Source organism: Carassius gibelio, chromosome A9 (genome assembly GCF_023724105.1).
Source record: "Carassius gibelio isolate Cgi1373 ecotype wild population from Czech Republic chromosome A9, carGib1.2-hapl.c, whole genome shotgun sequence".
Lineage (NCBI taxonomy): Eukaryota > Metazoa > Chordata > Actinopteri > Cypriniformes > Cyprinidae > Carassius > Carassius gibelio.
This window is the reverse complement of record NC_068379.1, coordinates 1,906,512-1,978,600: the sequence shown is the minus strand read 5'-3', so window position 1 is coordinate 1,978,600 and position 72,089 is coordinate 1,906,512. Positions and strand designations below refer to the sequence as shown.

The following is a 72,089-nucleotide window of genomic DNA, read 5'->3' as shown; positions in this document are numbered from 1 at the left end:
TGTGTGTGTGTGTGTGTGTGTGTGTGTGTGTAAAGACCTCTAACCCTAGCTTGCTCTATTCTTTTTTATTCAATCTGTTTTCTTTTTATTTATTATATTGTAGGTGTACTTAGCAGGGGTCTATTGTGTTTTTAGGATATATTGTGCTTATTGTCATTATGAATATTTGTACGCTTATTTTCATTTCGGCATCTTAATAAACACTTACACAATTTGTCTTCGTTTGAGTAACTAACGTTGCTCGACGGTCACATTTAAGTTTTCACCGCTTACATTCACCAAAAACACCCGAGACCAGTAACTCTGTCATAATTAGGTGTGTTAAAAATACAAAAACTTAATGCCTGACACTTTTGTAACTGCCTAAAAACGGATGTTTAAGCTAAACAAAGGACAGAGCCACTGTGCATAAAACTGCGAACACAAACATCGTTAACTTAAATGAACAAAATACATTAACCACCGATATATTTTCACACAGTTAACTTTATTTAGATGATTCAACATTAACTTAAATGAACAAAGATAATAAATCACCAATATGTGTTCACACAATTAAATTTATTTAGATGATTCACGGAAATAAAATGACTCTTGAGTTGTTAGAAGAAAAAAAAATGTGTACTGACGTAAATGCGAAAATGACTTAAGGTCCCTATGAATCGGTTCATTGAACCAAACAGTCCAAATGAATAATTTTTCAGAAGTGAATCGAACTTTGCATCACTAAAACAGATCACAGAAAAGAGGGTTTGTAACATCACGACATGGAAGGAGCGTATACTTCGCAAACAGCGTAGAAATGTACGTTTTTTACACAGGTTGTCTGCAAATATATTTAATCAGATGTCCGATGATTTAGAGCGTTGTCACGTAAAATATGAGTAAGCCTCCATGACGGCCACGTTTGAAGCCTGAGGTGCATGCTGGGTATTGTAGTTCCCTGACCTGCAGATCTATATGATTTGAATGAGGTATTAATTAAACGTATTAAATTGAATCCGTTTGTAAAACAAAACATATAATACATATAATAACAATAAAATAACTGTTAACACATATTTAGACTAAACGACTATATTCAACAATAATACGATATACATGTGCTAAAACAGACTAAAATAGGGTTGGCTATGGAGCAAACGTTGTTATGTTATCTTGTGAACCGTTAGGATTGTGTCCTGAAACCAAATAATTGTCTTTATCTTTAGAAAAATACAATCGTGTCCTGCTGCTGTGGTCTGAATATCCAGTCTGTCTTCGTCATGAAATGACGAATCCCATCATCAGCCCCCATTCTGGAGCTTGTGTGTATACCTGTTTATTTTTACAGACATATTTCATCATAAAACTAGGTAAGCAGGGCATTGAAATAATATGGTAAACATGTGATAAGTCGGTCCATCGTACATCCAGAGTTTATCTTACTGCATCTCTATAATAAATTTCTGCAATGGCTATACTTGTTACGGTGCTTTCAAGTCGGGGGACTGGGTTGTTTTATGAACAAACCCTTGTTTGCGGACACTGTACGCATTTTTTAAGTTAAAGAGGTTAATGAACTCTTTCACCATCTATTATTGTTAGAATGCATAATCAGTGTTAGGGGTCAAATAGTTACACATAGCTCAATTATATAATTTGATTACAAAAATAAATGTAATCTGTTACAGTCACTGAGAAAAAATTATTAAATTACGGTTAATTATGAAAATGTTACAAAAATGTTACAAAAAAAAAATATATTTTTTCACACCCATACAGATTTAATTGATATATTTCATAAACCACCTTAACTACTCTAAAATACGAGTCAGATGTTTCAGGAGTTAAAGACGTATGCTTATTTCCTATTTGGCCGATATTTATTTGTTAAATTGAACCGATTTACCAACCGTTCTTAGATGCCCATGGCATTTCCCTTCATAGGTGTGCAAAACTTGATTTCAAAACAGTATCATAGCTGTTAAACTTACTTGTTGTGTTTTTTTTTTTTTTTAATAAATGTATTTAATCTCCAAGCAAATCAGATTTTGTGGTGGTTGTGCTTTAAAATGAAATGATCACAATCCTAATTTAAGTGATGTAGGATTTTGAAAATCTGACGGTCATTAGCTGTTGTGTATTCTAAAGTTAACCCCGTCCTGTTTACATGTTTCAAAAGATTAACGGTTGAAACATTACAAGTCTTAAAACATGTAATCAAATGTTATCAGTTACATTACTTTTTTAAAGAAATGTATATAGTTGCACAACCTTTTAGATTTTAAATGGGGTAATTTGTGATCTATAACCTATTACAAAGTTCATAGTAAACTTTGTTGTTTGCAGTTTAAAAAAGTCATAAGAATGTTTATTGTTATGAAAAGAAAGTAAGTTATGATATATAAATAAGTCTTTTTTTATTAACCACAATGCTTTTATGAGTTTATGTATTTATTCTGCTTCATGTATGCAACGGTTACCGTACACACACATTCAAGAAAAATGCGTAAAATCAATTGTTTTAAACAATCTAAACCATTTAGTCTATCCTTAAAAACCTCTTACATTTTATTTTTTCTTCACGCATCTATTTTCATCTGTCTCTGGACTCTTGCTAAAAACATTTGAGTGCTGACATGAATCCCACATGAAAGCTAAAAAATAATACTTTTTAAAACTATTTTAAACATCATGGTTAACAAGACCATTTGGAAAGTGAGAAAGGACGTCTAATCTATTGTATACATTTCTGTGAGACAGTTTTAGCAACAAACACTTTTGGTTTCAAAGAAAACTTATGACAACTCATTTTCAATCTAATATAGGTATTTTCGTATTTGTGACCTATTTTGTTTGTTTGTGTATTTATTTACTTGTTTGAGTGTATATTTGTATTTGTTTGGTTACATGTTCATGTTTTCTGTATGTTTACGTGTGTGTGTGTGTGTGTGTGTGTGTGTGTGTGGGCATGTTTTTGTGACATATCAGGACACAACTCTGTATAATGACATGGGTATGACACAGGTATTACAAGGAGAGGGTGACTTATGAGGACATAACCCATGTCCCCATTTTTCAAAACGCTTATAAATCATACAGAATGAGTTTTTTTGAGAAAGTAAAAATGCACAAAGCTTCCTGTGAGGGTTAGGGTTAGGGGTAGGGTTGGTGAATGGCGATAGAATATACAGTTTCTACATTATAAAAACCATTACACCTATGGGATGTCCCCACTTTTCACAAAAACAAACATGTGTGTGTGTGTGTGTGTGGGTGTGTGTTTATGATTGTATGGTTGTGTTTGTGTACTTGTTTGCATTCTCAGTACGTCTATGTTGAGGTTTAAAGATCTAGGGGGTTAATAAAAATTATAAATGTAACTAAAATAAACTAAATTAACTCGAATTAAACTACATCCTATATACTTATATCCTATATACTGCCTATATGGTCTGACTTGTTAAAAGATTTCACGTCCTTTTGACCAGTAAATGAACTTACAGCTAACCTTGCGATCGCAGGCCTAAGCCATAAAGTTGAAATTGTCACCCTTTGATCAGTGAATACACACAATTTTTTTTTTTTTAAACTTTAACGGACCTGCAGCAGACCATTTACAACACCAGAACCCCTGAAAACTAATTAGATAACAGTTGAGTTGCTAACCCAAAACCTTTAGATGTTTTACAATCTTCGCTGACATGGTTGTAACAGTAAACACAAAGACATCAGATGCCAGAATATTTAAATATTTAGCCTTTCCTGTAATGTTGTTAAAGTTTCTTTGGCAAGAAAATCAAAGACATTCCAAAACATTTCATTCCAGTTAGATTTGTGTATGCCTAAACGCATGTTTTAATTGATATAGCAACGATATAGCAATGATAGAAGTTAATACTGACAAAATAAAAGACATATTCAAGGATTTAGACTACTAAAGTATGTGTGAGTGACTTATTAAAATGAAATAAAACAACAATTTTTTTTCCAACAAGGAATTTTTGTTGAGATGAAAATAAAATGGTATAGGTTAACCTAATTTTAAAGTAAAAACATCGGTCTAATATTAAAACCAGGTAGAATGTTTTCATCAAATAAGAACTGATGTGTTTTTATTAAAAACGTTACTTTGTTTAACTCTTTTAACATACATTTAAACCTTTGTGACCAACGTTATTAGGGAGGTGTTAGGGGGATGTGTTAGTGGGTGTTTTTTCTTTTTTATTCGATGCTTTAAACATTAAAAACATAAAGGCGTACATTACTGGTAGATTTACAAATACGGTCTGAGATTACACTCAATTTTCATTCACACTCTGTACATCATAAAACAAAATAAAATGTTAAATAAATATAACAACACTTAAGAATAAATAATAAATAAATATAAAGTAGGGGAGTAAGAGATTTTCACATTAAGAAACCAAAATCCCCCCAATGAAGAATACAAAAATCTTGCTTTGAGACTTTTCATTTCTTTTAACGCCTCCAAATACATCACAAATTCCTCTTTAAATGGCACTAAACGTGAGGTTTTGAAAAACATACATTTATGAATGTAGAATTTCGTGCCAGAAGTTAGTATTGACAAAATAAAAGACATATTCAATGATTTAGGCTACTAAAGTAAGTGTGAGTGACTTATTAAAATAAAATAAAACATCAAGGACTTTTGTTTAGATGAAAAATAAAGAGCATATAGTTTTAAAGTAACTCATATAAATAGATGTATCTAAAGATCCTGAAACAGGACACATATGTTCCAAGTGGGTAGGTTTAGAATACCTGAAAGAACATCTAATCATCCGTCTGTTTATACTACAGAAATGATTGTCATATTTTTGGCTCTTCAGTGGGTTGAACACATTAATATACCTAAAGTAGTCGTATGTTCAGACTCATTTTCAGTACTATCAAGTTTAAAGTGTGGCGAATCTTCAACAAGACAATTTGTCATTCATTTTACAGAGTTTGTTCAGAATACAACCAAAAACAAATATTTGTTTTGTATAGATACCCGCACATATAGTAATAGAAGGTAGTGGATCAGATAAAAACATTAAAATGTCAGACATCAAATTTAATGAAAGGAGAATTTTGGGGATAGAAAGGAAGCTCTCGCCATAGAATTGGACACATTGCACTTAATCAGTCATTATTTATAAGAGGAAAAACATGTGTCTGGACTTTGTGTTAAATGTGATCTTCCTGAATCAGTTGAACCTATTTTATTAAAATGTAAAAGATATGACAACGAAAGAATACAACTTACTTACACTTAATATAGAAATAAACCAGATCTCATTTTAGAAAATGTTAAATAAAGATGTGACTATACAAATGTTTCAATGATTAAGTATCTCAAAGAGTTGATAAACAGGATTTAAAGAATCACTACTAAGTTTGTCACGTTTCGATTTGAGACCAGATACTTCTTTTCCTGCTATATTGTTAAACGGGGTTACTTTTAACTACATATGTCTGACTTATTTACTAGATAACACGACACAAGCTCGGCAGAAGGAAAGTGTGTGTGTGTGTGTGTGTATTGAGACTTGGAAAATCAAGGTACATGTGTTTGTATGACCTGTTTGCATTCTCAGTACGTCTATGTTGAGGTTAACAATATTTTGTTAAACAAAATTTTTCTATGGTCTGACTTGTTAAAAGATTTCACATCCATTTGACCAGTAAATGAACTGTCAGATAACCTCACAATCACAGGCCTAAGCCATAAAGTTGAAATTGTCCCCTTTGATTACTGAGTACGTACAATTTTTTAACTTTAGCTGACCTGTAGCGCAAATTTACAACACCAGAACCGCCGGAAAACTAATTAGATTATAGTTGAGTTGCAAACCCCCAAAATCCTTTAGATGTTTTTACACCCGCTGATGTCTAACTGATACAGTAATCACACAGACACCAGATGCCCGACACGGTCACGTTTCGATCTGAGACAAGATATTTCTTCCCTGCTATATTGTTAAACCGACTCCTTTTAACTACATATGTCTGTTTTATTTACTAGATAACACGACACAAACTTACAAACTGGACAGAAGGAAAGTGTGTTTGTGTGTTAATTGTCATAGCTTGAGAAATTAAGCTTAACAAAAATAAAAGATATATCGACGGCTATAGTCTAGATTTAGACTAGTCGTAGATTAAAGTAATTAACTTAATACATTAAAAACAAATAATGCTTTTTCAGTGCGGTTTTTTATTTTTATTTTGTATTTTTTAAGACTAAAAGTAAATAAAAATTGCATAAAGCTACATCATTTAAAAAGTACAAATTGATCTTATGTTTAAACGGATATAAAGTTTTCACTAATTAAGGACTGATGTCTATTTATTAAAAACTACTTAGTTTAATTATTTTAACATTTAAATCTACTACAGCGGGGCAGTCTCTAGCGCTGGAGGCGTGGTTTTTTTTCCGGAGCATTTCCCCGAGCCTCATTCATTCTAACTGTGTCTGCGGCTTTGTCAGGATCGCTCAACGGAAATGCCTTGACACTTTGCTGTGAGATCTTTTTTTCTTTCGTCTAACGCCCTGTCAGTAACACTCTCGATTTTTTTTAAATGGTGGTTAGTGGTAAAGTACAACATAGATTTGACAAGTTTCTTGTCTGATGGATTTTATTTTAGATCGTGTAATGCCTTCCATCTTTCTTTTGTTTTAACTTTTTCTCACATTATGACAAACGCCAAGTTTTCTGGTTTGTATCCCCGCTTTACATTCGTTTCTTTTTTAGTTTGAGGTAAGGTATAAGTGATAAATGCTTTCTTTTCTAGCTGGTAACAAAACACCTTTTTAAATTTTTACAAGCTCTCACATCTTTTTCACGTGTTGCTTAACGAAAACACATCTGATAGTTTTGACTTGTTTAGTTGTTTTAGATAAATAACCAATAGTTTTCTTAAATTTGTTACAACTTTAACAACGTTTTACACTTTTCCAACTACGAAAAACGAGCATTACATCGTTTCCACCTCGTATGTGTGTATAAGCTTTTTCTTGAAATGCACTGTGTACTTAAAACCTTAATAAAAAATCCCCTTATACCATTTTCATGATTTCGCCCTTTTCAGACAAAAAAAAGCACATAGATTCAAACACATTTTCACCCTCCCTCACCGAAATTCCTTCTTAGGGTCGTAAGTTCATCTTAGGTTCATAAGTTCATATCTAGGTCACCGGGGTGTACAGCGAGGGGAGGGGGTGTACAAACAGGTGTCCAGAACAGATGGCTTTTATGACCCTCATCAATCAAATTGTTGGAGACAACCCATCCTTTATTCTCTCTCAGACAGTTATACAGCAACACTGAGTTCCTGCAGAGTGAAACCGAACCCGGAAGAGGGCAGTCCTCCACCTTATATACCTCTGCTGCTTCAAGGTTACAGAGTCTCAGCAACATTTAGGACTTAGGTGACCCCCTCAGGTCATCCTGAGACATTGTCCCCCCCACTATATGGCCCAATGATCCTCTCAGGTCATTCTCAGACATCTGTTTCCCCCCAGGTATCACCCCTCTAAACCCACACAGCAAAGAAAAGAAAACACATGCTTATATAGGTATACAGAAGCAATGTTAAATGAATTTTTCCACCACAATGCGTATATATACTGCATATACAGTAGGCTTCATATATGCGCATATATCCACATATAGGCAAAATTGAGGTGCATATATGTGCATATACAGGATATATAGGTCTCCTGTATTGCTTCTTCATATCCACATATAAGCCCTATACATACAAGATATGTCTTCTATATAGCTAATGGCAGGATCTGGTCTAGTCTGGATTTGTAGCTCATATCTCATTTTTGACTGTCATACATGATGCCTAGCTCATATTTTTTGTTTTGTACTATTTGATTGAGCTTGAGTAAATAAATAATGTACATTTCTTCATTTTGGACTTTCATTTATGTTGCCTAGCAGCTATGGATTTAAATTTTACTATTATAGGTGAACATATAGGTGTATATATATATACGTACATATATGTACATATATGTGTATATATATATATATATATATATATATATATATATATATATATGTGTGTGTGTGTGTGTGTGTGTGTGTGTGTGTGTGTGTGTGTGTGTGTGTGTACATATATGTGTGTGCATATATGTACATATAATATAGGAAAACGGACAATTTTATATATGTCACATATATTAAAAACCTATATCAAAACCTATATTGAAACATATGTTTATATAGGTTTTTTCCATGTGGGGCACTACTGAGGTGTTCTGGAAGCCCAGGTTTCTTTGACAGTGTCCTTCAGCTCATCTGCATTGTTTGGTCTCTTGTTTCATATCTTCCTCTTGACAAAAGCTCATAGATTCTCTCTGGGGTTCAGGTCTGAGGAGTTTGCTGGTCAGTCAAGCACACAGGCACCATGGTCATTTAACCAACTTTTGGTGCTTTTGGCAGTGTGGGCAGGTGCCAAATCCTGCTGGAAAATGAAATCAGCATCTTCAAAAAGCTGGTCAGCAGAAGGAAGCATGAAGTGCTCCAAGATTTCTTGGTACATAGGTGCAGTGACTTTGGTTTTCAAAAAACACAATAGACCAACACCAGCAGATGACATTGCTCCCCAAATCATCACAGACTGTGGAAACTTAACACTGGACTTCAAGCAGCTTGAGCTATGAGCTTCTCCAGCCTTCCTCCAGACTCTAGGACCTTGGTTTCCAAATGAAATTCAAAACTTGCTCTCATCTGAAAAGAGGACTTTGGACCAGTGGGCAGACCATTTTGAAGGTTCAGGAAACCATTGCAAGTGTTTGAGTTGATTAGCTGATTGGCATGTCACCATATTCTAATTTGTTAAACGTGAGACAAAATTATCACAATTAAAAGAACCAAATACTTAAACTACTTTAAACTACAGTCTGTGTGCATTGAATATATTTAATACACGTTTCACAATTTAAGATGAATTACTGAAATAAATGAACTTTTCCACAACATTCTAATTTATTGAGATGCACCTGTATATTTAATGGTCACACTGAATAATTCCAAACAACTAACACACATAAGTGTGGTCTGTCAATGCCTGGACCTCCCTCTGAGTTCAGTCCTATTCAAGTTTATTTGTATAGCACTTTTTACAATACAAATCATTGCAAACCACTTTACAGTAAATTAAGTTTCTACAATATAGTAGTAGCATATTTGTTAGTTCTGTATGTAGATTCAGGGTTAGAATCATCTCAAGTCCTCTGAGGGTCAGCATCATCTTCTCAGGTGTTCTGGATCCAAACTGGAGCTTGTGTAAATCCGGAACAAATAGACACATAATTAGCATAGCTGCTGTTCCAACCAAGTAAAATAAATTAGTTTAACCCAAGATAAAAAATAATAATACACATTTGATTAGATATATATATATATATATATATATATATATATATATATATATATATATATATATCAAAAATATGAGATACGTTATTTGAAAGCTTGGCGAAAGAGATGCGTTTTTATTCTAGATGAAATGTTTAATCTGAATGACTGTTTTCCCCCTTATTAAACATCGCAGACGTTTTCATCATTCATTATTTGATCGAAAATGCACCCGCAAAAAAAGAAAAAAAGAAGAAACCGTTATGCGCATGATAAGTGTTCCGTTTAAACACCCATTTTACGGGTAATGAAACTCCTGGAATTTAGTGAATGATTTAATTTTTCAAACGGAACCTTTATTTTGGTTTGGCAGTTTGACGTCACAAGACGGCGGGCGGCGGTGAACAGTGTTGAAGAGGAAAGTTTTTGTTTCAAAGTATTTTCTGTTTCAATACGTTTCTATAGTTTGTTTTTGTAGCGGGTTCATGGCATAATCTGATTTGTGACTGGATCAAAATGGCAAATTATAGTGGATTTTCTGAAGATGAAGATATGCAGATGGGTTGGGAAAAGAGTACGAGTAGGAAAGGAGGAGGGAGAAAAGAGTATAGGAGTAGTCCGATGACAAATAAAAGAGCGTTAGAAGAGGAGGAAGAGAATCGAGAGGGGAGGAAAAAGATTATGATGGATGAATTTAAGATCATTCTTAAATTTAAAGTGGGGAATGAAATTTCATCAGTTAGCCCAATCACTCTGACAACTGGATTGAAGAAAGCGATTGGGGAAATAGAAATGGCGAAGGTGTTACGTGATGGGAGTCTATTGGTGAAATGCAAAAATGCTGAGCAGAAAAATAAAACTATGAAATTGCAAACACTATGTAAAAAAGAAATAGTGGAGAAAAGAATAATTGGTGAGAAAAGAGGAACTAAGGGAGTGATAACAGGAATCCCCATAGAAGAGAATCTGGAAGAACTAAGAAAAGTTATTAAAGGAGGAATGATCACAGAAATCACTCGAATGCAGGCTTTCAGAAATGGAGAAAAAACTGATAGTGAATCTGTACTGCTACAGTTTAAAGATGAGGTGCTTCCTATGAAAGTGATGGTAGGATATATGAGCTTTAACGTTAGAGAATATATACCTCCTCCTTTAAGATGTTACAAATGTCAGCGGTATGGACATACTGCACATGTATGTAAAGGGAAGCAGAGATGTGGAAGATGTGGAGGAGATCATGCATATGGAGAATGTGGGAGTAATGTTACTATAAAGTGTTGTAACTGTGGAGGAAACCATACTGCAGCGTACGGGGGATGTGAAGTCCGGAAAAAGGCAGTAGAGGTTCAAAAAGTAAAATCAAATCAGAAAATAACATATGCAGAAGCTGTGAAAATATGTAATAAGGAAAGAGGAATAGAAGAAATTGATATGACTAAAGAAGGAACGAGGTCAGGGCAGGAAAACACAGGAATAGTAATGGATAGGATAGTGCTGTTCTTAGCATATGTCATAAATTGCTCAGAACAAGTAAAAACAAAAACAGAGAAAATTAAAATCATAGTCAAGGCAGCAGCTAAGTTCCTTAACATGAAAGATTTGTCATGGGAAAAGATACACGCTGACCTTAACCAGGGAGAAGGGAACGCAGATACAGCTTCTCAAAGCATAACTTAATGTTGGTAGTCCAATGGAATGCAAGAAGTTTGTTAGCAAATGGATATGAGTTTAAGGGATATATTGATAAATTAAGGAAGAAACCGGAAATCATATGCATTCAGGAAACATGGCTTAAACCTAATCTGGATTTCATTATTAAAGGTTATAATACCATACGTGAAGATAGAAGAAATGGAATTGGGGGAGGGTGTGCAATATTCATTAAAGAGGGTATAGTATATAGGAGGTTAAAAACAATACAAGAATTAGAGGTAATAGTTATAGAAATATGGAACAAGGAAGAAAAAATTAAAGTGATTAACTTCTATAACCCATGTAAAAAACTAGAGAGAGTTCAACTAGAATTAATACTGGAGGAGTGGAGAGGGAAAATTATTTGGTGTGGGGATTTTAACTCACATAGTAAGGTATGGGGTGAAAAAGAAGATTTGAATGGAGAAATTTTAGAAGAGATAATGGATGAAATAGAATTAGTATGTCTAAATGATGGATCTGGTACAAGGATACATTTAAATAAGGGTACAGAAACTGCAATAGATCTTATGTTGGTGTCCCAGACTTTGGTAGGGTTAAGTAGTTGGGAAGTAAATAAGGAAAGCACTATAGGGAGTGATCATTACCCTATATTTACAGAAATTGGAATAGAAAAGGAAATGCAAATGGAAGAGAGAGTAAGCAGGTGGAAATTTGAAGAAGCGGATTGGAACAAGTTTAGAATATTGTCCGAAGGAAAATTAAAGGAGGTTAGTATTAATCAAGGAATTGAAGATTTGAATGAAGAAATAAGTAGTAGTATTTTAGTTGCAGCAAAAGAGTCGATACCAAAAAGAGGAGGAAGTAAAAGAAAGAAAATAGTTCCGTGGTGGACGGAAGAATGCACAAAGGTAATTAAAGAAAGAAATAAGACATTTAAAATCCTGAAAAGAACACATAACTTTCAGAATTTAATTGAATATAAGAGGAAACAGGCTGTAGTAAGGAAGACAATAAAGAGAGTTAAGAAAAACTTCTGGGGGAAGTATTGTGAATCTCTAGGAAGAAGCACACCATTAGATAGGGTATGGGGTATGATTAAGAGAATGTCAGGAAATAAAAGAGAGTATGGTTATCCTATAATGAAAGAAGGAGAGGAAATAATAGTAGAGAGCAAAGGTAAAGCAGAGTTACTTGCGAGGACATTTGTTAAAATACATAGTAATGGTAATTTGAGTAATGAGGAAAAGATACAGAGGGAGAATACAATAAGAGATAGTGTCAAAGTAAGACAGGATGATGGGGACAATGAAAGTACCATAAATGTGATGTTTACAATGGGTGAATTGAATAATGTCTTAAAAAAGTTGGGAAATACAACGCCAGGGAATGACCAAATAAGTTATTGTATGATTAAAAAGTTAAGTTATGAAAGTAAAGAAATGTTACTAAAGTTGTATAATAAGGTTTGGGAAGTGGGTTGTTTGCCAAAACAGTGGAAAGAATCAGTTATTGTCCCCATATGTAAACCAGGTAAGGATCCGAGTTTGGCAGATAGTTATAGACCGATTGCTCTGACATCACAGGTGGGGAAAATTATGGAAAAAATGATAAATGAAAGATTAAAGTATTATTTGGAGACAAAGGAACTAATAAAGGATTACCAGAGTGGATTTAGAAAGGGACGAAGCACAATAGATCCAGCTATATGTTTAGAGAGTGAAATTAGAAAAGCCCAAATTAATAAAGAAAGTATAGTATCTGTATTTTTTGATGTAGAAAAGGCATACGATATGTTGTGGAAACAAGGATTAATGATTAAGATTTTTCAGTTGGGGATAAGAGGGAGAATGTATAGTTGGATCAAAAACTTTTTAACGGATAGGTGGATCGCAGTAAGAATAGGGAAAGAATTGAGTACAAAGTATTTAGTGGAAAATGGAACTCCTCAAGGGAGTATAGTTAGTCCAGTTTTGTTCTCAATTATGATAAATGAAGTGTTCAGTAGAGTGGATAGATCTATAAGTGTTTCTTTATTTGCAGATGACGGAGTTATGTGGAAAAAGGGAAGAAATGTAGAATATATAGTGAGGAAGATGCAAGAGGCAATTGGAAGAGTAGAGTGTTGGGGAAGGGAATGGGGTTTTAGGTTTTCTGTAGCAAAGACCAAAGTAGTATGTTTTTCACAAAGGAAAAATCAAGAACAGATTCAACTTAAACTTTATGACAAAAATCTAGAGAAAGTGGAATGTTTTAAATATCTCGGGATATGGTTTGACAAAACGCTAAAATGGAAAATGCATATTGAGAATGTTGTTAAAAAATGTAAAAGAATACTAAATGTAGTAAGATGTCTGAGAGGTAGAGAGTGGGGAGCAAGTAGGACTTCATTGAAAGCAGTATATATTGGTTTAATTAGGTCAGTTATTGATTATGGATGTACAATTTACCAGTCTGCATCAAGAACATTATTAAAAAGGTTGGATGTGATTCAAAGTCAGGCGTTGAGACTCTGTTGTGGTGCTTTTAAAACAACTCCAGTAGCAGCATTACAAGTAGAGATGAATGAGATGCCTTTGGATATTAGAAGAAATCAGATAGCATTAACGTATTGGGCAAATCTAAAAGGGCATAAAGAAAGTCATCCGACTCAGAAGGTGTTACAACCTTGTCAAGAAAAAGAAAGACGATTGAGTGAGAGCTTTGGTTGGGTAATAGGTGATGCAGTCAATGAGATAGGGATAGGAGATATGACGATAAGCCCCATTGTGCCTTTATCCAATGTTCCTCCTTGGCTATTAGGGGAATTAGAGGTAGATATGCACCTTTTAGAGTTTAAAAAACAGAGTAGTATTGACAGGAGTCAAGTTAGTAGATACCTAGGGGAGAAGTATTCTATGTTTATTAAGATATATACAGATGCATCAAAAACAGATGATAATCGAGTAGGAGCTGCGTTTATTATACCAGAATTAAATGTTATGTTAAACAAGAGAATAAATGATAAATTGTCAGTGTTTACAGGAGAAATGTTGGCCATTCTCTTAGCACTTGAGTGGGTAGAAAATAGTAAAGCAAGGAAAGTGTTGATTGGATCAGATTCAAGCAGTGCATTAAATAGTTTTAAGAACATGCAATCGGACGTGAGGCAGGACATTATGTTGGAAATAGCCCAAACTGTTTACAGAATTAAAAGAGTAGGAGTAATAGTAAAATTCATATGGATTCCAGCTCATATAGGGGTAGACGGAAATGAGTTGGCAGACAAATATGCAAAAAATGCAACCAAAAAAACAGAGATAGATATGGTAATAAATTATAGTAAGGCGGAGGTTAAAAGTATAATCAAAGAAGAAATGAGGAAGAAGTGGCAGGAAAAGTGGAATATGGAAACAAAAGCGAGAATGTACTACAATATCCAGAAGAAGGTAGGAGGAATGAGAGAAAATAATAGGAATAAAAAAGAAGAGGACATTATATCGAGAATGAGATTTGGACATACTGGTTTAAATAGTACGCTTAAAATAATAGGGAAACATGAAAGTGGGATGTGTGAGGTCTGTAATATTAGTGAAACCATAGAACATGTAATTATTAATTGTGATAGGTATAAGGAGGAAAGGTTGAGGCTGAAAGAAAGGTTAAGTAAAGAAAAAATTAGATTTGAAATGAATGAAATTTTACAACTGAATTCAGGGCATGTGGGGTATAGTGCAATATTTGATTATTTGAATAAAACAGGGCTCATTAGGAAGATATGAATTTAGTTGTCTTAAAATATTAAAATTAAAATTAATATAAAGGTATTAAAATTAATATTTTTATTAGATATTATATATTTATGTATTTTATTTTTTATTTTTTTGGATTTATATTTTTATGTATTTATGTATTTCTTTATTTAAAGAGTAGTGAGTGAAGGCTATTAGGATCCACACTCCATTTCAGAAGGTGGCGGTAATGCACACTTAAAAGTTGTTTGCCAACCGCCAATTTAAAAAAGAAGAAGAAGAAGAAGAAGAAGACGTCACAAGACCGCGTCGCGCTCCTGTATCTGTTGCGATTCGGCTAAAGAGCTGTTTCAGTTTTAGTTTTGATTTGTTTGCTTGTTTTTCATTAGACCACTTAATCAAGCTGTCTGACTCTCTCGCCAGTGCACTGACAGCTGAACTAGAGCTGATTGAGACGCCCACAGAGATGTGGTTTGTCTCATCTTAAACATGACAGAGTGTCCAAAGGCAGAAAAGTCCTGCTGAAGTGACTGAGATCCAGGTGTCACAGGATTGTAACGATGGCTTTAATTAAAGAGGAGAGAGAAGACCTCACGATTGAAGATTCAATCACATTGAAACGAGAACAGACAGGTTGGTTTTCATTCTCAAAGCTGAACTCATTTGATCCTCATTAAAGTGTCGACCTCTACAGAGAAGAAGATTTGGGATTCATGAGATTGACTTTATTCATGTGAGAGAGTAAAGTCAGTAATGCAGTTAATGTCTGGTGCAGCACAGCAATGTGAAGACATCATATAATGAAGAACAAGCAAACATGACATGAAAGTTAATAAAACCTGAAAATATTTGTTAAATGATTACCATTTCAGTTGTATACAACTTCATTTGTATACAGGCTTTGTATTTTTCAATGTCAAGAGTATTGCATAAGCAATTTAATTTTAAAGCAAATTTGTTATACGTGACAGCATTAATTAAAGTTTCCACAATATATTCCTTAAGACATAACTGTTTAAATTAATTATGCATCATAAAAACATTTTGAGACTTGAAACAAGTCTGCATAAAAGCTCCCCTTTCAAATAACGCATGACAAACTGTAAATAATGTGTGTATGACTGCAATAAAATGTAGATAATTATTTGTTTGTGACTCTTGTTCACACAGGGCACATTCTCAGCGATGTTTATTAGCTTCTCATCCTGGGATCAGTCCTGGGACGTGTTTACATTCACTCCAGAAATTTCATGACCCTTTTCTGGGATCAACGCCCCGTGTGTAAGGGGTTTAAATATGAACATACTGAAATATAGGCTAAATATACAAAAACAAATAAAAGGAAGAAAATAATATATATATGTGTGTATGCAAACATATGTTGTTGGAATTGTAAATTATTGTAAATAATTAAATCAGGAATGTCAGAATCTGCGTATGTTTTTCTTGATTATAATGTTTTCATAAAAGGATTGTAAAGCAAAGTTAGAAGTCAAACTAAAGTGAGATTCTTTGCACAGCTCTTTGTCCCCGAGCATGATGAACACATGATTTGGCTGGTCGCGTTCAGTGGATGTTCTCCAAAATGGTGCTAAGATGATGCGGAGAGACACATAGGAGAAAAATAGTTGAATAAAGTCTTTATTTTCATTTTCTTCACACACAAACAGTACTCCAGGGCCTGAATTTCGTTTTTTAAACTGGGGGGGAATTCCCCCCTTACATGGGTCACATGGGGGGGATCTAAAGATTATGGGGGGGAGAATAACTTTTGATGCATAGGTCTAATTTAATCATGTTCATTTATTAATATCTACAGATAAGCAGTTTTAAGTAACCCCTTGAGCTCCTCTTCTCCCTGCAGCTGTGCAGTTTGGATAGCATTAGCCATAGCATTTTTGGATGTTTCTGCTTCTTTCTTTCTTTTTAAAGCTGCTGTATGGCCAGTTCCATTGGCATGTCTAATTAATGTAGATGTTTTGTAGCATTGGCTGGTAAATTGTGGACTGCTGTGCATCTTACAAACTGAGCAGCTCATAATCCCATCGTTAATTTCTAGCCAAGGGTAAATTTTTAGCCAGTTCGTTTGAAATTTATCCTTTGACTGCTTTACCTCTGTAAGATTTCTTTGTGGATCTTCGGTTTGGCTGCTTGTCGGCCTTTCGTTGTCGGACACTTTTTTCTTTGTATCGTGATCTGCATCATCCGAACTTGTCTTTCGCTTCAGCCAACGGTCCATATTTAAACTACTACGCTAACCAAACAATTCATTGTCTGTGGCCGTGTTTGTGCGCGCGGGAAATATGCTGCGCATAATGAATAGAAAACAAGGGGAAACGCGCAGTCACATGCTCAAACAAGTGGAAAGCTATGAGGTGTATCTTGTGCAAAATCTGCTACTCACTAAGCAAACTGAGAGGAGAACTAACGTGTATACGCTCGCCAGCCGTCTGGCCAAAATCCCATAGTATTCAGGCGTCAGACGTAAGATATGAGACGTCAGACGTCACGGTCACGTGTTGGAGCTGCGCTCAAACTGCGCGGCGGCGTGGCGGCGGCGTAGCAAAAAAATGATTTTTTTTACTTTGCGTCTGGATAACGTACGTTTGGATAAGCGTCTGGATAACGTACGCGTGGATAAGCGTCTGGATAAGCGTCTGGATAACGTACGTGTGGATAAGCGTCTGGATAACGTACGCATGGATGACGTACGTGTGAATAAGTACATTAATAATAATTTGGCGTTGTCCTATTTTGCTCTAAGTAAGGCTTTAAGGTAATAATCATGATAACAGCACCTAAAGTACACATCTGTCTCCTCAGTGGAATAGTCTGGGTCCAGGATATGCAGGTGCATATGAGCCCTGGCAGTTTTGGGACATAGCTGGGGGAGAACTTCTATTTAAAACAAGGGAACGAATAGAGCCATGAATGGGCCCGGCCTACATAGCTGGGGGAGAACTTCTATTTAAAACAAGGGAACGAATAGAGCCATGAATGGGCCCGGCCTTTATCCAACAGCTTGTGTGAATTCTTTGCCCGAGTCGACTGGATACCGTGACTTTTTCTCTCTCTTTCTCTCTTCCCTATTACACAGCTATTAAAATAGTTCACTTTTGATTTTTAATAGAAAAGTTGTCATTTCTATTTGTTTCTTTATTAAATTAATTTTGAAATATGTTTGGAAAATTTTGCGTTGGGTAAATTCTAGTTTTTGATTTTTAAAGGAACGAGCAAGCTGCAGCTCGTTCAGACAGTAAGTTGAGCATTAGATGTTTGATCAATTTAGCCTTCTCAAACCAACAAGACTTGCCTAAAATAAACAGACATAATAGGCCTACACTTTATGCATTTCACAGTAGGCCTATTAATTTAAACATTTAACTTAGGAAAATGAGCACAAGCGCATATCCAATCGTTTGTGCGGAGAGTGAGCGCTTTGCAGGACATGGAGGAGCCAGCTTGCTTTTTTGTTTTAATGACAGTAAAAAATTAAAAATGCGCCGTCATTTTTGCTCATAAAGATAAGAGTATGCATCATTTGGAACTCCAAAGGGTCTACTTGTACATGTGTGCACTCACAATATCAACAAAACCTTATGCTTTTGTAAAATAAGGAAAACAAACAGGATGCGATTTCTTCTTGGTCTTTAGCAGGAGCGCTTCACTGACATGATAAATATATCTATAGAATGCTTTTTGCGTTTTAAATTACTATTTTAAAACGTAATAACAAAATCAAAAAAAAAAAAAAATCTCTTTCATCATGTAATTCTAAAGATGCATTTCTCTATAAAGGCATGTACAATGAGGAGATGGCAAGTCAGGTTCGTCAAATTCATTTTTGCAACATTGACTCTGAAGACATTATTTTATTATTAGATAATACAAATATATCGCCACTGGTTTTACATTTTTCGTTTTTTTTTTTTCGCTGTGCCAAAATTGTGTTTTCATTCAGCAGCCTAAGGCAGAATTTTGTGCCACGTTCAAAAATAACTGAATAAATAAGATTAACGTCATAATTTAAGAATAAAGTCAAGCTTACGATAATAAAATTATGTTATATTGTGAAGTAAAAAAAAGTCTGTGGCATCCATCATTCTTTTAACTTTTTTTTTAACTAACTCTGATCGATTCACGAGACATTCGTTTGTATTAAACTGTTCTGGGCCGGGTTTCCCGTTAACGATTGATCTTATCGCTTAAGAGCGTTTTCTACGAGTAATTTTACGATCGTTCGTTATTGTTTCACGTGCATTTCCCAAATATGCACGTAAAGCAATCTCACGTAGCCGTGCTTTAAGTGTTACTTAGGAGTTGCTATCCGTTTGTCAAGTGCTGAAATCTCACCTTAGAATGGCTCAACAGTAGTGCACGATTGCTTATTGATGTTAACCTAATGCTGCGTTCCAGACAGACAACTTGGATATAATAATTATAATTAATTATAATACAGTACACTATTATATTATATTATAGTGTATTATACTTTACATAATCATATATAATGTACTTTATATACAGTAGAGAGAGAGAGAGAGAGAGAGAGAGAGAGAGACGTTATTGGTTTTATGAACTTCAGCAAGTCCCCCCCCCCCCAGTCTTTGAAGCATTTCCCACATTATTTCTTTTATTCGTTTTTTTATTATTATTTTCAGTCATTTAATTTAGATGTGCTTCTATTTTTTTCCTCCCCCTTTTAATTAATTAATTTCTAAATGTATAAAAAAATAAAGAAAACGAGTAATAAAGTGTACAATAAAGCATAATCAAATCCTTATAATTATAATTTTTAATGAGCCGAAAAGAATACACGTCACACCGCTGTTTATCAATTTGCACTGGCTTCCAATTGCTGCTCACATAAAATTGAAGGCATTGATGTTTGCCTACAAAACTACCACTGGCTCTGCACCCATTTACCTAAATTTGTTACTTCAGACTTATGTGCCCTCTAGAAGCTTGCGTTCTGCAAGTGAACGTAGCTTGATTGTTCATCCCAAAGAAACACAAAGTCACTTTATTGGACTTTTAAATTAAATGTTCCCTTCTGGTGGAATGACCTGCTCAACTCAATCCCAGCAGCTGAGTCCTTAGCCATCTTCAAGAATCGGCTTAAAATCCATCTCTTCCATCTTATCTTTTCATGTATTATGCAATAATATGTATGTATGTATGTATGTATAAAGATATAAAGACCTCTAACACTACCTCTAACACTTCTTTTTATTTATTATATCATTTAAAAACCTATGCTACGTAGCTATACTTTGTTAACCTAACTGAGTTATAGCACTTATCATTGCTCTTTTGTTGTTTTTGATTGCTTCCACTGTCCTTGTTTGTAAGTCGCTTTGGATAAAAGCGTCTGCTAAATGAATAATGTAAATGTAAATATAATCATATTTCGCTTGAATCAAGTTAAAGGTGTAATCTGCTGATTGTCCTGCAGGTAACCGCATAAATCTGTTTTCTTAAATACACTTAGGGCTTAACCATTACTCCAGAGCACCCGTAGATCGATGATTTTCAAGTGCTACTTAAGTTACGATGATTTTGGGAAACAGACCGTGATATTAAGATCAGTAGTATGATCGTTTTTATGAACTTCTTAGGCTTACGAAGCTTTTGGGAAACTCAGCCCAGTTTTTTTTCAACATTCATTCAAATAGTAATGTTTATTTCGTGCTGCAAATATTGAAGAGGAAAATATAATTGATTCAGCTTGTGTGAATTCTTTGCCCGAGTCGACTGGATACCGTGACTTTTTCTCTCTCTTTCTCTCTTCCCTATTACACAGCTATTAAAATAGTTCACTTTTGATTTTTAATAGAAAAGTTGTCATTTCTATTTGTTTCTTTATTAAATTAATTTTGAAATATGTTTGGAAAATTTTGCGTTGGGTAAATTCTAGTTTTTGATTTTTAAAGGAACGAGCAAGCTGCAGCTCGTTCAGACAGTAAGTTGAGCATTAGATGTTTGATCAATTTAGCCTTCTCAAACCAACAAGACTTGCCTAAAATAAACAGACATAATAGGCCTACACTTTATGCATTTCACAGTAGGCCTATTAATTTAAACATTTAACTTAGGAAAATGAGCACAAGCGCATATCCAATCGTTTGTGCGGAGAGTGAGCGCTTTGCAGGACATGGAGGAGCCAGCTTGCTTTTTTGTTTTAATGACAGTAAAAAATTAAAAATGCGCCGTCATTTTTGCTCATAAAGATAAGAGTATGCATCATTTGGAACTCCAAAGGGTCTACTTGTACATGTGTGCACTCACAATATCAACAAAACCTTATGCTTTTGTAAAATAAGGAAAACAAACAGGATGCGATTTCTTCTTGGTCTTTAGCAGGAGCGCTTCACTGACATGATAAATATATCTATAGAATGCTTTTTGCGTTTTAAATTACTATTTTAAAACGTAATAACAAAATCAAAAAAAAAAAAAAATCTCTTTCATCATGTAATTCTAAAGATGCATTTCTCTATAAAGGCATGTACAATGAGGAGATGGCAAGTCAGGTTCGTCAAATTCATTTTTGCAACATTGACTCTGAAGACATTATTTTATTATTAGATAATACAAATATATCGCCACTGGTTTTACATTTTTCGTTTTTTTTTTTTCGCTGTGCCAAAATTGTGTTTTCATTCAGCAGCCTAAGGCAGAATTTTGTGCCACGTTCAAAAATAACTGAATAAATAAGATTAACGTCATAATTTAAGAATAAAGTCAAGCTTACGATAATAAAATTATGTTATATTGTGAAGTAAAAAAAAGTCTGTGGCATCCATCATTCTTTTAACTTTTTTTTTAACTAACTCTGATCGATTCACGAGACATTCGTTTGTATTAAACTGTTCTGGGCCGGGTTTCCCGTTAACGATTGATCTTATCGCTTAAGAGCGTTTTCTACGAGTAATTTTACGATCGTTCGTTATTGTTTCACGTGCATTTCCCAAATATGCACGTAAAGCAATCTCACGTAGCCGTGCTTTAAGTGTTACTTAGGAGTTGCTATCCGTTTGTCAAGTGCTGAAATCTCACCTTAGAATGGCTCAACAGTAGTGCACGATTGCTTATTGATGTTAACCTAATGCTGCGTTCCAGACAGACAACTTGGATATAATAATTATAATTAATTATAATACAGTACACTATTATATTATATTATAGTGTATTATACTTTACATAATCATATATAATGTACTTTATATACAGTAGAGAGAGAGAGAGAGAGAGAGAGAGAGAGAGACGTTATTGGTTTTATGAACTTCAGCAAGTCCCCCCCCCCCCAGTCTTTGAAGCATTTCCCACATTATTTCTTTTATTCGTTTTTTTATTATTATTTTCAGTCATTTAATTTAGATGTGCTTCTATTTTTTTCCTCCCCCTTTTAATTAATTAATTTCTAAATGTATAAAAAAATAAAGAAAACGAGTAATAAAGTGTACAATAAAGCATAATCAAATCCTTATAATTATAATTTTTAATGAGCCGAAAAGAATACACGTCACACCGCTGTTTATCAATTTGCACTGGCTTCCAATTGCTGCTCACATAAAATTGAAGGCATTGATGTTTGCCTACAAAACTACCACTGGCTCTGCACCCATTTACCTAAATTTGTTACTTCAGACTTATGTGCCCTCTAGAAGCTTGCGTTCTGCAAGTGAACGTAGCTTGATTGTTCATCCCAAAGAAACACAAAGTCACTTTATTGGACTTTTAAATTAAATGTTCCCTTCTGGTGGAATGACCTGCTCAACTCAATCCCAGCAGCTGAGTCCTTAGCCATCTTCAAGAATCGGCTTAAAATCCATCTCTTCCATCTTATCTTTTCATGTATTATGCAATAATATGTATGTATGTATGTATGTATAAAGATATAAAGACCTCTAACACTACCTCTAACACTTCTTTTTATTTATTATATCATTTAAAAACCTATGCTACGTAGCTATACTTTGTTAACCTAACTGAGTTATAGCACTTATCATTGCTCTTTTGTTGTTTTTGATTGCTTCCACTGTCCTTGTTTGTAAGTCGCTTTGGATAAAAGCGTCTGCTAAATGAATAATGTAAATGTAAATATAATCATATTTCGCTTGAATCAAGTTAAAGGTGTAATCTGCTGATTGTCCTGCAGGTAACCGCATAAATCTGTTTTCTTAAATACACTTAGGGCTTAACCATTACTCCAGAGCACCCGTAGATCGATGATTTTCAAGTGCTACTTAAGTTACGATGATTTTGGGAAACAGACCGTGATATTAAGATCAGTAGTATGATCGTTTTTATGAACTTCTTAGGCTTACGAAGCTTTTGGGAAACTCAGCCCAGTTTTTTTTCAACATTCATTCAAATAGTAATGTTTATTTCGTGCTGCAAATATTGAAGAGGAAAATATAATTGATTCATATGCAGTTACCAAATTATCTCACTAAATTAAGCATAAAAAGAGTAAAAAAAGACGTTTATTGTTGGTACGTAGTTTTTTGCATATATGTCCGGAACTGACTCGCTATGACAGACTCCCTGTGATCATAAGGCTTCAGTAGACATCAACACAAAAGTAGGCTACTATATAGTATCGACTTATTTTAATAGACATAATACTTGAAAATGAAAATGTGTCAAAACAGTTTAAAAAAATTTCAAATAGGCATATATAAACGTATTAATTAATTATCAATATATAGGCTATTAATTTGAACATGTAGAGTAGCCTACAAACTGCTCTTGTAATAAGGAACTGGTGCTCTGCATTTAACCCATCCAAGTGCACACACACAGCAGTGAGAAGTGAACACACACCCGGAGCACTGGGCAGCTACAGATCCAGCGCTGGGGAGCAACTGGGGTTTCAGTGCCAGGGTACTGAGTTCAGTCATGGGTACTGAGGGTGGAAGAGAGCGCTGTTCATTCACTCACTCCCACCTACAACTCCTGCCAGCACCGAGACTTGAACCGGATACCTTCTTGTAAGTAGTCCAAGTCTCTAACCATTAGGCCACAAACTTGTGCAAACTTCTATGTCAAAATCAAATTCTCCAGTCAAAAACCCTTACATGATCTATCAATATCAAACTTTGGCCTCAGATGACAAAACCTACAGTACAAATACACACACTACAATTGTTTAGCTTCCTTAAATATAATAAGTTATCTTTACTTAGTTGTTATACTTACTAGGTTTTATTAAGTTAACAATTTGCTAATTTTAAGGCGAATAGAACAACATGCTGCAATGAGTAATTCTTTCTTAAAATATTCAAGTAGCTACAACAAAACAGATGACATTAATTCACCAGTGAGAGGCAGCAGTGCGCTAATGTGCAACAGGAACAAAACAACAGAAGAAGAAATAAGGACGGTGAGCATGCGCAGCAAGCAAAGTTTTGAAGCTGCGTCGAATTTGCTTAAACTAAAAAGTAGAAAGACTGTTTACATTTCACCTCTGGACAAAGAATGATTGATTACTTCTACACAATAATAATAAGGTAAGTAAAAGAAAAATAGTGTGTGGATGTATCTTTCTGTGTGCTGCTAATTTGAACTGACTAACATTTTCTCCTTGTCAGCACCAGTGTTAGCAACAGGGAGCAACGATATTTGCTATTCTGCTATTAGAACAAAAACTATAGAAATACACAACTTGTGGCAGATTTGGGTAAAGGTAAAAACTTTTAAAGACTTTTTTTTTTATTTCATTTCTCAAATTGAAAAATGTTTTACTAGTTAAAAAATGAAAGCATGTAAATTCCGAGAAACAATTCAAGAACATGCAAGAAGTCGTCAATATGATCTTTATGTGCCACTTATAGTATTAATTGTTAACAGTAATCGTTTGCAAAATTTCCTCTATAATTTTATAACACTTCTGAGGCTTTGGCCACTTTTTAGGTTAAAGTCATTTTTCAGTTTACAAATGTATTTTCATCATTTTAATACAATCATAGTCATTGCGTAACCAGACTAAAAGATTTAAACTGAATGAGCTCGTTATTTTGCAGTAATTAATTATTTGCTGTGTTAAAAAACACCGAGTACTGTAACAGAAGAAATGCTGCCTTTGAATTGGTTTTATTACTGATGCCTCAAATAGAGATGTATAGAAAATTTATTTCTATTGTTAAAAATGCAAATATCAAGAAATGAATGTGTCCTTATTCTACAATTCACAACATTAGTGGAACTTGATTTTATATGAAGAATTATTTTTCATATTTAGGAAAAAAGCTTGTGTCATCTGTCTTCTCTGAGCAGCGGTCTTGTGATCACCGGTCTCAGTATAATAAAGGTGAGATATTTCAACAGCAGTAGAGCCGTTTTTGACTCAATCATGTGCTATGTTTTATTTGCAATTTCAAATAATTTATACACTTCACATCCTAGAACCCATAAAATGTATGATGCTACCTTAAATGTTTAATAGTTTTATTATATTTATTAATAATATTTAAAATAAACAGCGCTTATTGACTTCAATGACTTCTTTATTGACACTTAGAAAAGATTTGACAGAACTACATACCCATCTGAGGCCTACCTGTTTTAATTCATGATCACCCCGGATACTTCTACAACTAACCTGCTTGGTAAGTTCTCATAGTTAGTGACACCATTTTAGAAAAAAAATGCCTGTGTATTTGCTGGTATATTACTGAGATACCTTTAATTAATGTTGATTACATACCTAGTTCAATCAAAAATGAAAAATGTGCCATTTAATCTCCCTCCTGTCAATCTATTCCATAAAAAACTGTGCATCTTCCTGACACGGATGAAGATATTTAACCCAAATCTCTGACACCCAAGAAACCATCAAATCAATCCATTTGAATGGAGCCGATTAATCTACTTTTTGGGCCAAACTGTTCAATGAATTGTAAGGAGCAGTTTCAGTTATATTTCCACTTGAACTCTGTTAGGCATGGTCTGATGAACTGTTCTTGATCCAGAACTCTTATCTGAACACACTGAACGTGCTGTAGAAAGCCTAGATGGTAGTCACAGCTCAGGGTTGGTCATTTGTTTTTGCCTAGCCACCAGTTTCTCTGCAGCTGGGCAACATGCTATTTGAGTTAAGTAAACTAGGTAATATTAAAATGAAAAGTAATATTTAATCTTTCGTAACGTGGGTGCTTTTTACATCAGGTTCGATATCTTAACTATTGCATTACTAAGGCAACGACTGACACATTTATGTTGCATTCAAAAGAGCTCTGTTAACACCCCAACAGTGAAAAATTAAACCATATCCGTATTAGCACAGAATGGAATGGTTAAGCATTGAGAATTAAGAATGGTTTGGCCTGACAGTGGAAAAGAGGCTCAAATCTTTGAAAGAGACGTAATTGCTATATTATCAAGTGTATAATATTTTGGGTAAATAGACATTCAGTTAAAGGACATAAATTTATTTCACTGAAAATGTCTTTATTTGTGTTCTGAAAATAACTTAAAGTCATGGGTGAGTAAATGATGACATGAATTTCAAGTTTGGGTGAACTAACCCAATGTTATGGCAGTGTAGGCAAGACAGAAAACACTGAAAACTGATCATCCACATTTCCCTGCTAATATTGTTTTTATTTGGTTTTATACAGGTGTCTGATGCTGATGCAGTCTGGGCACTAGTATCTGTTGGCTTGCTGACTATCACTGACGATGAAGTACTTCTCCAAATCTTGACCCAGTGTCTTCTGCCATCATTGTTCAGGGTAGTACTGCAAAGAATAGTCTCCAGGGTCTGCCTCCAACATTTGCTTCCCGACCACCATGTGCTACGTTTGCATCACTACATGTGGGTTACCCTGATACTGTGAAGAAAACCTACAATATGATGCTTGACTTGGGACAGAAAAAAAAAAACATTGGCAACTTGTGTGGCCAACTCATTGCCGTATTTAAAATCATTGTACTGCTACCTCCATTGTTTAACATAACTAAAAGCAGATTGTTTTTGCTTTGTTTCAAAATTTTTGTAATACGAGTTAAAACTACATTGAAAAAAATATATCATCTTTAACTTTGAACTGTCACTACATTTGATTTAGGGTAATTATGTGAGTGAAGAATAGAACATTGTTGTCATGAATTTGTAATAGATTTTTGAAGTATTTAAGTTACTAGAGTAATGGTAACTTTTTTTTTTAAAGGCAATTGGTCAAAACTAGATTTCTGTTCAAGTAAATACAACTTAGAAATTCCAAGTTGCAGGAAATGTTACTTGATTTAGCTAAATTTAAATGAGTTGTTTGAAATACGTACATAGTATAATGTACTTAATTTAGTTGTTGAAAATAGTAATTCTGAGTTACACGTTTACAACACTTATAAATAAACCTTTGTTAGTACAAATTACTATTCTTATTTCACTTTACTTGTTTTTTTTTCAAGGCAATCGGTTTGCATGCTTTTTTTAAATAAGGTTTACTCATTATAATTTACAGTGCAGACAAGCACATGCCCAGTGCACACTAGTGAGATAAATTCAAAACACTGTAATTGTAATAAAGTACTGTAACTATACTGTACTACACTGTGTGATTCTTTCAGCTCTCTCTCCAGTGCTAGGATGCATTTTTAAAGCAGTCACCTGTGCTCCTGTTCATAATTTCCTGAGATGCTACTGAATGCTTGCTTATGGATAATTGTGTGTTATTTGAGTTCATACTTTGACAATAGAGTTAACTATTTGATGTGTTTGTGTTTTATGACTGATACTTTGGAGAAATCATTAAAAAAAATTGTAATGTGTGTATATATGAATTATATATGAATATTATAATTTCTAAACTACTAAATTATTAAAACATTACATGATTGAAGTGTTTACTCATGGCCCATGGTCCATTGTTAATTTCGAATTTGGCCTTTGGATTTAACTATTTGTGCATTAAGCCATTTTTCAATTTATGTTTTCTGGTGGACAAAACACTTGAACCTATACAAATGTTGTCTTTTTGGTTTATACTGTCCTTATCTTGGTGCCATTAGTTATATATGATGCTTACAAGAAAGCTGTGAATTGGTTGTTCCTGGTTGTTGTTTTACATGTGCACTTCTAAATAACATTGTAAGTTCATTGATTAGATATACTGTAGTTTAATTTTAATTTTACTCATCATATTTTCGTCAGCATCCTGAAGATTATGAAATATTTGGGGATTTGGAAGAGCTAATTGTTATAACATGCAGGTTTTTCTTTCTTTTTGCTCCCAACAAAAAAACAGGAAAAAAAAACACTTAACTACAGCACTTAAGGCATTTGACAAAATCACACACACAAATGGAAAAAAAAAAAGATATTTAAAAGGACAAGGCGCTTGACGTCACGTAGCTTCTCACGCGAGAAGGGGGGCGACGAAAGTGTCGCGCTTCTTATCACACGTCTTTGGTCACGGCAAGGTACGCGACGATCGACACGATGATTGCTTAGTTTGCAAATCAAATGCATAAACCACACCCCATAGAAAGCTCGGGCGCGCGCGCCGCAGTCTCATTTCCACAAGCGCTTGCACTCTCGTGGCGTCTGTCGTTGCCATGCAACCAACTGCGCTCTCCATGATGACAAGAAGGATCAGCAAAATATTAATTGATTTCTAGCCCTTGCGTTAACTTTATTACTAGATATATTTATAGATATATTTATGGAGATGAAAAATAATAAAGGCGTCCTGTACAGCTATGATCAGCTGTTCGGCCGAGCATTCAATGTTGTGACGCTGTAAGCTGATCCATTGGTTCGTTGCTGCCGCGCTCTATCACTCGCACACCATAAAGAGCAAAATGTTTTTTAATGTTTCAGTTTCGTTATTACAACGACAATTTGGAAGCGGATAATTTCTTCACAAACAGCTCATTTTGACTCAAAATGTTAGAATGCTGCACCTACACTTGATAGTGTGAATAAGATCAGCGCAACGCAGACCGCTGCATTGACAGCGTGAAACATGATCTGTCTACAGCAGCCAGGGCTCCGCCGTTTACTGTCTATGAGCTCAGCGCTGAGACAGAAAATGCCGGTCCAGCGCTGATTGAGGAATTAAATTCGAAAATAAAAGACAATTTGACATATTTTTTCTCGCATCTGTGAATTTATTTTTTAATCATTTGCTCTGAGATGAAGCAAATATATTTGTGCAGGAACTTCTCGCACTATAAAAGCTAACCTTGCGGGAATGGTTTAAATTATGCGCAATCCCCGCATTCCCGCACCGAAATTCAAGCCCTGGTACTCTCATCGCTTCATAACATTACGGTTGAACCACTGATGGCAGATGGACTATTCTGACGGTGTATTTCTCTTGGCAGTCTATGGGACCGTCACAAGCCTTGTGCAGGGTTTTCATCCAAAATATCTTAAATTGTGTTCTGAAGACGAACAAAGCTTTTACAGGTGTGGAATGACATGGTGATTAATGACACTTTTCAATTTCAGTGTTCGTACGGGTGTTTGAATCTTAATGCAGTGTTTTCAAGGTTTGAATAATGCATGGGTTTTTGATGAAGTGCTTGAAAATGCAGTTCCATTGGTTTCAGAATTAGCTTTCTTACTGAATAGTTCATCTTTATTTCTCCATGATATCAGCAGCTCCTCTGGAGTATGTGTGTGTGGCTGTAGTAAAATCTTTACGAATGTGTGACTCTGATGGAGCAGAGCGGGAGCTTGCTGCTTCAGTCAGCAATGGCTTGAACATTTTGGTTAAAATGAGAACTAAATATTTGAGTAACCTCCTGTTAAGTGTTTTTTTTTTTTTTATCATGGAAGAGTTTGTGCTTTCAAGCCATATAAAAGGTAAACCGATATTTCCCTGCTCAGTTAAACTAAATCTTTAAGTCTGTCGTGATTAAAGTGAAAATGAATGAAAAGTGTTGTTTGTGGCATTCGTTTAAGATCTGCTCACAGTTTCTTTATGCAGGTGTTTTCCCCAAGGTTAGCATTAAAACACATCACACACGGTGTTGAGCGCAGATTAGTCACCAGTGAGGAAAAATCCTCAGAATGCTACAGTTGTGTTCAGATCATGCAGTCACTGAAGGTATTCTGTACTCTCTCGAATACTGTCATCATAAACCGCAGAAACAATGTAAACAAGAAATTAATTCTGCGGTGTAGACGGTGAGATTCAGTGAAATCATCCGTTTCAGTCATCAGGAATGGTTGTTGCTTGTTTTCTGCTTGTTTTAATCCCAAATTGAATAACCATCTTGTTTTTCATGCTACTAAAATGACCAATTTGAAGAATGTAATATGATGTTGTTTCCTCCACAAAAAACATAATTGACATTAATCGTCATTGTCACTTTAAACATAAGGACATTCATACAAACAGTTTTATACCCAGGCAGGAAGGAAGTCGACCGGAAGTTGAAGTCGGCTGCGTGCTGCCATCTTGTAGCAGAACTTCACTTGCGTTAGCATTCCCATTGACTCCCATTCATTTTGACGTCACTTTGACAGCGAATAACTTTACATCTGAGGCGTTTAAAGACTCTGTTTGTCCATTATTTATTTCTAAAGATACACGACAATGTATAAAGGGCTCCATTACCTTCTATGTTACATTATGGCCCCGTAGAAACAGTTTTTGTAAAAAATAGGCTAATGATTGCGTCATAACCACTCGACTCTCTGTCGCATTACCGTACAGACAGGAGGAGAAGCTCGCAGGAAATTAACTTAATATGGCGTACTGGCGTTACATTTTAAAATACTATACAAAATAATTAATCAGAATACTTACTCCTGCTCACTCACGACAAAGAACTCCCCGCTCAAGCTCGCCGTCTCTGCAAGATTAACGATGGCAGTTTGCACGCACAGCTACTAGAAGATTTACATCTGTCAGACAGGTTGCTGACGTCATCAAGCTTCGTTTGAGTCTGCGCGTCAGAAACTGTGTCCATTTATTTTACTGTCTATGTTTGTACCGTTACAAAAGCGCCACCTGCTGGCAATTTGCTGATTTTGTGCCTTCTAAAATCCAAATGATTTTGACTAATCCATTGTCTTAAAATAGTTTAAACATTAATGGCTGAAATGTGCGGTTTATCACCACAGAAAACTTAACTATTTGTAAAGAATCTGTTTTTGAACTGTTAATCATTTTATAGTATAGTCTTGAGACCATAGACATTGGCCTACCCTGTTCATGTAGTATTCATTTTATTTATGCAGGTTTAAAAAAAGTCTTACATTTTATTTTAAAAAATACTGCAGATACCCTGTAGATTCTTTAATGTATTTATTATAACTGTATGTTGGTTATTTTAGGCGATGTTATAAGCAATCCAGGCAGGTGATGTGATATAAGCACAATAACATCTAAAGTGAAGAACTCAAGTATGCATGTAAACGTGCTCCGCCACAGTTGTAAAGTCCTGGAAAATCTTGAAAATGTACCTTGAAAGTGCTTGGATTTTACTTTGGAAAAGGTGACAGAACCTGGCTTGACTAAATCCATGTTACTCAGAAACTGATGTTTGGCTTGTCAATAGTAATACTGTTAACACTTTAGAATAATGGTCCATTAGTTAATGTTAGTTAATTCATTAATTAACATGAACAAACAAGAAACAATACATCAATTGCTGTATTTATTCATCCTTGTTAATGTTAGTTAATGAAAATACAGTTATTCATTGTTAGTTCATGCTAATTCACAGTGAAACTAATGTTAACAAACACAACTTTTGGTTTGAATAATGTTTTAGTAAATGTTGAAATTAACATCAGCTAAGATTAATAAATGCTGCAGAAGGATTGTTTTTGCTTTAGATCATTAACTAAAGTAATTAACTAACATTAACTAATGGAACCTTATTCTAAAGTGTAACCATAATACTTTCAACTGTCACAAATTTATTGACTTTTGTAAAATCAAGTTAATTCTTTACAAGGCAAGAAGTGGTTTTGATGCAAGGAGTTCTTTTAATTGTTCTTATAATAAACTTAAAATATACTTTCATTTAAACCCTTTAAAAGGAAGATCCTGTTGTACAGTATTGTTCAAAATAATAGCAGTACAATGTGACTAACCAGAATAATCAAGGTTTTTAGTATATTTTTTATTGCTACGTGGCAAACAAGTTACCAGTAGGTTCAGTAGATTGTCAGAAAACAAACAAGACCCAGCATTCATGATATGCACGCTCTTAAGGCTGTGCAAGCGATCTACGGCTCTGTCTATTAAATGCCACTCCAATTATAAGCAGGTGATGGCAATTTTAGCGGTGATCACAGAAGCAGCTTTACTGATTAGATGCGCATGATCATATCGTTAAATATATCGCCCAGCCCAATGTTTATGCCATTAACGAATTGGCACGATTCTATACAGGCTTCAGACAACTGGTCAAGCTGGCGTAGTTCCCAAATAGTCATCTACTTTCGCAGCATCTCAAAGTGCAAAGATGTTTTTGGGAAATGTGCTAAATACATGTTTGAGTTAAAGCTTTATGTGCAGTGGTGTAGCAAGTCAGTCCCGGCAAAAAAAAATAAGGCTAATACATTTTGTTTCTATTATTCTTTTATCCACAATGTCGAAACAACTCAGCTTAACCCAAAATAGAAAGCTCATGCACTTCTGTCCATAAAACTGCACTGTTCTGCGCTTTAGCCAAAGAGTTGCACTTAGGCCAAGAAGCAAATATATTAGAGCTGCAACTAACGATTATTTTTTCTGTCGACTAATCTAACAATTATTTTTCAGATTAGTCGACTACTCTACCGATTATTTTTATTACAATAAATAATTAATCTAATGTTTTTTTTTTTGATTAGCTAATGAATCCTTTGGATAACTTTACAAAAAAATATAAGTACAACTTCTGATATAATATTTCAACCTTTATTCATTTTCAACCAATGTGATTGAAGTTTTTACAGTATACAAAAATAAAGAGGCAAAGAAAATTATTTTACTATGGTAAATATGAGCTTATGATAGCGTTTATAATTAAACGACAGTAGCCATAAATTTACAGTTGTCTGAGACGTCATGAAATGTTCTTTAGCATCACAAACCATAAAACGTAGTCAGGGTTCTGCTATGGTTTAGCTTGGTTTCCAGAGATCTGGAGCTGATTCGGGGTAGCTCGGTGGTTTGTGACTGTTGTCTCGCGGCGCACTGTCTTTTAAGGGGCCGTTCACATATCGCGTCTTTTGCACGCTCAAGTTCATTATTTCCAATGTAGGCGGGCGGTATGCGTGGTGAAAACAGGCGCGTCCGCACCGCATCGAGTTAAAAACATCTCAACTTTTCAGAGAGCCGCAAGCGCACCACGGGTCATGTGACAAGAACTAACTAATCAGCTTCATCCTTTCCCGTAACAACATTGAAAGCTCAGCCATGATGAGGGAACAGCTGATCATAGCTGTATATGGATTGCCCTTTTGAAATAAATTTAGTTGCAGAGCTACTGCAAGCGATTTTTAGTGCTGCAAATCCATTTATCCTTTGCTGAAATTTCCGCGTCTTCATGGAGAGAGCACGTCATGGTTGCTTAGCAATGGCAGACGCCCCAGGGGTGCAACTGCCCGAGCACTTTGGAAAGAAGGAGAAAGCGGCGCGACTAGCATTTTACATGCGTTTTTAGGTGCGATATGTGAACGCCCCCTAACACGTGTTCGAAACCCACGCCAACACACTTACTTTATTTTTTTTATTTTATCCTTACTTCAGCCGCTGTGGGTGATCATACCAATAACTTGTAATCTTTACAAGAATATCAGAATCATGCAATGAGCAAGTCTCGTTTATTAGACACTTAATAATATCAAATCAGTTTGTACTTTTAGAATCGCCGAATCTGCTGAACCAGGAAGTTGGTCACCAGATCACACGGTAACCAGTTAAACTGTAACACCGGAGAGCACCAGGATGTTTTCCTCTGATCTGCTAGTGCATTGCAGTTGTGCTGCCGTGGTACACCATATCGGTTTTTCAAAGGGAACAAAGGGCCATTTTATTTGGCCTCTGTTTAAAGAATTCCAATACTTTTGATAACAGTGGTCTCTGTTTTTGTGATGTAATGCAACTCTCTCCATTCCCAGTATGCCATTACGCGAGATGTAAACAGTGTGATGCGTCGACGCATTTCGCGCATGTCGACGTATTTTTGTAGTCAACGTAATCGATGACGTCAACGCATCGTTGCAGCACTAAAATATATTTTATCAAGAATAAGGAGGTTGGGTTCCCTCAACTGTAGTCCATTCTTGTAAAAATGGCTTATATAAATAAGATAATTGTAAAAAAAAAAATATATATATATATTAATAATAATAATATTATATTTTGCCAGATTTTATAGTGTAAACCTATTCGAACATATATAAGAAAAACTTTGAGTGGGATGCCAGGTGTGAAAAAAAAAATAAAAAAAAATAAAACTACTGATCTTGGCACGGTCGCCCAAAATGTAAAAACACAAAACTACTCAATCATTTTAGTTGCATTCACCGGGCCTTTCTTTTGGCAAATTCATCCACGATGAATATGGTGCTTAATTTATGGCTTTGTGCATTCTCGATGGAAAGAATTGCCAGTTCCGATAGTCTGTTTTGCGACATGGTGCTCCGCAACAAATGTTTTATTAGTTTCAATTTCGAAAATGAGCACTCCGCTGAAGCAACAGTAACAGGGATGGTAAGAGAAATAAATAAAACGGTGCACATGTCACTGAAGCTAGATGTGACAGAATTGTTTTGAACAATCAAAAATTGGCCAGATCTTGAACAGTTTTCATCCCAGAGATTTGTCTTTTAAAGGCAGCACGGAATGCGATCAATTGTTGTGGAAAGGCTGGAGACAAGTCTTGGTTGTATCTCTCCACTAACCTCTGTCCCCTTCGTATTTATCGCGTCCTTCTCCTCAGTTTTGCAAGTATACGTGGCTGTATCACTCTAAACAAATCGGCAACTGATCGCAAAGCTGAAAATCGCCGACGCAGCTGGGAAATTATATTGTCTAGGCAAGTGTTGAAAACATTTACCTTGAAGTAACTTTCAGCATCAGCCAAACGTTCATCCTGACAGAATTCATCGAAATGGCGCTTTGCTCTTCTAATTCTTTCCTTTTCAAAGATTTGTTTCACTCCCCTCTTTTCAGCCATGAATTGTGCGGTTGCTTTTGCCTCTTCTAAATTTTCCCTGAACCTTGTCAACTCCACGATGGCAGTTTCGAGTAATTCTGTAGCTTTAAGAAGAACAGTATCCTTTGCCTGTAACATTTTTCCATGGTGTTGTAAAACTTTGTCAGCTCGGTTATTGACTTCATTGAGAACCAGATTTAAATTATGGGCAGCACAGTGTACATAAGTGGCATTTGGTTGTCTCTCCTGTATCCCTGCCTGAGCTCCTTTGTATATGCCACTCATGTTCACAGCCCCATCAAATCCTTGGCCGCGGCATTTTGAAATATCAAGACCCTTTTCCTAAACCAAACGTAAAATTTAATTGGCTATTGTGCCAGCAGACGAGTCAGGCATTTGCTGGAATCCCAGAAAAGACTAGTTGATTTTCACAGCCATTGCAGCACCCTGGCTCTCTCTCTACGATTACATACCAAAAGATTTGACTCATCTGATCCACTTTAGATACATCTTGAGTCGTATCCATGATCACAGAGAAAAACGGTGCAGCTTTAATTTCACTGATAATATCTTTCTGGACAGACTCGGAGACCTCACCAATCAGATCATTTTGGATTTCTGGGCTGAGATATTTAACAGAACCAGCAGGACAATTGAGCAGCTCCTTCAAATATGGATCATACTTGGCCAGTAGGTCGATGATGGAGAGAAAATTACCTTTATTTACACTTTTAGTGTCTTCGAAGTGTCCACGAAATGCAAGGTTGTTTGATGCCAGAGTTAAAGTGACATTAATGATGCGGTCTATAACCTGCCTCCAAAAATTAACTTGTTGATAGATTTGCTGTTATGACGCCTCATCGGTAGTTCCATGCGGACGCCACTGATCATAAACAGTGCAAGCTGCTACATAGCACTCTTTGCCTTCATGCTTGAAAATTTTATTTGACAGGGTCTGCCATGTTCTTATTCCTTGTGTCCATGCCATGTTGTAGCTTTTGTGACTGCGGTCAGCAAATAACCAGCATGGTTCACAATATGCAGCGTCAAGCTTAGTAACACAGCCAGGATCTTGGTAGCTGAATACCAGCTTTTGCTGTGGTGGAGTAAAAACTTGTCGAAAAGCACCTGTGTCCTTGCAATGGATCTCGAGGAAATGGACTGGGGGGTTTGCATGAAACTTGTGACACAGTGTGTCTGTATAATTTACTTAATTTACTGTAATTTATCTGTTGGGTAACCCGTGACATATTTCCCTCCGGATATCCAGCTCGTCTGCGACTGCTTCTTCGCTCCCCGACTCTCTGCACCTCATCAAGCTGTCAGCTGCATTGTTGTTCTCATCCAAAGATGTGCAACTGCTATTAGCTGACAAAACTTCCCTCTCATCTTCGATGTCGTTGTTGTCCTTCGCACTAATGTTAGGTCTGCAAAAAAACTGTCTATTTTGGGTAGTTTTTGTCTCATGACTAACTTCTCCACCTTCTCTTTTCTCTTTAAGGCCACACTTTTATATTTATATTTTCAATCCATAATGTTCACGTAGATAGCCGCTATAGTATCCTCTCACACAGTTTTCTTTTTTTTTGGGCGCGACGATGTGTCATGTAAATTAATGATGGCGTAGTAGTCTACGGCAGCCGCGGAGTGCAAAAAAATATATAAATGCAAACAAGAAATGACAGAGAAATTAGACATTACGGAGAAATAATGAATTACTACACATGACATGCATAAAAATATATATTTATTGCGGCCACAAATTAAAATTAAATTAAATTTATTTATTGATTTATTAAAAGCTGGGGCGGGCCCCATAGTTGCCAAGTCCGCTTATAATACGCGACTTTGGGCTTTTTTTTTTGTAAGTCGCGTTAAAACAGCACGGGTGGCATTTTTTGGGCTTATTAAAGAATATATGGTTGCTTGTTAGGAAAATCTGACAAGCAACTTCGTTTTCTTTACATCTTTGGTGTACATTAATACTGATACATTGATTGACACTGTCTGCTTACAGATATTGAGAATGAGAAGTTGTCGTCAAAGCACAAAGCACCTCCCTCGATATCACGGTCTCCGCCATGTTGGCAGGATACCAGCGGCGAAACAGGATTGTTTACATGTGTTGTTAACTCTGTAGTAGAGGAGGTTCTCGCAATTATGCACTGTTTTACCATGCCTGGAAGTTACTGCTGTGTTACAAACCTCTCACGATACATATGGAAAACATAGGAACAATGGAATACAGTTTTTTTTAGGTTACACCAAGCGCAAAACAGCGGTATTTGGAAAAGCTCTCAAGCGGCACAGAGACCTGGACCATTTACATCCACGCACACATATGGACATTGGGAATTATATTGTTTTTGGTTTAAGTTACTACACAATGCAGGAGTTTAAAAGCCGCAAGTCTTTGGAAAGTTACGAGGCTTTCTGCTGTGGCTGGGTCCATCTACAGCAGGTGATGAAAACAGTGTTGTACTGGCCAAAGTAAGTTTATTCACATGCATTTTAGTGTATTGTAATTACACTGCATTTAGAATGCACTTCTTGACCAAAATGACAAAGTAATTAACTGCGGCTGTTTCGTAAACACTAGATTGTAACGAGATGTTCAATGTTTTGATGTAGGCTAAAGCTGTGTATGTTTAGTTATTATTTGATTTTAGCCCAATGACACATACTGTACCAGGTTTTTGTGTTGGGGGCTGCAAAGTGGACAAACCAGTTCTGGGTTAGCTAGGGTAGTTAAATGTGTGATTGCGAGATGTAAATGTCCGGGTTAGATTAAAGCCATTAACAGCGTGAATGTGAAGTGACTTACATTGTAAACAATATAATTCCCAATGTCCATATGTGTGCACTGAGGTGAATTGTTCAGGTCTCTGTGCCGCTGCAGAGAGCTTCTCCAAACACCGCTGTTTTGCGCTTGGTGTGAGCTTGTTCCCCTTTCTTTCGCCTTATGTTTTTGCATTGCTTTACTTTCTTCCTTTTCTTTCTCGTATTCGTAGATCCGTCTCGATCTGTTCCGACGACAAAATAAATGCGCAAAAATTAAAGATCTCTGAAATGTTTAGTCGCGCCTCTGTGAAGTTCTGAAGGCATTGCCCCTGGCAACCGATAGCGTATCCTGCCATCATGGCCATTTGGCTTAGACCCCTCCCAAATCAACCCAAATCGGCACGTGACTCCTCACTCTCAATAGCCAAATCAGTGCAACCATATAATTGCTGTGGCGTAACATTCGTCAAAACATTCCACTGAATCCGCCCCCTTATCCCCCTCATTGGAGTAAAATCACGTTCAACGTGCAGGCGGCACGCTCTATGATCTACAGAAATACACGTATTAGAATTTCTACAAACAATGCCTCCAACGAAGTGGAGAATTTTATTTTATTAATGCTACCCTTAATGCTCTTGTCTATCCCTTCTTGTCTTTTTGTCCTTTTCCTTCTCTCCAATCCGATTCAGCCTCACAGGTGATCGGAGATGAGGAAAGTGCGTTCTCTCTGATTTGTTGCAGTTCCCTGATTTTTATTTATATTTATCCTTTTTTTCCTAATCAGTTTATCCTTTTATAATAAAGCAATGGTTTCAGTCTAATATGTTGCAGGCTCATTTATTGTTAATAAATGATAATGCAGAAATTAAATTATCAAATAATATTGGGCTTATTTTGGGCTTGTTTTTGAAGCTCCAGTTGCGTAGTTGTCTCGCGAAAGTTGGCAACTGTGGCGGGCCCCCTATTGGCCCGGGCCCATTTGCATGTGCATACCCTGCATGCCTAGACACTACGCCACCGTTTATGTGTCTAGATGTTTTTATGCCTGTTATTTTTTGGCTTTAAACTGGAGTTAACTTCTTATTATTTCTTTCCCCCCTTAGACCTGATTGCACTGAAAGAGGAGAGTCAAGAACTGGATGAAACGGAAGAGAAAGATCTGGATGACAAACATCTTGATTTTGTGACTGAAAAGCATAATCGCTCGCAGACTAAAAAAAAAGTTTCCTTACGAAAAAGAGCTCAGAAGACAGGATCTAGGAGTCGTTTTACCTGCAAACACTGTGGGAAAAGTTTCAGTCAACATGAACATCTTAAAATCCACATGAGAGATCACAATGGAGAGAAGCCCTTCACCTGCCAACAGTGTGGAAAGAGTTTTGACCAAAAAAGAGCCTTTACGGTCCACATGAGGATTCACACTGACAGCGCATTCACCTGCCAACAGTGTGGAAAATGTTACAGCAGAAAAGAAAACCTTAGGTACCACATGAGAGTCCACACGGGAGAGAAGCCTTTCATCTGCAGACACTGTGGAAAAGGTTTCACTCGAAGAGGAAGCCTTGAAAGCCATGCAAGAATTCATACTGGAGTGAAGCCTTACACATGCTCTCAGTGTGGAAGAAGTTTTACACATAGACCAACTCTTAATGCCCACCAGAGAACTCACACAGGAGAGAAGCCTTACACGTGTTCTCAGTGTGGAAGGAGTTTCGATCAACTTGGAAACCTTAATGTCCACATGAGAATTCACACTGGAGAAAACCCCTTTTCCTGCAAGCAGTGTGAAAAAAGTTTCAGTCGAAAAGGAAACCTTGACGTCCACATGAGGATTCACACTGGAGATAGCCCTTACACTTGCCAACAGTGTGGAATGAGTTTCACACAAAAAGGAAACCTTAACATTCACATCAGACTACACACTGGAGAAAAGCCGTTTGAGTGCCAACAGTGTAAAAAGAGTTTCACATATCAAAGAGACCTGAAACGGCATTTGCAAATCCATTCTAGGAAGCAATCGAAGTGTCGACCAGTGTGGCAAGAGGTTTACAAAATAGAGCAATTTTAAAAATCACTGCAGGAAGAAGAATGTAATTTAGCTCAGTGTAATAATTTCATTTGCCATCACACTTACAGATATACCTGAGAGAATGTAGATGTGAGATCCTATTTGTGTTCTTTCTGTGGAAAGAGTTTTAGGGTGTATTCACATCAGAAAGTCCACTAGTTCACTTGCTTTGGTCCGGTTTCTCTTTCACTCTGCCCTTTTTGCAAGTGAACCAGGAACTGTAAACAAAACAACACGTGTGCTAAGGTCATCCATTCATTGGTTAAGCCATTCAACTGTACCAGAGTTTGTTTGGAAGCGGACTAAAACCAGCTCCTCAGCTGGGTCTCGGTACGGTTGTTTGGTGCGATTCCTGTATTCACACCTGCCCAAAAGATCTGCACCAAAGGAGGAAATTAACTTGAGTTTGATTCAATCGACCCAAACAAGACCGATGTGAATAAACCCTTAAAGAGCTTTTTAAAATGGCTCCAGGAAATGGTGAAAGTAGTTTTTTGTGAATGTAGTTTATAATGTACAGAGACATAGTTCCCATATTTAACTCTGTTTAATACATTGGAATCTGCATTTTAGATAAATAAACTTCCAACTTGCTGTGATTTTACATAATTGATGTAACTGGCAAATCACAAATGAAATGACTTCACTACGGCTACTACAGTATGTATTAGTCAGTCTGTAAGGATTGTTTTTGGGGCACACTTTAAACCAGCCTGCAGCATTTCACATTTTCAATATGTGTGTGAGATTGTTTGTCTTCCCGGTGAGTTGCTGATGTGCAGTAACGTTATAGGAATAATAATCTAATGGTATAATAAATAATAGTACAGTAGTCCCAGTTTACTTTGAAACAAATTTCCCTGATTATACTTACATTAAGTAATGTTTATACTTGATTATATTTTCAATGCAGGATTTTTGCTTGCAAAAAGTATTTTTACGATGCTTTATACATTATAAGGTAAAGGCTCTTAATACTTCGTCCACAACATTTAATGGGGTTAGTCTGCACAAGATCAACAAGCTTGTTTCCTTTGCGGCCGCCTTTTAATATAAGATAAGCATTCAATCTTCATCAGAGCGTTCACGTATGCTTTTTACAGCGTTGTTAGGAGAGCGACCAATTCGATTTTTGATGCTCTCGATGGTGGCGGTGTGAACGCACAGTTAGAGTACATCCCCCTTTGGGCCACAATGAGCTCTTGTCAAGTCAAGTCAAGTCACCTTTATTTATATAGCGTTTTAAACAAAATACATTGCATCAAAGCAAGTGAACAACATTCATTAGGAAAACAGTGTGTCAATAATGCAAAATGATAGTTAAAGGCAGTTCATCTTTGAATTCAGTGGTCATCTCTGTTCAGTTAAATAGTGTCTGTGCATTTATTTGCAATCAAGTCAACAATATCGCTGTAAATGAAGTGACCCCAACTAAGCAAGCCAGAGGCGACAGCGGCAAGGAACCGAAACTCCATCGGTGACAGAATGGAGAAAAAAACCTTGGGAGAAACCAGGCTCTGTTGGGGGCCAGTTCTCCTCTGACCAGACGAAACCAGTAGTTCAATTCCAGACTGCAGCAAAGTCAGATTGTGCAGAAGAATCATCTGTTTCCTGTGGTCTTGTCCTGGTGCTCCTCTGAGACAAGGTCTTTACAGGGGATCTGTATCTGGGGCTCTAGTTGTCCTGGTCTCCGCTGTCTTTCAGGGATGTAGAGGTCCTTTCTAGGTGCTGATCCACCATCTGGTCTGGATACGTACTGGATCCGGGTGACTGCAGTGACCCTCTGATCTGGATACAGACTGGATCTGGTGGCTACAGTGACCTCGGAATAAGAGAGAAACAGACTAATATTAGCGTAGATGCCATTTTTCTAATGATGTAGCAAGTACATCGGGTGTTATGGGAAGTGTTCCCGGTTCCGGTTTACCTAATTAATGCAGCCTAAAAATCCTTTAACAGATTTGGATATTAAAAGCATATTAGTATGTTATGTGTATGCCAGGTTAAAGAGATGGGTCTTTAATCTAGATTTAAACTGCAAGAGTGTGTCTGCCTCCCGAACAATGTTAGGTAGGTTATTCCAGATTTTAGGCGCCAAATAGGAAAAGGATCTGCAGCCCGCAGTTGATTTTGATATTCTAGGTATTATCAAATTGCCTGAGTTTTGAGAACATAGCGGACGTAGAGGATTATAATGTAATAGGAGCTCTTTCAAATACTGAGGTGCTAAACCATTCAGGGCTTTATAAGTAATAAGCAATATTTTAAAATCTATACAATGTTTGATAGGGAGCCAGTGCAGTGTGGACAGGACCGGGCTAATATGGTCATACTTCCTGGTTCTAGTAAGAACTCTTGCTGCTGCATTTTGGACTAGCTGTAGTTTGTTTACCAAGCGTGCAGAACAACCACCCAATAAAGCATTACAATAATCTAACCTTGAGGTCATAAATGCATGGTTTAACATTTCTGCATTTGACATTGAGAGCATAGGCCGTAATTTAGATATATTTTTGAGATGGAAAAATGCAGTTTTACAAATGCTAGAAATGTGTCTTTTTAAGGAAAGATTGCGATCAGGTAGCACACCTAGGTTCCTAACTGATGACAAAGAATTGACAGAGCAACAATCAAGTCTTATACAGTGTTCTAGGTTATTACAAGCTGAGTTTTAAGTCCTATAATTAACACCTCTGTTTTTTTCAGAATTTAGCAGTAAGAAATTACTCGTCATCCAGTTTTTTATATCGACTATACATTCCATTAGTTTTTCAAATTGGTGTGTTTCACCGGGCCACGAAGAAATATAGAGCTGAGTATCATCGGCATAACAGTGAAAGCTAACACCATGTTTCCTGATGATATCTCCCAAGGGTAACATATAAAGCATGAAGAGTAGCGGCCCTAGTACTGAGCCTTGAGGTACTCCATACTGCAGTTGTGATAGTTATGATACATCTTCATTCACTGCTACGAACTTACGGCGGTCATATAAGTACGATTTAAACCATGCTAATGCATTTCCATTAATGCCAACAAAGTGTTCAAGTCTATGCAAAAGAATGTTGTGGTCAATTGTGTCAAACGCAGCACTAAGATCCAATAAAACTAATAGAGAGATACACCCACGATCAGATGATAAGAGCAGATCATTTGTAACTCTAAGGAGAGCAGTCTCAGTACTATGATACGGTCTAAATCCTGACTGGAAATCCTCACATATACCATTTTTCTCTAAGAAGGAATATAATTGTGAGGATACCACCTTTTCTAGTATCTTGAACAGAAAAGGGAGATTCGAGATTGGTCTATAATTAACTAGTTCTTTGGGGTCAAGTTGTGGTTTTTTGATGAGAGGCTTAATAACAGCCAGTTTGAAGGTTTTGGGGACATACAGTATTGTTCAAAATAATAGCAGTACAATGTGACTAACCAGAATAATCAAGGTTTTTAGTATATTTTTTATTGCTACGTGGCAAACAAGTTACCAGTAGGTTCAGTAGATTGTCAGAAAACAAACAAGACCCAGCATTCATGATATGCACGCTCTTAAGGCTGTGCAATTGGGCAATTAGTTGAAAGGGGTGTGTTCAAAAAAATAGCAGTGTCTACCTTTGACTGTACAAACTCAAAACTATTTTGTACAAACATTTTTTTTTTTTCTGGGATTTAGCAATCCTGTGAATCACTAAACTAATATTTAGTTGTATGACCACAGTTTTTTAAAACTGCTTGACATCTGTGTGGCATGGAGTCAACCAACTTGTGGCACCTCTCAGCTGTTATTCCACTCCATGATTCTTTAACAACATTCCACAATTCATTCACATTTCTTGGTTTTGCTTCAGAAACAGCATTTTTGATATCACCCCACAAGTTCTCAATTGGATTAAGGTCTGGAGATTGGGCTGGCCACTCCATAACATTAATTTTGTTGGTTTGGAACCAAGACTTTGCCCGTTTACTAGTGTGTTTTGGGTCATTGTCTTGTTGAAACAACCATTTCAAGGGCATGTCCTCTTCAGCATAGGGCAACATGACCTCTTCAAGTATTTTAACATATGCAAACTGATCCATGATCCCTGGTATGCGATAAATAGACCCAACACCATAGTAGGAGAAACATGCCCATATCATGATGCTTGCACCTCCATGCTTCACTGTCTTCACTGTGTACTGTGGCTTGAATTCAGAGTTTGGGGGTCGTCTCACAAACTGCCTGTGGCCCTTGGACCCAAAAAGAACAATTTTACTCTCATCAGTCCACAAAATGTTCCTCCATTTCTCTTTAGGCCAGTTGATGTGTTCTTTGGCAAATTGTAACCTCTTCTGCACATGCCTTTTTTTTAACAGAGGGACTTTGCGGGGGATTCTTGAAAATAGATTAGCTTCACACAGACGTCTTCTAACTGTCACAGTACTTACAGGTAACTCCAGACTGTCTTTGATCATCCTGGAGGTGATCATTGGCTGAGCCTTTGCCATTCTGGTTATTCTTCTATCCATTTTGATGGTTGTCTTCCGTTTTCTTCCACGTCTCTCTGGTTTTGCTCTCCATTTTAAGGCATTGGAGATCATTTTAGCTGAACAGCCTATCATTTTTTGCACCTCTTTATAGGTTTTCCCCTCTCTAATCAACTTTTTAATCAAAGTACGCTGTTCTTCTGAACAATGTCTTGAACGACCCATTTTCCTCAGCTTTCAAATGCATGTTCAACAAGTGTTGGCTTCATCCTTAAATAGGGGCCACCTGATTCACACCTGTTTCTTCACAAAATTGATGACCTCAGTGATTGAATGCCACACTGCTATTTTTTTGAACACACCCCTTTCAACTAATTCAACTAATTGCCCAATTGCACAGCCTTAAGAGCGTGCATATCATGAATGCTGGGTCTCATTTGTTTTCTGAGAATCTACTGAACCTACTGGTAACTTGTTTGCCACGTAGCAATAAAAAAATATACGAAAAACCTTGATTATTCTGGTTAGTCACATTGTACTGCTATTATTTTGAACAATACTGTATCCTAATGACAATGAGGAATTAATAATAGTCAGAAGAGGATTTATAACTTCTGGAAGCACCTCTTTTAGGAGCTTAGATGGTATAGGGTCTAACATACATGTTGTTGGTTGATGATTTAACAAGTTTATACAATTCTTCCTCTCCTATAGTAGAGAATGAGTGGAACTGTTCCTCAGGGGGTCTATAGTGGCCTGTCTGATGCGATACTGTAGCTGACGGCTGAATGGTTGCAATTTTATCTCTAATAGTATCGGTTTTAGAAGTAAAGTAGTTCATAAAGTCATTACTCTTGTGGTGTTGGAAAATTTTAACACTTGTTGAGGCTTTATTTTTCGTTAATTTAGCCACTGTATTGAATAAATATCTGGGGTTATGTTTGTTTTCTTCTAAAAGAGAAGAAAAGTAATCAGATCTAGCAGTTTTTAATGCTTTTCTGTAGGATATGCTACTTTCCCGCCAAGCAATACGAAATACCTCTAGTTTTGTTTTCCTCCAGCTGCACTCCATTTTTCGTGTTGCTCTCTTTAGGGTGCAAGTATGCTCATTATACCATGGTGTCAAACTGTTTTCCTTAACCTTCCTTAAGCGTAAAGGAGCAATTGTATTTAAAATGCTAGAAAAGAAAGAGTTCATAGTTTCTGTTACATCATCAAGTTGTTCTGAGGTTTTGGATATGCTAAGGAATTTGGATACATCAGGAAGATAACTTAAAAAGCAGTCTTTTGTGGTAGAAGTGATGGTTCTTCGATACTTGTAACAAGAAGTAGAATTTAAAATTTTGGCTATATGAAGTTTGCACAAAATAATGGTCTGAGATATCATCAGTTGGCTGCATAATTTCAACACTATCAACATCAATTTCATGTGACAGTATTAAATCTAGAGTATGATTTCGACAACGAGTAGGTCCTGAAACATGTTGTCTAACCCCAATAGAGTTCAGAATGTCTATAAATGCTGATCCCAATGCATCTTTTTCATTATCGACATGGATATTAAAATCACCAACTATTTAAACTTTATCTGCAGCCAGAACTAACTCGGATGTAAAATCACCAAACTCTTTAATAAAGTCAGTATGGTGCCCTGGGGCCTGTATACAGTAGCCAGTACAAACATAACAGGGGATTTATCATTAACATTTGTTTCTCTGGATAATATTTTATGAAGCACCATTACTTCAAATGAGTTATACTTGAAGCTAGGGGTGTAACGGTACGCAAAACTCACGGTTCGGTACGTAGCTCGGTTTTAAAGTCATGGTTTGGTTCATTTTCGGTACAGTAAGGGAAAGAAATGCAAACATTAAACTGCAGGTTGTTTATTACTATTAACTTTTTTTTACAATTTGTTTTCACTTTTTTAAAATACTTTTTAATTAAATATATATAAAATAAAAAAAGAATAAGAAATAAAATACTGTTGCAAAGTTCTCCACTAAATAAAAGACTCTCAGTATCAAACCAATATCATATAATAAAATATAATGAAAAATATAAATAAATAACTATGATTACAGTGCAGCATTACCAATCCCTGCTTGTAGGTCTGCTCATATTTAAAAAATATATATAACTTTTCCAAAGTTTAAAGTGCAGCGTCAACAGTTTCTGATTTTAGACCTGCTCAGATTTTGTTATTGCGTTGGACCGATCGGAATCAAGAGCAAAGGTCTGTTTAAATGCCGATGGGAGCTGCGTTTGAATTACAATCGTTTTTTTTTCCTAGTTGTAGTGATGTTCACACTCGCGTGATGCCTTTTGAAAACCTTAGGCCAGTGACACACTGGCATATTGCACCTGTCAAACATGGACTATTTTGCCGTCAATACTGTTGACGGTATCCTTTATCAGTAGGCTTTATATTTATGCTCAACATGAAGTATAGATATTGTTGTCGTGAAGACAAGAGCCTGGTCTGTCGGCGGCCTCTTGACATGCTTATTCTGTGCATTTTGAGCATGTTTTGTGTTAAATCGCATTTATTTTGTCCATCAAAAGTGTGCTTTCACTTTAATTGAGCGTGAGCAGCACAGCAAAAATAGACCGGACGGCAAAACCCCCGCTGTACTGCTGTTCACGCAATGCACCTGCTTGACGCTCACACGCGGCTCCTGCTCCCGGTGTGAATGCACTCATTGATTAACATGGAAGCCGAAAAAAATGTGCGCTGCTCGCGCACCGCTCACGCTTGCGGTGTGAAAGAGGGATTAGAATCACATGCAGGGCGGAATTTGTGCCACTTAATGTTCATTTGAAAACACGAAAATGTACCTATGTTCCACAAACAAAATATTGCATTCGGTACACATGTGCACCGTACCGAAAGCCCTGTACCGAAACGGTCCGGTACGAATACATGTACCGTTACACCCCGTTACAGAAATCCTGAAAACGTTGTTATAAATTGAAGAATTCATCAGCGATAAGCACATAACTAATAACTGTGGGATTCTGGACAAACTGTTACCTGGGGATTTGGTGTTGGCTGATCGTGGCTTTGACATACAGGACTGTGTGGGACTTATGTGTGCCAAAGTAAAGATCCCTGCTTTCACAAAAGGACGCTTTCAGCTGGATGCAAGAGATGTGGAGAGGACAAGAAAAATCGCCCACCTCCGAATTCATGTGGAAAGGGTGATTGGAACAGTCTGCAACAAGTACACTATTTTATCAGATAAAGTAACGATTCACATGCTGTTGCCATGCAAGGATGAAGACATGACATTCCTCGATAAGATTGTGTCTGTATTTTGATCTCTGACAAACATGAGCCCCAGTGTTGTGCTGAAATAAATGTGCATTAAATACAGCCATAAGTGTCTGTTGCATCCATACCCATAATCTTCACATTAAACACTTAAAGGAAAACTCCACCGTTTTTTGAAATAGGGCTTATTCACATTATTTCTTACATTTAGATAGGTGGGCAAATGCATTTTTGTGTCAGTGCATGCATTGTTTTAGTTTGACCTGGTCGGCGTTAGCTTAGCTTAGCACAATGAATGGAATCCTTTGTTGCCAGCTAGCATGGCCTGAGTAAAAGTGATAAAAAAATAAAAAAAACCCACCTAATTACTTCTTGTGGCCTGCGTATTCACAACGAGTACAAATAGCGATCCAGATTAACACTAGGCAATTTCCTAGGCAGATATTGACTTGGGACTATATTATGGGGAAGCACAGGCGAAGCACTGCTACTTCGGCGCAGAGATATCACGCAACACATGAAAACATCATCTCTATGTGAATACAGGTATAATATGGGTCGATCTATACATGCGTCATGATTAAAATAATCATAAAATAATAATCTATTAACATAGATTGGCATATTCCCCCACATTCACACCACCAGTTCATGTTGGCTCTCATCCTCACGTCCTTAGGCTGTTGAGCGATCTCAACCTCCTCCTCCTGTCCTCCTCCTCCTCCTTCTATTTTCAAAGCACGCAGGTCGTCTTCTGTAAACTCTGGTTCAAATAGGTATGGTTCTGGTTCTTGACTGTCTGAGAAGTCACCCTCTTCGTCTCTCCCAAAATCAGCCATGTTCATCGCCATTCGTGTACTGTAAGGAAAATAGCCAGGCTGCTACTATTCACGCCGGTATGTTGACGGAAGTCGTGGGATTTCATGTGTTGCGTGATATCTCTGCGCCGAAGTAGCAGTGCTTCGCCTAAGCAGCAGTGCTTCGCCTGTGCTTCCCCATAATATAGTCCCAAGTCAATATCTGCCTAGGAAATCGCCTAGTGTTAATCTGGATCGCTATTTGTACTCGCTGTGAATACGCAGGCCACAAGAAGTAATTAGGTGGGTTTTTTTTATTTTTTTGATCACTTTTACTCAGGCCATGCTAGCTGGCAACAAAGGATTCCATTCGTTGTGCTAAGCTAAGCTAACGCCGACCCAGTCAAACTGAAACAATGCATGCACTGACACAAAAATGCATTTGCCCACCTATCTAAATGTAGGAAATAATGTGAATAAGCCCTATTTCAAAAAACGGTGGAGTGTTCCTTTAAATGCATGTGTCTTAAATGCATGTGCAAAAGAAAGAAGTGTCACACAATCAGATGTTTTTCAGTGTTTATTTGCAAGTAGAGCAACCTGAGAACACAGAGCGGTGTAGTGCAGTTGGCATGTTTCAAGGTAGACATAGAAAATAGAGTGCAATTTCTTTTATAACAATAATAAATACACATTTTTTATACATTCTTTCAATACTATGAATAAATAGGAAATAACCACAATGGACACAAAAAATGGAGGTATTGCAAATTATAAATATAGTAAACTAATGCAATAACCGATACAAAGAAAAATGGAGGTAGTGCTATTTTTTACGTAATAATAATAATAACAAATACACATTTCTTATTTCTTTCCATTCTATAAATAAATAGGTATCTATACAATATATATAAATATAACATACAATATATGTCTTTGGACAGCTGTGACTAAAGACAGGCATCACAAAACCAGGAGTCACTCGTGCAGTGCTTGCATCAAGTCCAACACAGGAAAGGTGGAACCACTCAGTCGCACAGTTCTTATTGTCGCATGCAACCATGTCATCCAGTCCCTCAGGCCTTTGGCACACAAACCACATTTTCTCTTTATTTTCTGTGGTCCTCTTCCTCACTCTCTTTTGCCCTCTTACTTGTGGGACTGTAAAAGTGTTACAAGATTTCACAGCCATAACTCTTGAGGGCTCTGGTGTGGAGGCACGCAGACGGTCTTTCAGGGGTTTTGGCAGTACAGCTGGCTGGACAGTGTCAGTGTAGTCATGAAAGTAGGTGTCCATTGTCGACATAAAAACTGCCCTATGTTTATGGAGAACAGGGAGCAGTGACGACAAGTCATCCAATGTGGCTTGGGGTGTGTGTCTGCTGGCTCACGTCCTTAGGCCAGGCATGGGAATGTTGTCATTGATGACTCTGTCCAGAGCAATCCTCTGAGCTTTAGCAGAAGTAAAGTCCATCTTGTAGGCAACCTCTTCATGGACTTTGTTAATTCCAGATGAAATCTTCCAGTAAGCAGGCACATCTGTCACAGTCTTTTTTCCGCGGATGCAGACTGATGCCTCAATCTTAAATAGTAAAGCCCCTACATGTGTACATGACTCTGCAATGCCAGCCATGCATGTACAGTGTGCACAGTGTGCACAATATTAATTTATATAGCTTAAGTCAACATTGAAACTAAGGGAAATTTATCGGGTAAATCATCCAAAATACACTCAAAAAATTTGAATACTTCTTAAGACCAATAGAAAAAATAAAATAAAAAACATTTTTAATGAATTGTTGGCCTTCTGGAAATTATGTTCATTTACTGTACATGTACTCAATACTTGGTAGAGTCTCCTTTTGCTTTAATTACTGCCTCAATTTGGCGTGATCAGTTTGTGGCACTGCTGAGGTGGTTTCTTTGACAGTGGCTTTCAGCTCATCTGCATTGTTTGGTCTCTAGTTTCTCATTCTCTCTGGGGTTTAGGTCTGGTGAGTTTGCTGGCCAGTCAAGCACACCAACACCATGGTCATTTAACCAACATCTGGTGCTTTTGGCAGTGTGGGTAAAATTATTTAAAATATTGAAAGGTACCTTAAATGTGAAATTAAACTTCCAGTAGGTGGCAGCAAGTCACTTTTAATTGAGTTATTGCATTTGAACTGAATCGTTTACATGGGCGATTAATTCTGTAACGAAACACCATTGTGTTGTTCAGAGACGCAAAACAGCACTGTGTTTGGAATTATTTTTGTTGAAGAAAGAGGAAAAAAACAGGAAATACAGTCTCTAAAACGTAAGTCTCTCAACATTAACTCCTTGCTTACTAAACTGTTTTATAAAATCAAAATCACATTTGTAATCATGCTGGCTTTTGGAGAAAAAAGGGCACTCTTCGTGTGAAATTAACTATATGGAATTATATAAATATAAACATGTTCTGCCCCATATCTAGAAGTATGTGATTAGCTGAGGTATAGTATGCATATTTGGCTTGCTGTCAGGGGAAGGGCTCAGAGCTCGGCAATGGCCCGAACCTAGAGTACCCCCCAAGAAGCAAATAAATAAGAGGACAGCCGCCAGGATTAAGAACGCCCTCTAAAATAGCATTGAGTACTGGCGGGGGCTGATTTTATGGGAGTCGTCTCATTGGCAGGCCAGAAGAGCCTACGTGCACTGGTGGGCGCGACTTAGGTGTTGAAGGGTAGGCCCTTCATTATAAAATATAATAAAGTCATCAAAGACTACTGTTATACATTTTTGTCTTCTGCAAACTATTTTGACTCAACTATTGGGTTGTTAATCTTTTTCTAACTGTTAATTTTTTTAAAGATTTCTAAAATAATAATACGATTTTATCACCTTTGTCTAATGGAAACAGTGCTATTGTGAAAGAGGTAATATAATACAGTCCTCATTTGTGATTGTTTTGTTGGTGAACTACCAGCAGATAGCAATTATCCAATAACAATGTTGTTCATGTATCAAGTAATTTTATGTTTCCTTCTCCTAGCTGAAAGGGATATTAGGTCAGACAGTGGAACTGAAATTCAAAATCCACCTTTACCACAAGATAGCCACAGCATTCTCTCCTAGACTGAGGTGTTTCTTAAAGGGGGGGTGAAATGCTCGTTTTCACTCAATATCCTGTTAATCTTGAGTAACTATAGAGTAGTACTGCATCCTTCATAACTCCATAAAGTCTTTAGTTTTATTATATTTATAAGAGAAAGATAGAAAAACACGAGCGCCTGGAGGCGTGATTACCGTGAGGAAAAAAACATCATCCAAAACAAACCATGGCTTACAGTCAGATTCAGCATATATTTATGATCCAGAATCAGATCAAGAGGCTGAAATTTAACAAGAGCAGCAGCAGCAACGACTATAGCAGGACGTCTCTATGTGGTATGTATTGAAACTGTATATATTTGCTTAGCGGTTTTTGAAAATGACTAAGTTCCACTTTATGCCGTCTTTTTTTTTTCTTTAAAGCTGTACATGTGGAAAGTGCAGTTTGATGACAACATCACATGTTGTTTACTTGATGTGCTTACGCGCTGATAGCGAAGTTAACAACACAGAGATATTTGAAGCAGTTTTACTCACCGCCTGCGGTTCCAACACACGATCGTGACCCTTTTTCGTTGGGACTGCATTATCCTTAAGAAATAAACGATATGCAAATCCGGCGTCAAACTGGGCCTTGTTTGTAAAACAAGCATCTTCGAAATGCAGGGAACAAACAAAAACACTTGCACAACTCCGTTGATGCACTGTAAAAATAAACTCCATCCACTGGTCCCTTAATGCTGTTTTTTTTTTTTTTTTTTGGAAATCTGTGCAGGGTTGTCTTGCCCTGGCAACCAAAAACACACTTCTTTGGTGACATTTTGCTCTCGCTCTGATCAGTGAATGTCTGTGCTCTGCTCTACGGGAGCGTGCGCTCTTCCGGGAAGAGCCCTTAGGACCCATATAAGGAAATTCCGTTCCATCTAACGTCACACAGACCCATACTCGAAAAAAACTTTCCGAAACTTGTGACAAACCGGAAGAGGTATTTTTGGAACAAAAATACTCCTTCAAACATGCAACTTAATTTTTTTAACTTTGTCCATGTTTAGCATGGGAATCCAACTCTTTAACAGTGTAAAAACTCAGTATGCATGAAATAGCATTTCACCCCCCCTTTAAGAAAAACTCTAAACACTGAGGAATATGAATAGGTAATCAACACTCTGGCCGAACTCACAGAAAGACTGGGATAGAGGAGACAACCAGTGTCCAACATGGTAAATCATAGTATTAAGAACAGACAGTGCACTCTAAAAATGTATACAAAAGTACAAAATGTTTTCTCTCACTTATGGAAAGCAACACAGTGTGCATGCACACACACAATCACTACCTACAAGTTGTTTATTTCCTCCATCAAGATTGTTACGACCACTTGGCTCAGACAGTGATCGCAACATGAAAGGGGAGACCACACCGATCGCTATATTTAACCAAGAGTGTTTATTTAACAAAAAGAATAAAAAGATATCAGTAAGTGTGAGGTTTAACCAAAAATGTAGTGTTCGTCAGTAGAATGAAACAGGTGGTGAGAGGAGGTAAGAGCGACAAGCCACCAGAGCCACCAGCCGCCAGGATCGCCGCCCAAAGAGGAGAGAGAGAACAAGAGCCTGGAAGGCCTCTTTTAACCGGTCATCCATTAACCTGTACGGCCAGCCTACAGCTCCACCTGTAGGACTAAAACAGACAAACAGACGGCAACCATCAAACACAGACAAACAACAAGCTGCCCAGCAGCACGGCAAAGCCAGTCATGACAAGATGTATGTATGCAACATGTATTTAGCCTACAAAGATGACCGTCCGCGGCCAGTCCCTTCTCAACTTCTGGCAGGAGATGTCAGGAGGGCTGGTGCCAGTTTCCAGGAAGCTGCTGGCCATCCCAGCAACAAGTACTCCGTAAGAGAGGAGCTTTAGTGTTGCTGGAAGATTAATTGAGGAGAGGTGCACCAGCCTCAGTTCGGAATCTGTGGACACTCTCTTGTTCTTGCATAGCAATGGAAACTCAGTGAAAACTTGGTTATATAATGTGTGTGTTTACATAGATGATTTACATGACTTTTAATGAAGTTTAAACTTTTGCCTTTTAGTTCAATAAAATAACAATAAAAATCTACTTTTTGGACTTTTATTCAACTAAGATGGCCAATCTGGGCATACTGTGATCTTTACTGTATATTTACTCTAAAAATAAAACAACCAGGAGTGAGAGGGAATGGGAATCATTCTTCTAGTTTTGGGACAGGACGGGATTTTGCCCCATTTTTCTGTGGGATTGGGATGGGATGGGATTTTTTTTGTGGGAGTGGGAAGGGAAGGGTTTGAAAATCCACTCCCGTGTCAGCCTCTAGTCTTTGTATCAAGTTCTGGAGCACTTACTAGGTCATAAAGAACAGACATCTAGGTGACAAAGACCTTGCAATATCTTTGGGACTGTATGTGGACAAATTTGAAGTGTGCAATCCCTTGGGCACTTCAAGAAAAATCCATAAGATAGTTGCCATTTATTAGGTGGTTCTAAACTTGCCTTCAAAATTTCGCTCTAGTCTTTACTCCATTCAGCTTGCTGTCCTTGGTAAGAGTGATGATGTGCGCCTCTTTGGATATGAGACATTTCTTGACCCACTGTATGGAAAAGAGCAATCTGTACATTAAAAAAAATCTTCCTTGTTCCAAAAAAGAGAGCAAGTCATATGGGTTTGGATTGATGTAAGGGGAGAGTAAAAGATGACTACCGTTTTTGTGTGTACTGTACCTTTAACTACCAAAGCAGATTTTACAAACAAAATATATATTTTATTTTTAGGTGAGTGACATTACCACAGATCGGAAAATAACAGCTCTTAAGGGATTGCCTATTTTTCTGCGTGAGAAGCCAGCATGTTTACTCAAGATGTGCCTGGTAACTTGCCATTTTCATACCCTATTTCTAAATGTAATAAAATATATTTTACATGTATTCAGTTTACTTCCAAAACACTGATGATGATGATAATTACTGTATGTAAATTTACACTTCCATTAATACCTTCCATCCATTATTCTCACAGGATACTGATCCTGAGGACCACAGAACCACAGGTGTAAAGATTGGAATCCTTACTGTGGTCGAAGATGATGTTGCCACTTTCACATCACAACCAACTGTAATCAACCTGGCCATAATCCTGGAAGAGGCCATTGTGCTTCAGGACATTACAGATCTGCCAGCAGCATTTGCATACTTGTTCGGTCTCTTGTATGCACTCAATATGGAGTATCTGAAAGAACTCAAGTACACTTTTGAAGTAATACAAAAGATCTTCATGGATCTTGGTGGTACCTGCTCTGCAAGAGTACAGTCATTGAAGTCTAAACTTTGCTAAATGGACAAATGCATCTGAATGAGGTTCTTCCACTGGCCATTGTTTATTTTATAATGACTGAAAAAAAAATTCTAATTTTATTTCAATGTATTTGTTAAGTATACATTTGTTACAACCTTTGCCTTAATGAGATAGCTCACACAAGTTCTCACAGGTTTAGAATAACTGGGGGTGAGTAAATGATGAAAGAACTTTAGCTTTTTTGTGAACAAGGCAAAGATTGTAAAAAGTGAGTACTTAACATTAATCAACACATTGATTTTTCAGCTCTTTTTAGTTACATTTTTAAAAATTGAATCTTTTTTTTTTTTTTCTAAAGGTCCAGTTAATTATATTTGATTTCTATGTAGACACTGGTACTTCCAAGGGCAAGAGTAGATTACAGGCATATCATTGTAATTACAGTTTCAATGCTGATGTTCTGACAAAAATGTACGGTGCATTTATAATAACTGAGTAATGTTTGTGGTTTACTCTGATGCTTGCACTTGTTTTGGGTTCTTGGACAAAATAGTAACTTAGTTTTAAGGAACTCTTAGGTTGATGTTAAAATATGCAATATAGTAATTTTCACATAATAGTTCCTTTTAAAAACAACCAAAAATGTTAAATACATGTGAAAAGGCACTTAATGCTAAGAGACTGCTAACGTTTTAAGGTATAATTAGCACTGGATTTATTTAACATGCATTATGTACCATGTGTTGAGTTCAGTGTAAAATGCTTGGAGTAAAGAAGACTTTAAAATACAAGACTTGGTATGTCGTTGTGCTTTGGGCACAACATTTCAAATAATAAAAAATAAGTTATTTGACCCGTGTTATGGTCTTTTATTTTAGACTATTTTAATAATATAAAAATTAGTGTATGCATAATATAATAGGCCTAATTGTGTTCAGTAAACAAAAAAATATTTTGTTCTGTTACTCATTGGGTAAACATGTCTATTTATGTTGTGACCAGTGTTTGGAATAACGGCGTTTAAAAGAACGGCGTTAGGTAACAAAGTTATTTTTTCAGTAACGGGGTAATCTAACTTATTACTTTTCCCGTCGTTACAACGCCGTTAACATTACTGGACGTTAAATGTGGTGCGTTACTATGCATTGATTTAATAAACTATGCAATCCGAACTAGGGGTGGGCGGATCAATCTAAATATCAATAGTATCGATGCCAACACTGGTATTGGTATCGGATCGATACAATTGTAATTTAATCGATTTTTTTTATTTAAATATCTCTCATCTACGTTCATTATACTTTGCTCGTGTCTTCTACCTCTACAATCCTGAGCAAACGCTGCTTTCATATTCTGGCTCACTTTGCTACTCTTCCCCCTCCTGCTGCTCTGCTGTGATATGTTGTTGTGTCGTCACGTGACTCACTGACACAATGCGAAGAGCAGCGAACAGAGTGAGTGAAGCTGATAGCACATTCAGAAGGGGGGCTCAGGAAATGTAATTGCACAGGTATATTTGTTCTGTGTTTGTTCTTCAGTAATAATTGTGTGCACTTCATTTCATTTGCTTTTAAAACCAGAAAAAAGGGAGATTTTTTGTATTCTTTATTTATTTTTATTTTTATTTTTTAAAGGCTGTAAAGAATTAATTCTACAGTGCCTAATAACTAATAATTTTGTGGACTTCAATACATCAATAAAAAATATTGGCTAAATAACTGCTGAAAAAATGCTGTTTCTGAAGCAAAACCAAGAAATGTGAATGAATTGTGGAATGTTGTTAAAGAATCATGGAGTGGAATAACAGCTGAGAGGTGCCACAAGTTGGTTGACTCCATGCCACACAGATGTCAAGCAGTTTAAAAAAACTGTGGTCATACAACTAAATATTAGTTTAGTGATTCACAGGATTGCTAAATCCCCCCCCAAAAAATGTTTGTACAAAATAGTTTTGAGTTTGTACAGTCAAAGGTAGACACTGCTATTTTTTTGAACACACCCCTTTCAACTAATTGCCCAATTGCACAGCCTTAAGAGCGTGCATATCATGAATGCTGGGTCTTGTTTGTTTTCTGACAATCTACTGAACCTACTGGTAACTTGTTTGCCACGTAGCAATAAAAAATATACTAAAAACCTTGATTATTCTGGTTAGTCACATTGTACTGCTATTATTTTGAACAATACTGTATGATAAAATAACTGTTAACTGTCTCCGATAGCAATGCATTCACAGGACAAAGTCAGGTCATCAATAAACTGAAAACATTGCGTCTTAATATCTAAAAAATAAATGACTATCACAAACGAAGTAGTAGTAGAAGTATTTATTGTTCCTATTATGACTTTTGTCAATCTATTTGTGGATCCTGCTACTCCACAACTACTGACGGCACAGACTATTTGATATGAATTTGGATCAGCATAGGCTATATTTGTAAACGCACCTTTTCTGCAATGTGGTGTGTCTTACAGACTGCAATTTACAATCGCAACTTCATTGTGCTCATTACTCCATTCAAGACGAATTCACTAAATTGGTCAGCTCCTGGCAGCATCAGGTGTTTTATTAATATTGAGTATAATTATTTAAACCAGTCGTCTATTACGATGTCTCTGTAACAAAAGCAGTTGCATGAATAAAGTTTGAAACAAAAATGAAACCATCAACAGAAATATTGATCACGTATTACCCTCCATGTTTAAAAATACAAGCACAGCTGTTAACAGGGTTAATAACATCACAGAATTTACCAGTATTTTGAAATGGATGTGTGAATGGTGCTTTTCCGGAAAAAAGACAGAATGTTGTTGACTCTGGGAACAGCGCCTTTTTTAATTTAACGGGAAAGTCGTTCTGGTAATTGTAAGGGAATTTACTGGTATTACTGTGTGAAAGAGGCTATTGTATGAGGTGCCCAAAATGAATGAAAATGGAACACTGACATAATTTAGTCCAAAGCCCATTATCAGTGGTGAGAACAAGGTTGAGAAATTCAAATATAAGATACATCTAATAATGAAATATTTCATATGGCACCTTGTACTATATGGAAACAAAGATTGAAATCGAAAGATAACACCTTACCATAGCACAAACAGGAGACAAGGAGTCAGGATTGCAGTTTGAACTTAATGAGCTTTTTAATAAAACTATAACTTAACTTCACACAATACAAATTAAATTACTGTCTTAAAACAAATGGCAATCTAACTAAACAAACAAACACTCTTTGGGGAAATGAACCCTGTCTTCTCAGGCTGTTAAGTTTATTTTCTAGCAGCATCCATTTGGAACATGACATGCTTTTGGTAACCATTCTGGGGTCAACCCCCCATGATGTTACAACTGCAACACACCACTGTCACTCATCCACATTGTCATCAGTGACAAAGTGGGCCATATTTGGACAGTCTGGGAAAGGGCAAGAGCAAAATTCTTTGCAGGTCAAGCCCACTGAAAGTTTGCAGGTGCAGTTTCCGTCTTAACAGTAGAGGTGGGTGAGGTCTCTAACTTCTTTAGTTGCTGGTGCCTTCTGGCACATCACAGATTAAATGCACCCATCTTCTCTGAGCCTCCATCCTCTACCAACTGGGTTCCAGAGAAGATGTTTGGCCAGGTGGCTGTGATGCCACAATGCTGTTTGGTGCATGGCTTTCAGCACATGTTGCTGGAAGCCATCTTCTGTTGAGGTAGATTTGCTGCAGACAAATCTGTGGTAGGTGCTAGTGTGTACCTCTGTTCATCCAGGTTGGTGCAAGGATGCCCATCCACCTTTTTCTTTTGGCCATACAAGAGGAGGGCATACCTTCTTGCCACAGGCAAAGTCTCTTCCAGGCTACCAGAGAGTCCAAATTTGGTAATTTCCTTTAACTCATAAAGATGGTTCTTCAGTCTTGAGAGATGCTTGTGATCTGTAGTTGAAATAAATATTGCTTCATTAACTAATGGGCTTATTTAGTTACAGCTTAATTAGCTCTAGCTTCATTCCTCTTGCTAGCTTCACGTTGATCTATTGGCTTATTCTTTTTACTAAATAAGATTGGCTTCTTGAAACGCTAATTTTGATCCTCTGCTGGCTCTTCGATTTATCAGGAAGAGCCAGGGATAATTGCCTGGTATGGTCTGTTTGGGGGGGAATTTATTTGCTGCTCTGCCAGTTTTAATGGGAGATTTTCCCCAGAAGCTGCTGTTATTCCCTGAATCATCTATGGTATTTTTGACTCAAGTGGTCCTGATTGAAATCTTAAACACTTAAACTAACATTATGATAAACTTGAACTGTTTAATGTATATATATATTATTCTAGGCAAGTTAACACACCCCACACCAAGGGAAAATCTGATGAGATAATCTGTAGAACCATCAAGATAATCGGGACATAGCTAGGATAGTCGGAAGGGGGGAAATCGGCCCAAAATCAGCCAGATTATGGGCCGTTTCATAGTCAACGCATCTGTACGCATACGCGTCCCCGAAGCTACGCATCGTTACGCTTCGGCCGCCATTATGCATCGGTGCATAGCCAAATGTGTCGTCCTAGTTTTTGATACGCGACACGCCGATTCACGCAATACTATGCGTTGTCGGTGGGGGCGACATTACAAGTATTGTACATTAATTCAAGTATATTGTCTTTACAGAAGAAGAAGGTTTGAATACAAAAATTATGCGGACTTATACGTATTCATCCACATTTATACGATAGTTCATCAGCAACAGAATACACTCCTCTTCAGTTGCCATTGTGATCTGAATATCACGCGACCCGACTCTACTAATATCACCCGACTCTACTACCCCCTGTTGCGTGAGCGGTGTATTGCATACACGCATCACCCGTGACGCTTGCGTTCACTGTTTAGACTATGAAAGGGAGCGCGTCGCTCGCGTTGCTTGCTCGCGTTTCTCGCGTTGACTATGAAACGGCCCTATCTTTTGGTGTGTACCCAACATAAGATGGCCTAGTAAAGAAAGCAGTTCTCTTTTTGAAAAAGATATGGACATCTCAGCATTTCTCATAATTTCTCTGATGTGATTTTATTTCTCAAGGGGCAACGAGGCTTGCATTAGATAGGAATTTAATGTAATTCATAAAAACGTGATAACTTAAAGAGGGCCTAAAGTTTTTTCCTCAGAAATGGGAACACATAAATTAGCGAAAGAGTGTTTTTAAAACCGAAATTCATCTTTCTGGCTTTGCATTTTTACAATCCACTAGCAGAAAATCGTCTGGAGCATGTGCGGTAATTTGCAGTTATTAAGGAGAGTCCAACATAGCACCTCTGATAGTTTATCAAATATTTTTGGACTACTGAGACAGCCGAAAGTAAGCCTGACTGAAAAATATAATTTTCCCTCCATTCGATGCCAAATAAATGCCACTGCGATGGATGTAAAGGCACAAATTTAAAGTGTCTGAAATATCTGACTTTGCGAGCCATGCACCCCCACCTGCTAAACAAAATACATTGTGTCTAAGCAACTGAACAACATTAATTAGGAAAACAGTGTTTCAATAATGCAAAATGACAGTTAAAGGCAGTTCATCATTGAGTACGTATCCAGACCAGATGGTGGATCAGCACCTAGAAAGGACCTCTACATCCCTGAAAGACAGCGGAGACCAGGACAACTAGAGCCCAGATACAGATCCCCTGTAAAGATCTCGTCTCAGAGGACCACCAGGACAAGACCACAGGAAACAGATGATTCTTCTGCACAATCTGACTTTGCTGCAGTCTGGAATTGAACTACTGGTTTCATCTGGTCAGAGGAGAACTGACCCCAACTGAGCCTGGTTTCTCCCAAGGTTTTTTTCTCCATTCTGTCACCGATGGAGTTTCTGTTCCTTGCCGCTGTCGCCTCTGGCTTGCTTAGTTGGGGTAACTTCATCTACAGCGATATCATTGACTTGATTGCAAATAAATGCACAGACACTATTTAACTGAACAGAGATGACATCACTGAATTCAATGATGAACTGCCTTTAACTATCATTTTGCATTATTGAGACACTGTTTTCCTAATGAATGTTGTTCAGTGCTTTGACGCAATGTATTTTATTTAAAGTGCTATATAAATAAAGGTGATTTGACTTGATTAATAACAAACCACAGAGAAGGACTTGCATACAGGGATGCTTTTGCATTGTGCCACTTTAAATAGATCTTTTTACATTATTTACCTTTGAACCCTCTGCTCAGATCAGATATAAGTAATGATAAAAAACAAATATGTGTTAAAAGTGTACAACTTTTTTTGTCTGGTATGTTACTTAAACCACCGCAACATCCATCTTTTCTTAATAAACAATATTTATTTCACAGACTTCAGATATCTCTCTCTCTCTCTCCTAATCTTTATCTCCATTTCTGCTTTTAGTATCATCATTTCATGCTCCTCCTTAAGATACTTCAATTTATGTTTATGAAAATCATTAGCCAACATTTCATGAACAGCGAGGCTTTTCTTCAGGTGACCGGTACTGGCAGACGATGCAACCCTTGCTTCTGAGGATGTGGAGGGTAAGCTGCCTTCTGATTCTTGAGATCTGTTTTGACCTTCTCCTTGAAACATGAACAGTTCATATATGGTCAAATAAATACAGATTAAATTGGAAAATGTTTCGCATCAAATGACAGGAGCAAATAGAAGTTTGAGAGGAGAGAAAAAAAAAAGACAAATTCATATACTTAATATAGGTGCATGTGATCCATCATCTGAACTATCTAGATGGTCATCTTCTGGTGTGTTCTCCAAAGGTTGTTGATTCTCCAGTATTCCTGTCAGTAACTCAACCAACACATCACAGTCTTTATTTGCAGGTCCTCCACCAGTCTTAAACTTCTCTCTTCGAGCTTCAGCAAAAATTTTTTTTTTTTTTTTTTTTTTTTCACACATGTATTAAATAACTATTATAATGAGTCTTACATGAAGTTGTTGTATTGTTCTTGTAGATTTGTGCTCATTTGCATTAAATTCATTACAAATAGATTTCCAGACATCCCTTTTTTTATTCAACAGCTGATGTGTGCAGTTCATCTTCTATAACACAATGTCTCAAAACTATTTGCTTTAAAAGACTTTTGTCATGTTCAGAAAAGTTCTTTGGTCGTGCTCTTTTTTTTCAACTTCCATTGCCATCAGCTTCTCAGTTGCATACAGTTTTAACCTTTTCTTGGTTCATTCCATGTTTTATAGGCAACACCAATCCAGCTAATCCTGATTTGTTCAGGTGGTATTAAATGAATCGAGTGTATTTTAGTTGAGGACTCAATAGTCCAGGGGCCTGTTCTTCGTACGTCGCTAACTCAGTTAGCTGGATTTGATTGTTGATGATTTGGCTTGATCTTGGATCATTTGATTCTTCGAAGCTCATCCTGGAGCTGCTGTCATAGCAACAGGTCCGTTAGCTTAAACCTGGTCGGGAGCAGCTTATTTCATGTAAACAGGATTAGATCGCTTCTTCTCAACCAGAACTGATACTCAACATATGTCTGCTACCACCGCTACTTTATTACAAGAGTATCGTACTGATCCAGGGACAATAATTTAAATTAATAATCATTAAAAAAAATTATTTAAAAATAATATAAAAATGCTGTGTAGTACATAACAGCCTACTATACAGCCAGGTTTACTCACTGAAATAATTATTATTCATAAAATTATTACTTCATAATTGTGTTAGAGTCTTACACACCTGCTATACAGATAATAGAGTCGTGCATTATTTTGAGTGATAACTGCTATTATTAGAGTGGCTTGATGGAGTGCAGGAGATGCAGATAACATGATATTGACCTTTAAGAAACTTTCATTAATGCTGTCACGTAACAAATCGGTCCAAATATAAAATGAAATGAATAGATAATTTCTACATTGAAATAAAAATTTAAAGACTGCACAACTATTATAAATTGCGAATCTAAATAATTGGGAATCATGAAAATTTTTTTTATAAAATAAAAACATTTATCTATTATCTGTTTCATGTATCTATTATAAAATTTATGTAGTTTTGTTTGCTTGGCTGTTTCCTTATAAAAGTCCAGAAATTTGTCAAGTTTTTCGTCAGGTGTCATTTTAAATTATATGTCGTCATTACATTGCCGTCTGCCACCAGCCAATCGCTGCACTGCTGATCATGCTTTCGAGTATCGATACATATCCCCTTTTAAGACAACACATGAACGCGCAATTATCTCAGAAATCTCAATCCAGCGATACTAATCATACACAACAGGTGTGTTCGAAGAACCCAATTAGCCGGATCAGGATTAGCACGATGATATCATCTTGGATGTGTCATTTGATCTCGGATGTAATAAGCGACGTACGGAGAACAGGCCCCAGGTGTTAGTAATCTGTACTTAATCTGTGTTTCAGAAAGCCATTTTTAAGACATGATTTACTATTCTATATTCCTGTGTTTTACTGTATACATTTGTCTTTACTGCAAATTTTTAAGCTGCATTTACTAATTACTTTTGCCTAATAAGTGAGCTAGAAACACGTAGGTTCAATAATGAGATGAGCACCAACAGCAGCCATATTCAAGTCTAGATTTACAATATATGTATTTTATGTATAAAATTTCACAGTGAGACAGAAGTTTAACTAATGTTTTAAATAAACTTTGGATCAGAGTGACTCCTCCATACAATCAAAATTAGAGGGTGTTTACGGCAATCACTCAATTTTTGAAACTAAGGAAAAGAATACTGGTGTGAAAGAGGGTCATTAAGTACAATTTGGACAAAATGATGGATGTGAAGGCCAAAGAATTGTTTATTATAATGGTCACAATTTAAGGTGAATCTTAATGTGGGATTTAAAGGTGTCTTTACTTCTGAAACTCTTTTCCACACGGACCACATGTGAACAACTTCTCTCCAGTGTGACTGTTCATGTGATACCTAAGGTTTACTTCTGTTGTAAACTCTTTCCTCACTGATTGCAGGTGAAAGGCTTCTCTCCAGTGTGACTGTTCATGGGTTTTTTAAGGTTTCCTTTATGAGCGAATCCCCTCCCACACTATTGGGAGGTGTAAGGCTTTTCTCCAGTGTGAATCCTCATGTGTTGTGTAAGGTTTCCTTTTTGAGTGAAATTCTGTCCACATTGAGGGCAGTTGAAAGGCTTTTCTTCAGTATGACTTTTCATGTGAGATTTGAGGATTCCTTTTTGAATGAAACTATTTCCACACAGTATGCATGTGTAAGGCTTCTCACCGGTGTGAATTCTAATGTGTCTCTCAAGGATTGCTTTTTGAGTAAAACTTTTTCCACACTGAGGGCAGGTAAAGCCTTCTCTCCAGTGTGAGTCAGCTTGTGTTTGTTGAGGTTTCCTTTTCGGTTAAAACTTTTTCCACAATGTTGGCAGATGAAATAACTTCCATTTGCTCTTTTTTGTGAAGTCGTTTCAGTCTGTGAGCAACTAGTCAAACTTTCTATAAAAATTAAATCATGATCTTTCTTTTCAGTTTCATTAAATTCATGACTTTCCACTTTCAGTAGCATCAGGTCTAAGGGGGAAAAAGACACATACAAATACACATAAACCTAGTTTAATGGCACACAGCAGCAAACATCAAAACCGACAACATGTATGTTAGAGACTGTACATATTAAGCTACTAAACTATGTGGTTCATTTGATTGTAACATCTTACATTTTGTGGTATTAAATCTTTTCACAACATAGACTACAACATTCTCTTAGACAAGTTGAGAATTGTTGCCATTTGTGGCTCTATTTCACCACCACAGCTTTTATACTGCTTTACAACATGAAAAAAAAACTTCTAAGATAAAAAAAAAAGCCTCTAAGATGGGAAGATGTATTAGTTTTTCTCTAATTTCTCTGTATTAGTCACTTTAGGTGCATTTCTCAGATCAGAAATGAAATTCTGATAACAATGCCACACCAACTAGTCACTTGTGCACATCATAAAAGCAGATTCTCATTATTAATATTTTGAACAAGTTGTGATTGCTTTGGTACATTCATGCAATTGATTATGTACATTTGTCTGCAATTTCCTACATTATCAGTATGTCATGTTTCAGTATCACCCCTCAAAACATTATAGTCATTGATTCATTGTACAAATCATTTAATGCAAAATGGTTGATAGTTGTCATCACAATGACAGTGCAAGATTTCTTTTTTTTTTTTTTTTTTTGCCAACTAGTAAAAGTGTCTCTTTCAATCAACATTCCTCATACAGAAATGTGTAAATTTGCACTTTTGAAATGGAAATATGGCATACATAAGTGAAGCCTTCTGTATTTTAATTCAGTAACTGTCATCCAAACTGTTGCTATAGTTTACATCAGGTAATACTAACAGATTCACTGACAGTTTACTGACATAAATACTTACTTTTTAAAGATGAACTAAAGATTTTGAGAAAATTACGAGCTTTTGCAGGTAATCCATTGTGTGGTGCAGTTTGTACAAATTGCTTTGAGAAATGCACATACCTCTTTGCAACTATCAACGATGATTCGAGAAATGCACTAAAGCAACTGAGAAAAAGTGTTACGATGTAACAGTTGGATTAACTCAGGGTTTCTCAACTCTGGACCTCGAGATCCACTTTCCTGTAGAGTTTAGAGCCAGCCCTAACAAGATAATCAAAGTCTTCAGGATTACTACAAAGTTGCAGGTAGGTATGTTTAATCCATGTTGCTTATCTCTGTAGGAAAGTAGATATCAAGGGCCAGAGTTGAGAACCACTGGGAAAACTGATGGGATCTGCCAAAACAGAAGTATTAAATATCCAAAATGCCAAAAATCTCTGAACATAAGATTCTTGATCTCAGTGAATGTCAATGTTATGTGATTCTCCACAGTTAAGAACCCAGGTATTGAATTGACATCAATTTGTTCTTCAGAAATCTAATTTCCAACGTTTCTAGAACAGCCTTCTTCCAACTTCGAAATGTTGAAGGATCAATAAATAAGCTCTAGTTGGTCCAAAATGCACTGGCTAGAGTGCTAACTAGAAGCAAAAATATTGTTATATACTTTTCTTATAATTACAAAGCTTCAAATGTCTGTGCATATGACATACTATGCAATGCAGACCAGGTTGTCACAAAATCTTAGTTTCAAAACTTTCAAACATTAATATAGGACAGCTAATAGATTTTTACATTTAAATAAATACAGTCATGCCCAAAAATAAGGGCACCCTTGGTAAATATGATCAAAGAAGGCTGTGAAAATTAATCTGCATTGTTAATCCTTTTGATCTTTTAATTAAAAAAATAAAATAAAAAAATAAAAACTTTCATTGGATAATAAGAATTTAAAATGGGGGGAAATATCATTATGAAACAAATGTTTTTCTCTAATACACATTGGCCACAACAATAATTATATTATAGCATAAAAAATAGCTTACTAGTGTTACTAAAGAGCTTACGCATATTGGAGGTCTAAACAATACAGAAAGCTAAAGAATTATTTTGGTAATTACCAATACTGTTAGTTAAGAGCAGCAGTGGTACAAACCACTTAAGTAAAAAAAAAAAAAAAAAAAAAAAAAAAAAAAAAATAGACCCTTTAAAAAGGTTTTTAAACCTGGTTAAAAACCTTACATAAATGTTTTAATAAATGTGTTAATCACAAACATGGCTTTATAGTAGGGGTGTAAGAAAATATCGATACACATGAGTATCACAATATTTTGTTTGGCGATACTGTATTGATTCTCAAAAACGTAATATCGATATTTTAAAAAAATCATACAAGATTCATGGCAGTTGTTTAATTTTGAGTTTATTTCCCGGCCACTAGATGGGAGTCTTCATCTCTGTTCAAATCCTAAGTGACAGGAAATACATTATTGTAGTTCGCTGGGCGTTTTATGCAGTTGGTGTGGTGCTCACTTCGCGCGTTTTTTGACGGCGGTAAAGTTAGTTTGACATTCAATAGACATTCTGGGTTTTTCTGCCAATTAAACTCTTTGTGGCTGTTATGTTTTGAGCCCAAACTAACTCAGATAGTCATAAATCTATGCCCTTTACTTTGCACAAGGCTTAGTTTTTAGGGGGGGAAATATTAACAATGAACCATTTAAATTAATCAAACAATTTAACAACATGACATAATAATATAAAACCAATACTAAAATGTACAGAAACATATCCCTGTTATTGCACAAAGTTGTGTTTTTTTTTTTAATTACTGTTTAATGTGTTTTATAATAATTTTACAACTTTTAATGTATGCAATAATTTAAATCCATTAAACGACAACACCATTTAATCTAAAGGTATCAAACCAACTGTAAAATATATAGAATATTATACTACCCCTCCGCCTAAGCCCCCTTCCTCTTGTCCCTTGAAACAGAGTGTTAAGGGGTAGGGGAGAAGATATTCCCCTAAAGGATTGGGACACTACTACCATGACGTCACACTCCATCATTCGTCGTCTAGCTCTTACAATACACACATAAACTGGTGTGCTGGTGTGCACTATAGCCTTTAATTATCGTTCTGCATTAATGAGCTGCTTACTGACACACACACACACACAAACACACACACATATATCTGAAATCGCTCAGCTCACACATCCAGGAGAAAATAAACTTGTCAACACTGCCCCACGACTTTTATTAAATACAGTTTTAATACTGGATCGCTACATTATATTTTCCAGAATGAGAGGATACAATCGCTGTATTTAAGTAAACTCACTCTAAAAAGATAAATGCACAGACGCAAATACACGCAACTTCCATTTCTTTCTCTAACTCTCTCTCTCTTTCTCTCTCTCTCTCTCTCTCTCTCGAATAGCCTATATTTGAGGAAATGGTTTAGCAATTTCTAATTATTCAATTCAATTCAATACAATTCAAGTTTATTTGTACAGCGCTTTTTACAAAACAAATCGTTACAAAGCAACTTTACAGAAAATTATGTTTCTACAATATTTAGTAGTAGCTAGTAGTTTGTGCACATTTGACAGGATTTTAGAAAAAAAAAAAAATAATAATAATAATACAAGATGTAGTCAGCTAGACGATGAACTATCAATATTATTAATTAAGTTATTATATGATGCAGTCACACTTGTAGCAATAATTGTTAGTTCTGTTGTTGATTCAGGGTTAGCATCATCTGGGGTCCTCTGAGGGGTCAGCATCATCTCTTCTCAGGTGTTCTGGATCCAGACTGGAGCTTGTGTAAATCCTAGTTACCACGGGATGTAAATCCCGTGGCGAAACATAGAAACAAAATACAGACATCATTAGCATAGCTGCTGATCCAACAAAGTAAAATTAGTTTAACCCAAGCTAATGAATAAGAATGCACATTTGATCAGATGCAACTACACTCACAATTAAAGAGATACATTATTCGAATGCTTGGCGAAAGAGATGTGTTTTTAATCTAGATTTAAACAGAGAGAGTGTGTCTGAACCCCGAACATTATCTGGAAGGCTATTCCAGAGTTTGGGAGCCAAATGTGAGAAAGCTCTACCTCCTTTAGTGGACTTTGCTATCCTAGGAACTACCAAAAGTCCAGCGTTTTGTGACCTTAGGGTGCGTGATGGGTTGTAGTGTGGTAGAAGGCTAGTTAGATACGCAGGAGCTAAACCATTTAGGGCCTTATAGGTAAGTAATGATAATTTGTAACTGATACGGAACTTAATAGGTAGCCAGTGCAGAGACTGTAAAATTGGGGTAATATGATAATATTTTCTTGACCTGGTAAGGACTCTAGCTGCTGCATTTTGGACGACCTGTAGCTTGTTTATTGAAGAAGCAGGACAACCACCTAGAAGTGCATTACAATAGTCCAGTCTAGAGGTCATGAATGCATGAACTAGCTTTTCTGCATCAGAAACAGATAACATGTTTCGTAGCTTGGCAATGTTTCTAAGATGGAAAAATGCAGTTTTTGTAGGGGGATTAGCCCCCATCAATGTCTACGGCAGTTATCGCCCTGATCAGACATATGTTGTGGCACTATCATGCACTCTGTAATGATATGAAGATAGTTTCGATTTTTTGCAAACATTTTTTGAGTAACATGACCGTTAATACGAACTCACAACTGAATGTAACATAAAACAAATGATTACTTTTCGTTAAAATCTTTATTTATTCCAAAAAAGCTTACATTTATGTGTCTTTTTGTTCGCTGTAGCAGCCATGTTGTCGAGATAATTCATACCCCTTTGTTTGAAGTGTGGTCCTGAAAAAATCTTCGTTTGAAGGGCTTCGTTGGAAAGGCTTGCGTGAAGTTGTGACATTTACAGATGAGGATATGACCATTAACAAAAAGCTGAGGATGCACACACGTATCTGTAAAAGCACCTGACAGGCAAGCCATTAGGCTAATGCATCAGCTTGAAGCTTAAAATAAAGATTTATCATGTTTCGGGCAGCTTGGATCAAGTACTTTTCCTGCAGGAGCTCACTCTGTTTCCTCCAGTATGTGTAGATGCATTTTGTCCATAGATATGCATTATTCAGTTCTGTAATTTGATGCGTCCGGCTGTAGATGTATGTGCACTGTGGGCAGACCCGACTAATCAATAATGAGAATCACTGGCGATGACTTTTATTATAGATAATAATTGATTTGATTTAATTTTACAGCCCTAATTTATTGTTTACATTTCGTTATGAACTTGTAATAATTTTAAAGCTGATATTTTATTCATTAAAAAGTAACTAATTAAAAGTACCATATTATTAATGATTATAAATGAGAATTATTAACGATATTGCCAATATCCACAAAGCTGACAGCTTTACCTGTTGTAGTTTGTTCAAGTTGTGCTGCTTTTCTGCACTTTCATTTCTTACATCTCCATCATTTCAAACTGCACAACTGAGCTGCGTTTAGAAGGTGTGAGACAGCACCATTTCCATCTTTTCCTGCCTTGTTTTGTCTTGTTTCCGCCTAGTCTTGTTTTTTTTCCTGTTTTTTTTTGTGATTGTTTGCTGCCTGCCCTGACCATTGCCTGTCTCTTGGATTACCCTTTGCCTTGGATTCTGTTGTTTGCTGGTGTTCGACCCTGCCTGTCTTTACCATGATCTGTTTTAAATAACCTTCTTTGTCACATCCTGTCGGTTACACCACTTTACATATAGTTTCAATGTTATCATAAATATAAGTTTTAGGTACACATCTTTGATTTAGTGGTAATGAAGAAGTATTTGAGTCCTATTGGTGGTCCTGTGATAGTACATAAAATTAAAAAGCTTTGGGAAAACGGGCCTATAGCAGATAAAATGAGATATTTTCCTTATACATTATGGTTGTAACCACATATTCTGCAGTGTTGAGCATAGAGAGAAAATTCACGTGTACATTTTGTGCTAAAGGAACAGAATACAAAATTGCTCCTAGTGATGCTTTAGAAAATATAATTCATGTCTGTAGAGCTGAATATTTGATTAAGGATCAAATGACTGAGTTCAGCTTTGAGAGTGAAACCAACTTGTTTGTTCCTCAGTATCTTCATGTTTGACTCTGAACTCTTGTTTAATCTTCATATCTTCACTCTCATCTTTAATAAAGGCCACCTGTAGATGAGAATAATTATAGAAATAAAATATTAGCTCAAACTAAATCTCTGCATCTCAATAAACTCTAGTTCAGTAGTCAACGCAATAGTATTATTTTGTATAATTTATATTCTATTAAAAACATTTTTTTGCATTATTGAAACACTATTTTCCTAATTAATACTGTACAGTTGCTTTGACACAATCTGTATTGTTAAAAGCACTAAGATCACTTGATTAATAAGGGTTAGTACCAAATCAGTGAGAATGAGAGTTAATGGACTTTAAAAACTTTCAAAACACCAGCATTAAAAACTTTTTTAAATTAATTGAGAAAACTCACTTTCTGTCAGCAGCGAGTGTTTGAAATAGCGTGATGTGATCTGGATTACAATCACCATACAAGGTCAGAAGTATTTATAAGCGATGTAAAAGACTGTGCATGCTAGGTATTAACATTAGCATAGTAAACATGGTAAATATGACCGCTAGAGAAATCAGACGTCAGCTTCTTATTCTCCATCACAATCGTGTATTTAGTAAAATATTTTACCTGTCTTAAGTCTCGTCTCGAGTTTAGCTCTGCGTAGAATATGTATATAATAATGTTTTTTATTCGGGAGCTTTTATAAGAATATATAAATGTTCATTCTTTTAAATGTGATGTGTATAGGCTACAGTGACTTCAAATAAACAGAAACAGACTCGACTGAATAAGCAGGCTATGTTCATAACGCTTTTTTAAAAGTGAGAAATTTTGAGTCCTGATAAATTAACTCCTTCTGATCAATCTATCACTTATTGTAGTAAATCCTAGATGCTTTTAGAGTTAAATATTTAACAAAGCATGCAAAACAAACACTTTTATCATGTTCGTTTTGTGATCGCGCTAGTTCCAGTGATGCATTTCTTATTAGTTTTCTGATAACGTCTCTTTGTTGGTGAAATGATGGGATTGCGTGTCGTTGTTCCTGAGGGGCGTGTAAAGGGTTTTAGTGAAGCGCAGTGGAGCTTCTGACCTGACGGTGGAAACACAGCACTATTATGAGCCCCGTCCCCGGCCCGTTTATAGCACTGGCTCGCAGTGACCCGACAGTGGAAAAGCGCCTACTTTGTCAGTATGTTGAATTTTGGGGTAAAACCATATTGATTTTAAAGAGTGTGAACCGTAAACGGTCTGGGTTTGGTTAGCTTCTGAGGGGTCTGAGAGTGTTTGAAGTGTTCACATATGGGCCTAAAATCACTGAACTGTGCGCAGACCCCTGAAAAGTGTGAAAACACCCTTATATTCTGCAGCATTTACCATCTTTGTCAATGTTTGTTAAAAAAACATCCTAGTTTTAGGGCTGGACAATATGATGATACATGATATAAGTGATTATATAAAGCGTTCACAGGCAAATTTGCTTTATGTATTTCCCAGCGTCAAAATCAGAGACATGTAAATGTTATTAAACACGATTCCTGGCCATGTCAACATCTATGGACACTAGCATGTCCGTCTGCCTTTAACGTAAACTAATAATCATGTTTTTTTACTCGTGTTTCCCCTTTATATCCATTCATGTAGCATACTTATAAAAGTATCATGTTTTAATCAAGTTGCTAGTTATTTATTTCTAAAGTATCATTCTGGCAGCAGGAATGATTCTAACTAAATGAAGATAAATGTCTGTGTTGTTTCCTCAATACAAGTTTTGTAATTTTAATATGATTTTGTGACATTGTGACATGGTTCACAAACAAGCCCACATTATTTTTACAAATCCACTTCTATGGAAAATGACAATCACTGAAATAAACGTATATTTCAAGTGTAATTAACTTCTATATACACTGAGTGAAAGTGTCCATTATTAAGCAGTCTGTTATTTACACTAAGTGC

The 72,089-nt window shown here is 36.4% G+C and overlaps 1 protein-coding gene and 1 long non-coding RNA gene across 2 annotated transcripts; both read left to right on the top strand.

The window, feature by feature from the left end:
- The first annotated feature begins 15,042 nt into the window (after window positions 1–15,042).
- On the top strand, window positions 15,043–40,509 carry LOC128019407 (gastrula zinc finger protein XlCGF8.2DB-like). Its single transcript, XM_052605371.1, has 2 exons — window positions 15,043–15,382; window positions 38,755–40,509. The coding sequence occupies exons 1-2, from the start codon at window positions 15,310–15,312 to the stop codon at window positions 39,717–39,719; spliced, it is 1,038 nt and encodes a 345-aa protein (XP_052461331.1). The 5' UTR covers window positions 15,043–15,309; the 3' UTR covers window positions 39,720–40,509.
- Window positions 24,003–27,445, top strand: LOC128019413 (uncharacterized). Its single transcript, XR_008185146.1, has 4 exons — window positions 24,003–24,264; window positions 24,996–25,064; window positions 25,275–25,362; window positions 26,374–27,445. It is a non-coding gene; the product is annotated as an uncharacterized LOC128019413 (long non-coding RNA).
- Window positions 40,510–72,089: the final 31,580 nt, after the last annotated feature.

Excerpts from the sequence above, each read along its gene's own strand:
- LOC128019407 (XM_052605371.1), top strand. The coding sequence starts at position 15,310 with ATGGCTTTAATTAAAGAGGAGAGAGAAGACCTCACGATTGAAGATTCA. Across the intron at positions 15,383-38,754 it reads ATTGAAACGAGAACAGACAG|ACCTGATTGCACTGAAAGAG; the intron begins GTTGGTTTTCAT and ends TTCCCCCCTTAG.